A 58,500-nucleotide genomic window follows, 5' to 3' on the forward strand; every position below is an offset into this window, starting at 1 on the left:
TGAAAACCTCTTTTAATAAATGTGCGGGGTGGAGAAGAACCCTAAATTATTTCTATCTAAAGGAAGCTCTCACGGAATTGGAGAAACTAAAGATTGAAAAATAACTCAAAACACTACTGAAAGCAACATTAGTAGCAAAATTGGTTGTTGCTACATCCTGGAAACAAAGGATAATGCTATCTCTACAAATATTATTTATTAAATAGTGATTTTCACTATCCAATAAAAATATACAGCCATCAGAAATAGTACATATGAAAGTATCACCAAATAAAAATAAAAATCAAAAACTTCAGAGTAAATTTGGATTTTACAAGGCCATCTTATATATAAGAATTTAAGAGAAAATTTTCCAACTGTAATCTTCCTTCTACTTGAACAAAAGAGATTTGGAAGAAAAGAGGGGAAAAATTAAAAGATGACCACAAAAAGATACTAAGGTACAAGAACATTAAGGATAAGAACAAGCCAAGAGGACATCACGTAAGTCAGAGTATCCAAATGCTCTACTATAAGATTTACCATAAAAGAAGAGTATTTTTTAAAAGTCCTTGTTTCCTAACGGGGTGTGGGGTGGGAATAACGGGACCTTCGGGTGCTAGAAAACAAAGACTGTGGGAAAAGAATTTTACCCTCCCTCCCCCACTCCAAAGAATTTTACCCAGTGATTAAGGTTGCATATAATGTAGTGTATATCCCGACCTACTAGGTTCTAAGGATATTCCTTGGTTAATTACATAACAGATCCAGATTCAAGGCATCTCTCTGAACTAGGTCATTCACATAAGTCCTACTGCGTAAGACAGATACAGGTATGTGCTCATGCTACTGGAATTTAACATCTTATATGAATAACTTTAAATTTAAATCATGAAGGCATTAATAATGCCGTACAAAAACCAATTTTATACCCTTTATATCACGCAATGTATTTTGAGAAGGTGATTTACTTTCCTTATACAGAAATTAGTTGACTATCATGATTTAAGGAGCTTCCACAGTCAAAGAGTGCAGTGTAGTGAGGAAATGTACAAAAGTATCCAGACATCAGTTAGTTTATAATCAAGTTGGAGAGAGAGTATCACATGAAAACAATTTAAGAAAGTTTATTAAGAAGCAGTTAAGTGCAAACTGTAAATACAAACTGATTCTAAATATATGACAATAAATATATAGAAGCATTCAAATGAAAGTTATTTTTCAAGATATACACCCATAAGAAGTTTTATATTTATCTCAATCAGGTTGCCATCACTGAAAATATTTTGCAACTTCTATTTTGCTTCCAAACTAGTTTACAAATTACACAAGGAAATCTATCTCATTACTTTGAACTCATTTTAGACCCCAAACAGTATTACCCAGCAAATCATTTAACCAGACCGGAAAATGACTCTTGGTTGCTCCCCAAAATCAAATCCACCCTGAAAGAATGAAGATTTTCCCCTACGGAAATTCCAAAGAATATCTCATACTCTGGAAGCAACTCCTGAATAATTCCTCAGATGTTTTAAGAAAAGGCAGGACTTCTACTCCCAGAAAAGATGGAGTTAAGAGGGACCAGATGTCCCCTTGCACCTGAAACTACTAAAAACCTGGAGAGAATATATAAAATAATGGTTTGCAAAACACTGGACATCAGGCAAGGAAGGACAGTGATCCCTGAGAGACGGTAAACAAACAAGGTGAGCCCTACACTTGCCCTAGCTTGCTGCTCAGGGAAAGTTTCCAGGCCACAGCGCAAGGAGGGGGAACCCAGGTGGAACTCAAGAGACCTCCCTTAGTTGAGGAGATGGAGCTGAGATTCTGGGAAGACCAAGGCAGCTAGAGTTTGCAGTATACAGTACAGGAGAGCAAAGAGCTCCACAGAGAAAGAACTCCAGACATTTGCAGGGAACCCCTCGAGTATTCAACCAGGTACTCGATGAGTAACTAGGAAAAACACAGCTAATATCACACTGAGTGGTATAGTGCTTTCCCCCTAAGTCTGGGGAAAAATTAAGGATGCCCATTCATATCACTTCTATTCAACGTGGTATTTAAGGTCCTAGCCAGTACAATAAGGCAAGAATTAGAACTCAAAGAATAGCAAGTAAAATTGTCTTTGTAAATGATATAATTGTGTATATTTAAAAAACCAAAACAATCTACAAAAATGCCACTAGAAGTAGTGAATGAAATTAGCAAAGTTTATTTATTTAGTTCATTAGAGTCACAATCATATCAATAAAAACAAACTATCCAAACATAGAGGTCTTTAATAAAGAAAGGCTTCCAGGAAGACAAAGATCAGAGAAGGCTTTTTGAGAGTGAGAAGGAAAATGGTTTGGAAGCCAGAAATAGGGAGAACATTTTACATAAGATATAGTCTTTATAAAGTGTGAGGACAAAAAGGGAGAAAATCATAATAGAGAAAAGATTGTATGGGAGAGGGCAAAGATTCAAAACTAGGGAATGACAGTTGATAGACGGAAGCAGTAAAGGAGCCTGGCTCAGACACAGGTGCCTGGATTTCACAGAATAAGAACGCACAGGTTGATAAAGAAGGGGGAAAGAAAAGAGTATATAGGAAATGTTTTCTGGGGAGAAACTAGGAACAGGACACCTGACAGGAAGCTATTTCAATAATCCATACATAGCCTGAGGATGACTTAGACAGAAACAAAAATGAGAGGCTCAAAGTCCAAAGTCACAGAGAAAAGAGCTAAATGGCATGGCAATGTATCAAGGTTCAGTGTTTGAGGATTTCAAGATTCAGGTATTAGAAGGATGGGTTACCACTGGTGGGACCCAATAGCGTCAACAACTCTTTAAGGGAGGTGAAGCAGAGGTCTCTCTCCAGCCCCCGGAGTTACCTTTCTGAAAAGCACCCTGCATGATAAACCCAAGGTCTGAAAAACAGGAGGTTAAAGGCAAACAAGAGAAAATGACATTTTAAGTACAGTAAATGGAAGTCTAGAAAGCATCCACTTCACAAGCAAACACGCTGCCCCAGTGTTGATCGAGCCCTGGCTCTGGCAGGTTCTGGAAGCGTAGGGTGCTGTCACAATGTGCTGAGGCTGACTCACAAGCTGCACGTGGGGCACAGGGTCCCCTTTCTAAAGTTTCAAACCAGCCCTTACTGGCTTGAAATGTGATGTCTTTTGCATTTTCATTCTCTTGTTTTTTTTTTGTTATTTCTACAAAGAGCCTTTTCACTAATTCTCTTGGAGTTTTAAAAGTAATGTTCCCCCCTCTGAGCCCGTGTTTCAGCCATATACTGGGAATGTGGGGCCATAAACAGACCTCCTCTCTTTAAACCAATGCACAGAGTCACATGCATGGTGTAAGCAAGAATCAGTTATTAGTGTCCCCTTTTGTTTAAGGGGATAGAGCTGAACTGCAAAATAAAAACATCATAAATTTTAAACACTTTGGTATAAAAATATAAAAATTTATAGTGAAAAGGCTGACAAAAGAGTAGCTGGTGAAAGATTTATTTTAAAATCTGTTGTGCATGGTACATCTAAGTGGAGATATTCTATATTTAGAAGCCCCATAGGGATATACATCTGGGTAAAATATCTCCCCATGAAAAGGATATTACTGAGCACAATACACCATCAGCAAGATTTTCACAGGACGGAAAACATCTAGCTCTTTGGAGGGCCTCCCTTTCATCTTGTACTTTGTATCTCCTTCCTCCACATCAGAACCCAGCAGATGCTCAAGACATTTCTCCTGATATCCTGACCTGGGCCACTTCTACTTTTTGAGGTTTTTAGTATGTTTTCAAATAAAGACGTGCCAAAACAGCATTGTAAAAACTGCAGTATATTTTACATGTGTACATTTAATAAATTAACACTTTCAGGAAAAGAATACAATGTAACTGTACTATTCACAAGATAGAGGATTAATAAATATGTTCATTTGTCATAAACCACAAATAGTGTGGTCCGGTAACTGGAATAAGTTTCAAGTTATAATCAGTATCTTCTTTCAAATTTGTGAATTTATCTCTTACACTGTTTACACCTACTATGTGCCAATCATTCTGCTGTTGAGGAACTACAGTCATGCGTCCCTTAACGACAGGGACACGTTCTGAGAAATGTGTCATTAGGTGATGCCGTCGTTGTGTGAACATCATAGAGTGCACTTACACAAACCTAGATTGTATAGCTTACTCCACATCTAGGCTATATGGTACTAATCTTATGGGACCATGGTCGTTCGTGCGGCCCGTCTTTGACCGAAACATCGTTACACAGTACGTGACTTCGCAGTACGTGACTGTACAACGAATGTCTAATGATTATCACTCCATCTATGCCCTTGGGAGGAATCTGACGGCCATGCGCCCATCAATTACCTGCTGTCTTTTCCATTCAAGCAGCTTCAATTTTTTTTTCTCTCCTAGGTCCTTCCTATACACCTTTAATAAATTTTTTATTTTACCTTGAGATGATGTTGCCTTCTCAACCTCACCCTGCTTCCATTTTCTCCTTCCTTTCTTTTCCTAACCTTTTGAAATAAACTACACTCACTGCTATCATTCTCCCTACCATCCATCATCTCCTTAGCCCCTTGTAATCTAGGTCAACAAATGAACACACAGAATTGTAGCAATCGACATTACAACAGGTCAATTAGCATCTTCTGAGTGTGATCAGCACTACCAGAGTTTAATCACCTCTCATTCTGAAAAATATCAAGCTCTGAATAAGCAAAACTGAGAATAGTGGTTAACCAACAAAGTACAGACAGCCCACAACTGTACTTGAAAACAACTTAGTGATAATAGAATGAAAAATGGCAAGAGACAGGGTGGACTGGGGAAAAGGAGGCATTACTTAGGAAACAGGGCCAAGAAAGAGGGATGGAAGGGGACACAAAAGAAAAGAGCTGTTGAACTAAAGAAGACTAAAATGAAGGAAAACAGGCTTGATTTCCATTCAATGAATCTTCCTTTCTTCAATTTTGGTTGAGAATCAAATTAAACTAATGCTAGTTCAGTGAACCACTCAGAGACTTGTAGATATGTAAAGACTGTCAAGCTGTAGAAATCGCCTTTCCCAGTACACGTAGCCAGAGGCCCTCTGGGTAATCCTTTCTGATTTCTTCCCTTTCACTGGTTCAGTATCTGGCCCTTGTGAGATGGATCAGCACTCGCCTCGGGTGATGAAGAGGTCACTTCCTTTACTCTCTGCTCCTACAGATAAGCTTAAATGAGTCACCACTTTTTAACTCCACCTGAAATCACAGACATGGTTATAAGTACTGTACTCAAGCAAGCATATTCACTAGAAGTGACAAGCACCATTCTGGTTTATGATTATCTCCTGAATGGTACTTTATAATGCTTTATGAATTCAAATATACAGAATCACATCATTTCTAAGGTCATTTCCAGTTCTAAAATGCAGTGTAATCTAAGAGTCTGAGTCTGAAGTGTCACAGTTAGCCTGTAAGTCAGCTGTTGGCCCTGCACCCCAACACCAGCTTTATAACGCATACCACTGTGCTAGTCATCTTCTCCAGATACTACATACGCTCCTTCGTGCCTCTGTTCCCTCTGCCTGAAACGCCCTTTTCCTCCATGACTTAGTGGGAGTGTTGCCTTCCTTGTAAAGACTTTCTTGACCTCCAGTTGTATTGATGACTTTCCTTTTCACGCCTGCCCCATCCCTTGTGCCGTCTATTATAGTGCTTGTTACACTAAATGGCACTCATCTGTGTCCATATCTGCCTCACCCACTTGGCTGTGCACTCTTTGAGAGCAAAGATCTCTTCTCATCCCATCCTGCAGTCCTAGCTTCTAACACAGCATTCAGCACATGGTAGGCACTCAAACGTTCAGTGAAATGGTAGTCATGTGAGTCCCTAGCATAGAAAAAGAATTTTAAAAGAATAACCATTCTGATCACTTCTACTAATAAGGATCAAAAGGATACTCATTACACTATATAATGACTAAAAATTTTCAGACAAATTAAAAGTCTTAATTACAATATTCTTTCTGTAATCTTAAAATGTTTATCATTACAAGTAGAAATTAAGAAAAAAATAGAACCCGGAGAAAATTTAAAAAGGAAAGCCCCTCCCTACCCCCATATATTTATTGAAACCATTAGAAGGACTAAGATTTTTTAAATTCTATTTTCATTTCTCTTTCCTAACTTTATTCGAAAAATATTGAGGACCTCCTCTGTGCAATTTACAGTGCCAGATACTGGTGATACAACCATGCACAAAACAGACAAGATATTTTTACTCATGTAGCTATGTTCTAGCAGGGAAACAATATACACAGTAAATGATTATTTAACTAGAATTGTATTAAGTGCTCTGACTGTTTAAAATGAGCACATCTCCTAAACTGGGGTGGGGGTGATTAGAAAGTCACTAAATAAGTGACATATAAACTGAGCTCCAAGGATTGAAAAGGCATCGACCAAGGGTGGGATGGGGAGGCTTCCAGGCCATGAAAACAGCAAGTGTAAGAAAGAGACCTTAAGTGGGGGGGAATATGCATTTTAGGAACCAGAAGAAGGTCAGTGTAGCGAGAAGTATGGGCAGCAAATGACAGAATGGCAGGAAATGAGGAAGGGTCTTCCCCGGGCATTCAGTGAACAAGACAGACCAGGTACTTATTCTCAGGAAGTTTATATTCCAGAGGGAGGATGGTAGGGTTTGGCATTCATTAACAGTTTTAAGTAGGGGAGAAATATGATCAGATTTACACTTTTTTTTTTTTTGGTGAGGAAGATTAGCCCTGAGCTAACATCTGTTGCCAACCCTCCTCTTTTTGCTGAGGAAGATTGGCCCTGGGTTAACATCCATGCCCATCTTCCTCTACTTTACATGTGGGACGCCAAACACAGCATGGCTTGATGAGCGGTGCATAGGTCTATGCCTGGGACCTGAACCTGTGAACCCCGGGCCACTGAAGTGGAGCGCTCCCTTAACCACTATGCCACCAGGCTGGCCCCTCCACTTGTTTTTTAAGTAAACATTTTATATTTGAGGTATAACATATACAGAACAGATATGTAGTTTTAAAAGATTACTCTTGCTGCAGTTTCAACAGCTGTCTGAGGCAGAAAATTCCCTACTTACAAAGGAAAAAAAATGAGGTTCTGCAAAACGGAATAATTTATTTGAAGTTACTTATTCAAAAAACATTTGCATATGGCAGGCACAGTACTGTGTGTGCCTGGGGATGCAGAGACCAATGCAACAGTCTTGCTCTTAAGAAACTCACAATCTAGTGGGAGAGACAGATTTGGAAACACAATACAGTATAGTCCATGCTAGAAATAAGTAAAGTATAAGGGAGCAGAGAGGAATTAAATCTTCCTAGGAAGACTTAATCATTTTATCTCTGTGCTAATGGGGCATATTTTTCATATATATTATAGTTCTTAAATTCTCAATCATTCCTGTGCTTGGCACGTAGTAGGTACTCAAGCAAATGTCTGCAATACAAACCAACCCAGGACTCTTAACTCCAAGTTCAGTGCCTTTCCAGTAACCAACTGCACCCCTAATTCTGGAAGAGTATGCATTAATTCCAAGGAATTCTTCTCTTGAAACTGCTTTCAAAGCCAGTTTACAAACCACAAAAGAAAATAAGTCTCATTAAATTAAAGCCAAATCTCATTTTTGACCCATCCTGAAAACCCATAACAATATCTAAACATAGTTTTTAAAAGCAAATCTTCATTCAGAAGAAATGCTTCTATGAAAATAATCAAGAAAATATGCCATATACTCCTTCATAATGCATGATCTCTGTCCTCAAAGGACTTATATATTTTAGTTTATAATTGAAAAGATAAAACACAGCACATAAAAAGAATAAAACAAAATACAAAGTAGCATTTGCTCATTTATTTAAAATACTTATAGACTGCCTACTAGAGGCCAGGTCAGGAGCTGTCTTAAGGGATGCAAAGATGAGGAAGACAAAAGCCTACCTTCAGGAAACTCTTAGACTTAAGGGGGAAGGCAACAACATACAACTCAGGACAATCAGAGCTGTAATTCAGCAAGTACACACGGATGAGAACACAGAGGTTGTGTACAGTTGCCATCAGTTCTAATTCATCAGGCACCTATCCCATTGGTCAGTGCCCATGCCTTAACAGTTGTTAAATATTTTAATATTACCTCTGATTATAATACAAACTGATAAATATTATAAGTACAGTCATCCCTTGGTATCCATGGAGGATTGGTTCCAGGACTCCTGCGGATACCAAAATCCGAGGATGCTCAAGTCCCTTATATAAAATGACATAGTATTTGCATATGACCTGCACAGATCCTCCCGGATACTTTAAATCATCTCTAGATTACTTATATACCTAATACAATGCAAATGCTATGTAAATAGTTATACTGTATTTTTTAGGGAATAATGACAAGAAAAAAAGTCTGTACATGTTCAGAATAAACACAACCATCATAGGCCTTTTGATTTGAGGTTGGTTGACTCCATGTATGCATATGGATACAGAGGGCGGACTGTAATTGCTACATGAAAAAACAATGACACACAAAAACTAATGTTAAAAGGATTCTGCGGAGATGGTGAAAACTGAAGTTTAGGGATGGTCTTGGGATCCCCTGGGTTTCTGGGCAAGGAAGGTTGGCATACTACTTGGATAAGGAGCTGGTTCTAGATAAGGGGAAGTTACCAAAAGGCCAGTGGCTGGAACTACCCAGGGAGAGCCCTTCAACTACGCTGAGGACATGGTTTAGAGCTGTGCTGTCCAACAAGGTAGCCACTATCCACTTGTGGCTACTGAGCACTCGAAATGTGGTTAGTCTGAATTGAGATGTATTAAGTGAAAAATACACTCCAGATTTCAAAAACTTAAGATGAAAAAAAGAATGTAAAGCACCTCGATAATTTTTTTTTTTTTACTGATGACATGTTTACACAATAATATTTTGGATATACTGAAGAAAATAAAATGGTATGAAAATCAATTTCACCCCATCTTTCTACTTTTTTTAACGTGGCTACTAGAAAATTTAAAATTACATATGTGGCTCACATTTGTGGCTTGCGTTCTATTTCTATTGGACAGTGCTAGTCCAGAGAGCTTTAAATAACAGGCTAAAGAGTTTAAACCCTCTAGGTAATGAAACACCGTGGAAGGTTTTCAAACTTAAGTGCCTGTGGCAGATTTGGGGAGGGGGCAGAAAACATAACAAAGCGCTGTTTCAGGAAGATTCGAGTGGGGGCAAGCTGTAGGGTCAAGACACTAGAGGCAGTTGTCAATGTCAAAAGGCTGGCAAATGTCAAAGGGCAAGCAGGCTCAGCTGGCAAGCATGCAAGGTTTTTAGAAGTCCCACACTGGGTGGAGAGGGGAGAAAGGAATCAAGAGCAGGGTGAGGTGAGGGAAGAATAACAGCTGCAAGCTCCCCCCAGCCGGGATCACCAAGGTGCACTGCTCAGGGCACTCAGCAAGCTCAGTCCCAGTTTAGGTTAGATCTGGTTGGGCTCAGTGGTAAGGGCTCCCAGGCAGGGATACAATCCAGAAGGAGAACAGAATCCGTGTCCTCTTCAGTAATTTCAGATCTCCTTCTCTGTGGCAAGACCTCCAACAGCAAGATCAAGTCCCAGAGAAGGTAGGAGATAGAAAGCAAGGCTACTCGAAACTACAAGATCGCAATAAATTATAAAAGCAAAAGCCCAGGCTCACAACACAGCCAACAAATATTTACTGGGAGTTTGTTGTACGCCTGATACTTGGCTCAGCTCTGGAGACACGAGAAACAACAGGCATGGTCCTGAATCACAAATTGTGGTGAGAGCTACGAAAAAAAAACAGGAGCTCTGAGAGACCTAATTGAGGGTGGATGGGAGTAGTGGGACGAGGTCATAAAGGAAAGCCTCTTGGACGAACTGACATTTAATCTGAACCCTGAAGTCAGGTGGGTGAAGACCAGGTGGGGCAGTGGGGGAAGAACAGCCCAAGTTAGGAGAGTGGTATATATACGAAAACCTTAAGGCTGGAAAAGGCTTGGGTAATTCAAGAAAGACCCTGTAGTTAGAACGTCAGCAAGGGGGTGGGCCAAAAAAGAGGTGAGAGAAGGTTGGAGAGGCAGGCGGAGGCCAGATCTTGCACAGCGTCATAGGATAAAAAATAAAATCCGCAATGGGCCTGAGTGCAATAGGAAGCCATGAGGGGTTTTGCCCAGGGAAGTGGTCGGATCCTGATGGGGTTCTAAGTGCTCCAACTACCTATGGTCCACTCGGCCTACTGAACTGGAGCCAGCTTAGCAGCAAAGAGGCAGGAGCCAGCATTTGTAGCTGAGTAGCAAGATACCAGGTCTGGGATAAGAGAGTTTATTATAAGGCCCTCCAAGAGTTCCAGGGTTGCAAGCTTAGGAGAAAGATAGCACCACCGAAAAATAAAGAAAAATCTGATGGAAAAGCTCGTTTGGGAGGCATTCGCTGGGAGGCAAAGTTAGGCATAACTTTAAACAAACTGAGTACGAAGGAACAGTGAAGAGTTCCAGCAGGTAAATATGGATGTTGTTCTGGAGTATGGAAGAGAGGTCAGGCACGGATATGCAGGTTAGTAGACAGTGAGGTGACAGATAGTTTAAGTCCTAAAAGTAAATAACATTTTCAAGGAGTAGAAAAAGAGAAAAAGAAAACAATGACAACAAAAGGAGCCCAGGTCTGATCCTTAGTGTTTGTTTATCTAGGGGACAGAAGTCAGGAGCAAGGGGTATCAAAAGGGATACAGCATGAGGGAGTTTTGGGGGGTGATGGAACTGTTCTGTATCCAGATTGTGGTGGTGGTTACAGCAATCTATATATGTGTTAACACTCACAGAACTGTATACAATGTTACTATTCAAAGAACTGTATACAATGTTACTATACATTATTTTAAAAATAAAACAATTTTTAAAAAGGCCTGGCGGTAGTCAAAGGACTGACTCCTACAGGGAGACAGAACAGGATAAAACCTGAAAAGACGCTCTGGGAAATTTAACCATTAGGTAATTGGCAACCTTGGAAAAAAGTGAGTCGGTGAGGTTCGGAGTGAGTCGGTGAGGTTGGGAGCCAGGCTGCAAAGGTTCAAAGAATGACTGAGTACTAAAGGGAAGCAGTCAGCATAGCGGCCTCTTTAGAACTCTGGAGGTGAAAGGAAGAACAGAATGGCACAGTAGCTCAAACAGGTAAGTAGAACTGCGAGGTTGAGCAAACTGGCAGAGCTAAACTTCCAAGACTCTATGAACTGCTCCACTTAAGTATTCTTCTAGAACATGCTTTTTGTACATGAACTACTCACTTTCTTATTGTCCCATTGAACTAAAACTGCTAAAATGAACCCAAAGTCATTACATTTTTAACTCAGCTCCTTAGTCTACTAACATTTACTGTGCTCCTACTACGAGCCCAACTCCATGCTAGATACAGAAGCGAATAATGCCTGGTCCCTGGAAGAGCACACAGGATTTATCACAACAGCAAGGACCGGAGCAGAGATCAGCACAAGGGGCTCTGGAAGCCCTGACCTCTGAATTAAATGCACTTTTATTTATCTTTATAAAAATCAAACAGGGAGGAAATAAAAACAAAGCTTAGATGTACTCAGGTAAAAATGTTCTTAATTTCTAAAAACTAAGTTCTTGAGTTTAATTTCACATTAAATTCTTAAGTTAGGTTCAGGCAACCCAATCAGGTGCATTTCCCTTTTCTATCCCTCTCTACTTTTCAGCATCCCTTCTGCCTTTCTGCCTCAGGATAATTTAGGGGGAAAAATGGAACAAGCACAGATTTTGAAACCAGACAGACTTGAGACTAAACCTAAGCCACTGAACTTTCTAGCTGTGTGGCTCTTGGAGGCTCTTTTTCTCATCCATGAAACAGCAATGATACCTATCCCACAGGCTTAAAGATTAGGAAAAAAATATAAAAGGCTGGCATATAAAAAGCACGCAATAAATGTTAGCTAATATTATTACTACCATTTGAACAAATGGTATTGTTCTGATTTAAAATATTTTTAAGTGCTTCTATTTGAAGGAGGAAAAAAATTATTTTTTTTCAAGGGCATGACATTTATATGCTACTTTATAAAAGCAGCTTGGAAATTTCTTCTCCTTAAGTCCTATCAGAAACTATTCTGCTCAAATAATGATGTTTGGGACAAGCACTTAAAACGGTTAAGAACTAAGCAAATATAAAGGCATCGTTATTATCATCGCCGTGGCCCAAGTGGGACAAGCCAGTCTGATTTACGTTCTGGATGTCTGCCTAGTGTAGAGACCTACTACACTGACATCTCTCCCACTACCTACCTACAGCCATACTGCACACTGTAGAGGTACAATGCACCGTGCTAAAAGTTTTCCGTTTTAAGAGGCATTTACACAACACTACCAAAAGAATAAACATCGTTTCAAAGCCAAGATCATTGATGCTTCTCCAAATCAATAAGAAACTGTCATCCTATTGAAGTTCCCCACAACGACGAAGGAAATAGCCTCTATTGCTAAACTTTCACAAAATGCTATGATGTAAGATTTCCATACACCTTATTACTGTATGCTTAACTCCTGGGGCAGAGGGGCGGGCAACTAATGACGTTTTATTCACTATGGGAAAATATCTCTGGCCAATTCTGTTGTACAATTTTGCTTAGATTGTAGTACAAATGACCAACTTGAAATTCGCTTTATTCCTCGCTCAATCTCTGGCACAGATGCTAAAAAAGTAATAAAACAGCCAAAACATACACGAGAGACCAAAGAGCCTGAACAGACCCAGAGTGGTACTCCGTGCCCAAAGAGTTGAGGATAGGCTGGTCCTTAAGGCGCCTGACGAGAGGCCACCGCTACTGGATGTCTGCAGCCACTACACTGTGTTTAGACCCCCGTGGGCTCATAAACCGGCTAGCTTGAAACTAAAAGGCGCTGGAACAGGGGAAGGCAGAAAGCACTCTTCGGGCTGTTTCGTCCGCTGATGTTCCCCCTGCCCCACGTTTCCTCGAGGCAAGTCTGAATCGCCTCTGGAAGGTGGCCGCACACGCAGGGCTCTGGAGTGAGGGGTGCGGGGTGGGACCCCCGGCCCGGGCGAGCAGGGGAGCGCATCACCCCGCCACGCAGGTCCTGCACACGGGCAGGGACCCGGAGGCTGCGAGGCCTGACGCCTCCCTCTGCCACCGCCAGGCAGGGGGCCCGACGCGGCCACGGGGACCCTCCTTGCCCGAGGTCCCCGCGATGGGAAGCGAACTCGACGCGGCCGGCCCACCCGGAAGCCCTCCCCCCGCTCACACCTGCCGGCGCGTGACGCCCGGAGCCGCGCGCGCGGACGTCCCCGCGGTCCTCCCGCCCCCGGGTCGAGCCCACCAGACGCCCGCCCCCACGGAGCGCGCTCCACGCCGCCACCCTGCTCGGGCCCCCGCGCGCTCACGCCCTCCCGGCCCTCTGCCCGCCGCGCGCGCGCTCTCTCACGAGGACACGCACACGCTGCGCCTCAGCTTGACAGGCCGGCCCGCGCCGCGCGCTCCCGCGGGCGTCCTCGCCGACCTGGCCGCCCCGCGCTGACTAGGCGGTGCGCGGGCGAGGGAAGGGCGGCGGGGGTCGTCGGTCCTCACTCACCGGCGAGCCGTGCCGCCTCCGAGTGCGCGGCGTTCCGCTGTGAGGCGATGCGCTGCGGTGCGCGCGGTCCCCGCTTCTCCGCAGGCTATGGAGGCGACGTCGTAGGGGCACTGAGGGGCGTGGGGGGGGGTCACTCCCTGCCGCTTCACCTCCCAGAAACACGGGGACCCCAGAAACTAAAAACAAAATAAACAAACTTTCCCCTCCGCCTCCCTCCCCCAAAACCACAACACAAACACTCGGGGGCCCGCCCAGAGCCCCACTCCATTGGCCGCAGGGAGGATGCTTCCGGCTCTCACTGGCTGACTTTTGTGCCTGTCAAGCTGCTGTTCCGCCCCTCCAATTCCTCGCCGCTGCCGTCGCGCCTCATTGGTTAAATGCTTCCCGTTTGACGAGCTAGGATTGGCTGAGCTGCCTGCGCCAATCACTCGGGGACACACCCCCTCAGCATCCCAGAGGCCGCTTCCTCGGTCGCGGACCGGGAGAGGCGAAGGGGAAACTAGAGCATGATGGCGGCCGACCTCACTTGGCGCAACCATCGTTTTTTTTTTTTTTTCAGCTCATTAGTGCCTCGCCCTCGCGCTGTGTCCCCTCAGTTCCTCTCTCCACCCAGTACTGCCTAAATAACGGAATCTATACGTGCCGGCTCCTTGATTTTTCCCCTCCGAAGTGCTGACTGTGGGCTGGTGGTGCGTCATTGGACTGTCAGGATGTCACTCCCTAGTCAAGTCTTCAAACTATTGGTGGAACGGCAAGAAAGCCCGTCCAACAAGGGCTAGTGCTATTGGTTCGACTCCACTGAGTTCTTTCCTGGTACCTTATTGACCAAATAGGCGAGTCAGTCAGATTTGGATTCGCTGTGCTACAGTTGTTTGCTGAGGAGTTTGGGTCGACTCTGGTCGTTCCGCCTGGAGTTGATGATGATAATGACTGCCATTTATTGCGTGTCTACTTTGTGCCAACTCCTGTGCTGAGTTCTTTACAGGCGTTGTCTGGTGAAACCTGTGAGTTTTACATTCTCTAAATTTTACGGATAGGATACTAAGGCTCCAGAGAGGTTAGGAGACTTGCTCAAGGTCACCCCGATAGAAAGTGGTTGGTGTACCCGGCATTTGGTCCTAGTTCTGACTCTAGAGCTTTCGTTCTTTTCACTGTACTTCAGTGCCTCTTTCTTAGCCCAGAATCATACCTGTCAGCCAACCCAACATCTTAAGAAGGTTTCATTCAGAACCCAAGTTTCTGTAAGTGACGTTGTTGGGGACTAAAGCAAGGCAGAGGTTGTTATTGCCTCCACCGCATCTCTCCAGCACCCATTCCTCCCCACCCTAAATTAAACATTCTTGGTGTTTCCTGACCAGAAGCCCATCTACCTCTATGTTCATTTTCTCAGCTTTATAACTGGACATTTCTACCATTTTTATGTGCTAAGCCTACCTCCCCAACCCCCACCCATCCACCTCCAGCTCACTCTTTGGAGAGAGTCCTCAAGAGCCAGAAACAAGGAGAAGGAGAGTCGAAAGAGAGATAAAGAATAAATCGCTTTATAAGTAAATAATTTATTGCATGCAAATGGAACAGGCCTTCAGCTCCTGGAAAGCTTCCAGAGTATCCCCTGATGCTGAGCAAGACGTGTGCTCCTGGCTCATGGCCATTGGATTCTCCGCGGCAGCTTTCAGTGAAGTGAATCCGACATTCCAGGCAGGGGAGGGCAGGATGTTCAGGATCCACTGCCTCTGGGACTGAAATGATCTCCCAGCACAGCTCTGGACTCTAGCCTGCATTCCGTCTCGGGTAATTAACGTTTTACCATCCCAAATCTCCATCTCCTGTAGCTTCAGTGGGATCACTGCCCTTGTTTCACTTCCTGATCCAAGCTGTTGTGTAACCTTGTTGGCACTGCTTTAATAATAAAACAACCACTGTAACACAGTAATAACGCTCAATACTTATAGCCTTTCAGCAGAGGAAGACAAGGCATTTCACAAACATCAATTAAGATTAAATGGCAGGGCCGGCCCCGTGGCTTAGCGGTTAAGTGCGCACACTCTGCTGCTGGCAGCCCGGGTTCGGATCCCGGGCGTGCACTGACGCACCGCTTCTCCGGCCATGCTGAGGCCGAGTCCCACATACAACAACTAGAAGGATGTGCAGCTATGACATACAACTATCTACCGGGGCTTTGGGGAAAAAATAAATTAATTAATTAAAAAAAGAAGATTAAGTGGCAGGTATTCCTAGGGCAACTGCCAACGAAAGGACAGAAGAAAGATCATGAGTCAAATTCTAATAAAGGCCCGAAGAACCTGAATCCTTATAACTACACAAACCATACCAGCATTTCAATATGGAGATTCTGAATCAAAAAACACAATGAATGACAAATGTTTAGGGTCCAAAACCTTCCTTATCTTCATAGTTGGTTGTTTGTACCTCTATTTTAGCCCTTAAACTAGTGGTTGGTTTTACCATTAATTGTTGGACATGTGTCTCCCCAACTCAGTTGTAAATTCCTTAAAAAGAAGTAGTTTCTTTTTCATCTTTGTATCCCTTAAATTTCTCCAACTATAAAAGGTCCCCAAATAAATAATTATCCAGTAAATGTTTATTGAGCCTGTTGGCACTTTCCTAAGGTACAAGGACTACAGAGATGAATAAAATACCTCTGCCTACAGGGACCTCAGTCTAGTGGGAGTGGCCAACAGGAAAACAGATAATCACATGCAGGTGGCTTGGAAGACCATGGGAGGGACTCAATCTTGGTGGGACAGGGATGGCTTTCCAGGAGTGACATCTACAAGGAGAACTAAAGGATGAATTGTGGTTAGCTAGGCAAGAGGCTGGTGATGTGTGGTGACTTGCAACATTTGCTCTCTGGGGAGCAGGATAGGAATATCCAGGAGTGGCCAAAGCCTGTTTTGTTTTTTTTTTATAATTTTATTTATTTATTTTTTCCCAAAGCCCCAGTAGATAGTTGTAGGTCATAGCTACACATCCCTCCAGTTGCTGTATGTGGGACGCGGCCTCAGCATGGCCGGAGAAGTGGTGCGTTGGTGCGCGCCCGGGATCGAAACCCCGGGCCGCCAGGAGCGGAGCGCACGCACTTAACCGCTAAGCCACGGGGCTGGCCCCAAAGCCTGTTTTTTGTATAATCTTTGTCTTTGAGGGCCTTCAGCTCTCTGTCCACTCCACCTTGTTGTACTTTTCCTCCCAGGAGAAAGCAGGAAACCGGAAACCCTATTCCCACTTGAGAGTAGGAAAATAATTTCTAAATAAGATTGCTGTTTTTCTTTTCTTTTTTTTTTTTTTGGTGAGGAAGATTGGCCCTAAGCTAACATCTGTTGCCAATCTTCCTCTTTTTGCTTGAGGAAGATTGTCTCTGAGCTAACATCTGTGCCCATCTTCCTCTATTTTGTATATGGGATGCTGCCACAGCATGGCTCAATGAGCAGTGCATAGGTCCGCACCTGGGATCCGAACCAGTGAACCCCCAGCCACCGAAGTGGAGCACAGGAACTTAACTACTACATCATGGGGCCAGCCCCAAGATTGCTGTTTTTCTGATCATAAAAGTAACATTGAGTAAAGATTTCAGACAATAGAAAGTGTTAAAGTAGAAAATAAAAGTTCCCCCAAATCCCACTAGTAGAGCCAACTGCCATTAAGGAGGGTATCTTCCCAGACTCCTTTACGAATAGACCCACACATGGATTTCTTCTTCCAACAAACAGTGGGGTGTGGTTTAGGGTCTTATCTGCACTCTGAGAGCTCTCATTGCTCAGAACTGCAGCTTCGGATGGGACCTGTCCTCACTTTCTATACTTATGGGAAGGAAGCCAATAAATCAGCCAAATATTTATTATGGAGGATGATGGTTTCAAATTCCTGTCACAGCAAATGACAAATTACCACCTGTTACAGGACTTTGGGGCTTGCTCAGACTAGTGTGGAGTCAATGAATGGGGGAGGAGGGGGTGTCTGCTGTGCTCACTGCCCTAGGGCTTACAGGCATGCTTTGGTGGCTGTGGAGTCAATCCATGCCCTGAAAAGACAGCCCAGGTCAGAGAATGATGTGCTAGGGTGTTCTCCGATGCTCTCTCTCATTTCTTCTCTGCATGCTACTTGGGGAAAATATTTTTTGTTTATTTGTTTGTTCCAACCCACCCAGCTTTGAGAGTAAAAAGACTCGTCGAGCCCTGCACACTTGTATGCAGGCCAAGTGCAGTATGTTCTTGGAGCACTATACTATTCTTAGAGCTCTATATGTGGTGTTCTATACAGTTGGTTTTTTGCTGGAGGGGAAGGCAGATTTAATGAGTGATAGCTGCCTTGGATGGCTACCAAAAGTGCTCTAAGCCATTCCAAGCAACAGGCCTTCCTTTTTTCCCTTGAGAGATTGTTTTGTGATCCCTGAACACATTGCATTGGCCTGGACAAAATCCAATGCAATGGGAATTTCTGTGAACGATTCTGCAATGACCCACAAGCTTGGGGTGACATAGCCAGCTGGATCTGCTCCAGCTCTGATTTCTGTGGCAGAGGAGAACTCCCTCCACCCTTTGCACTGGCCTCTCATTGCTATGAGACACTTGGAAGTGTTTGTAAAGCATTCTCCAATTCTCCAAATTTACAACCATGGGAAGATCCCTGTAAAGGAACCTAATCCAGAAGACAAGAGGACGGCAGACAGCTGATACTGCTCACTTGGGCAGTGGGTGTGGCCAGAGCCAAGGCCAGGAGCAGTGGGGGAGGGGAACTTTCTAGAGGGTGCTGATTACAGAAGACATGCTCATAAGCATATATTACTAGTCTGGTAGCATTTATTGTGCAACAAAGCCCTTGTGACAGGTGCTGTGCCACTTCTAAATCACCTCTCATTTCTTATGACCACACTTGCTGAAAAGCTCCTAGTGAAGCAGCAAACATTGAACCCCTGTGTGCCGTGTGCCAATGCTGGACCCACAGGAGGTTCACAAGAGAACCAGGAGATGTGGCTGTTAATAATAGCTAGTCTTTCGTGCACACTTGCTGTGTATCAGACACTGTACTGAGGGCTTTATGTGGATCATGGTAATTAATCTGCACAACAACCGTGGTTATCCTCATTTTCCAGATAGGGAAACTGAGGCACTGGAGGGCTGACTAACTTGCCTCAGGTCACCACAGGTAATAACCTCGCAGCTGAACCCAGGCAGCCTGGTTCCAGTGAGTAAGCTCTTTTCCACGCTGCTGTGTTGCGCCTGAGATGTCTACATTGAGAACGCCACACTGCAGCTGGGGAAACAACCAGCCCCCCCAGATGAACAGTTGCCCTCATAGCCTTCATTAGCTCTTTTTCCCTACAGACTCAGGGAAAGAGGTGCACCTCTTCCTGGCTAAATTACTGCCTCTGATGGCCTTTCCTCCACATCCCAGGTGGGATCTGGCTCTCCTCCCACCCCCTTCAAAATAGCCTCCTTCCTTCCTTCCTGTCCTTTTTCCCTCTATTTCCTTTTCTCATTTTCTTAAATAATGACCTGTGGCCATTTCCACCATTGATGCTCCCTCATTCTTTAAACTGGCTTCTAGCCCTAACTCTACTGAAACTCATTTCTCTAAACTCATCTATGACCCCCTTATGGCCAAGATCCCAGAGACTTTCTCAGTCCTTGTTTCCATGGCTTCACCACTACATTTTACTGTGAGAATCTTCTCTTGGCTTCCCAAAATAGCCTGCTTCCCTCCTACCTCTACAACTGTTCATGCTCTTTTTCATACCACCTCTTTCTCTAAGCTCCTTCAAAGGAGTCTGTCTGATCCTCTCTCCTTATGCTGCCTTCTGGGGGCGTGGGGGGGGGGGGCTGGGTCGTTGTCCTGCCTTCACCTCTAAGATTGTGATTTTCATCTCTCCACCTCCAGTCTGCATCTTTGCTTGCTGTGTCACCTTGTGCAAGTCACGTAAACTGTCAGAGCTTCAGTTTTCTCATTTCTAAAATGAATATATTGAATCAGATTTGTTATTCTACACTCTAAGATAATGATAAAACCTAAAGTTTTTAAGCACACACTATGCCAGGCAGGACCAGCTACACAATTTGTGGCCATGCAAAAGGAATGCGTGGGGCATCTTGTTCCAAAATTATTAAGAATTTCAAGACAGCAACAGCAGAGCAGTGGGACTCTTTGCCTTCTGACTGTGGGGCCCTGTGGGAGTGTGCAGGTTGCATGACCATGAAGCTGGCCCTAGTGCCAGGCAATGTCCTAAGACTTTTATACGTATTAACTTAGTCAATCCTCGTGGCAACCTTATAAGGTAGAAACAGATGAGGAAACTAAGGCAGAGAGAGGTTAAGTGACTGTCCAAGGTCATGGTTTTTAATCGGTGGAGTTGGTTGGGGTTGTGGTAAGATTCACAGTAAAGGATGGTTCCCTCCTGGGGACCCTCGGGTGGACTTCCTGGTGGCCCATCAGCTGGGCCACACTCTCTCCTTCCTCAGTGAGTTTGCCCTTGCAGTTTCTGCTGCCTAGGATGCCCTTCCTCCTTCCCCTGTACCGAGGTCTACATTTCCTTCTAAGCTCAGTTCAAGCCCCTTCTCCTCTAAGAGGCTTCCAGAGCAGAGAAGCCAGGTCCACATCTCTCTGCCCTCTAGATTCTCTCAGGACCCTGTGTGGAGTCAGACCCACCCTAGCCTGGCCCTGGGATTATTTATAGCCTTCAGAGTGCTCACTTGCCACTGCTTACCTTCTCGAGGCTCACTGATAACCAGTCCTACAAGGCTAGAGAGAAAACTTCTTTAAATCTCTCTCCACAGCCTTATAACAGCTTGTGACAGACTGTATTACCCGCCAGACTGGGAGGCCTCAAGGGCAGATACGGTATCTGAATCTTCACTATGTCATGGATGCTTTTAATTCTCTTGAAAGAGTTCTTTCTAGGCTCTGGACCTTTCCCTTTCCAGGGGAAATCTTGCCTAGAATCTTGTGTCATTCTCCCATCCCCCATTCATTCCTCTGGTGTTGGCTCAGAAATCACCTCCTCCTCCAGGAAGCCTTCCCTAACTCCATCCCCAGGTTGAGTTAGGTACCTCCTCTGGGCTTCCACACTCTGGTGCTTCCCCATTACAATGCTTGCCTCCCTGTGTCCATCTTCCCAACCAGCTTATGAACACCCTGAGGGCAGAGACTAGGTCTGTCTTATTACAGTGCCTGGGACACAGTAAGTTCTCAATAAGTTTGTTTGAACCAATGAGTGAATAAAAGTAAATATTAAATACATGTTGGTTAAAACTCCAGGCTCTTTTATGGCCCTCAGCACAGGGTTGGGCACCTGATGGATACTTACGTAAACTTATGAGATGGGTGAAAACCAACAACAACTCCAGAATTTCTGATAAGAAGAGGGCTTAGTGGCAGCAGCCGGGTTGGGGCAGGGGGGCTGGGGATTCCTCTTAACAGAACAAGGACAAAGTAAGGATCCAGGTGTGACAGTTGGGAGCTAGCGTTGGGAGCATGGAGGAAAGGTGTCCCGGGCCAGGGTCGGCAAACAACGGCTTGAGCTCCAAATCCAGCCACTGCCTGTTTTTGCACAGCCCACGAGCTAAGAATGATTTTTACATTTTTAAATGACTGGAAAAAATTTAAAGAATATTATTTTGTGATACATGAAAATTATATGAAATTCAAATTTCAGTGTCTCTCAAGTTTCACTGGAATCCAGCTGCACCCGCTCGCTTACGTACTGTCTGTGGTTGCTCCAGTGCTTCAGCAGCAGCAGCTGTGACGGACGCCGCACGTTCACAAAGCCTAGAATAATGACCATCTGGCTCTTGACAGAAAAAATTTGCGACCCCCGGCCTCTGCCATCTGACTGTCACCCAGAGGAGGCAGGAGATGCGCTGCGAGCTGGCCACAAGGTGTCAGCATTTCACCACGGTGCTTCAGCCACGTGCGCTCCTCTAAGGAAGCACAGCCCGGAGTTTGGGTTCTGGGCCCAAACCCTGTGCTGGCCCTTGGGCCTTCTAGTCTAGCTGGGGAGACAGCTGGGCTGTAGTCACTGGGCGAGCGAGTGTAAAAGACTAGAAGGAAACTGGGGAGCGTGTGGTCTACACGAAGGGGACAGGACTGGTTTGGGATGTCCAGTGACTTGGTGCAGGTTGGCAGGCTCATCTGGGTGTGCTGTTTCTTTGGTTTGGGTTTAATTTGATATAATGAAAGAGTCTCCAAACAAACTAAATTGTTTATTTTACAACTATCAATCAAGAAAAGTTGTGGGACTTTGCACAACCAGATAAGACTGCGGCCCTCCTCCATGCCTGGAACCAACAAACCCACAGAGCTGAGGTGGGGATGGGCGTGCACGAGGGGAACACGGAGCCCCGCCAAGCAGAGCAGCTCACAAATGGCATCTCTGGCAGGTCTTCTCCACCTTCTTTCCAAACCTGGGCCTGAGCCTGAAACTTCTTCCAGGTGGACAGGCATTTGGACCCATGCACCAACTGCTCAACACAGAAGTGGCAAATATCCAGGGAGGGAGCAAGGGAGAGGGTCCAGGAGACAATGCTCCAAGAGGGAGATGACAAATCGCCTGATAGCGCACGCCACTGGCAGCACGGGCGGGTACTGGGCTGCCCCTGGCTGTTACCCATGGTGCTCAGTGCTGTACCCCCCACACCCTCGGGAAAGTGGGACCAAGATTATATTTTACACAGAAGGAAACTGAAGTTTGGGATGTGAAGCAGCTTGCTGGCTTTTTTGGCTAATATGTGGCAGAGTGGCGAAGCCAGCCCGAGCCTGCCCCTTCTGAAGACTGTCCTCTCACCACCACACGCCTCAGCTAAGACCACAGCAAGCGGCATGACCCCACACCGCCCTAAATTCACGAGCTCCGCCGGGGCTTCCTCGCTCACCATTCATCCCAGGCCTAGCACACAGTAAATATCCATTGAATGAACAAATGAATAAAGCCTTCCAAATACTGCAGTGAAGTACTTGTCCAATCACCCAACTTCCAAGACCTTCCAGGAAGAGATGAGCCAGGCAGCACAGGCTGCACACAGGAAATAAGAACTGCCAGGTAGACTTCTTGGTTCTTGCAACAGAATGGGGTCTTTTGCTTGCTTGTGCCCAGGGGACGTGGCCTCTGTGGGCATACAGCCTGTTCTTGCCTTTTCCTCCTCCAGTCTCCCCCCACACTTGCTGGCTTCTGTGGCAGGTCCCAGTTGGTCTCCTACGACAGGGACATCTGTTCCTGGGGCTGCTTTTTAGTGGCTGCAGACAATGCCTAACTTCTAGCCACTTTTCTGATGAAAACTTGTCTCCAGCTGCCTGTCACTTGGAAAGGCCACATGACACAGTGCTAGTGCTCTAGGAGGGTCTGGCTAACCAGATTCTAGCCTTTCCCATGACTTGTTGGGGGCCTTTGGACAAATTGCCTCATCTCAAGGCCTGTCTGGGGCCCTGCTTTTGTGTTAGCCTTTGAAAGAAGCATGCAGACAGGCCATCCCTGGGCAGCCAGATGCCTAGAGACCTGGGTCTGCCCAGTCTGGAGCGACTGGGAAATGAGGACCATCCACTGAGGACACACGCTGAAGGGGAAGCCTTTCCAGAGGAAAGGATTCGAACAGGAAGGACTTTGATAAACCCCGCCCTTAAGAAATTAAATTGAAGAGAGCAGAATCCTGTTTGGCTTTCACGTACAGTCTCAGAAGTCAGGAACAAGACTGAAAGGGTTATGATCAACTCTGGTGCCTCTGACATTGCCCAGGTCAACCAGTGTGGCTTATTCTCCATATCAAGGTGCTGTCAAGTTTTCAATCATTTAACAAATAGCTATTAAGCAACAGTGGAGACAACAGTGAGCCAGACAGACAATGTCCTGGTCTCCAGGCGCAGGAACCCCAAGGACAGAGTGGGTGCCTAGTGTGCTGGGCAGCAGCACATGCCGCTGGAGCAGGGGTCGGGGAGCTCGGCTCATAGCTGGTAGGGCAGAAGCTTTGCAGGGTAGGGGGGAGAAGTTCAGGCCTGCCCACCTTTGCGAGGCCTTCTGGCTGATCTAGCGATTAATCAGCCTAAGAACACCCTCATGTCTGCACCTGCCATCTCTCAACCTTCTCTAAGGTAACTCTCAATCTTGGTCTGGCTTAGCTTGCTAAACCCGGGGTACCTGTTCTGCACCAAACCTCCCGTCACTGGAACAGCAGTGCAGACAATCACAGTGATGGCTGCTGGGTCCTCTAGGCAGGGGGGGAATGGCTGGCACACAGCCAATGATAAATGATATTCAAGGTGCATGGCAGGGCTAATTAGCTGCTAAGGGGGCTCTGTCAACGTTCACTCAGAATGTGGCCGTGACACTCCACAGAGCGATTCCCACCTAGCCTGACTTGAGGAGTGTAGAAGACTCTCTGCCCTGGCTGCCTTCTGAGGTGGGGATACTGCTGGGCACACACAGTTATGTCCGATGGTGCTTTCTGTGCAGGACTTAATGGAGACTGAAGGAAGGGGAACAGATTGGGAGGAAATGTGACAGGGTGCTGAGTGGAGTAAGGCAGATGTGTGCACATAAACACACCTGTTCTGGGGAGTACAAGGTGGTGAAGAGCTAAGCAAGGTAACTAGAACAAAGATGGAAGATGCTATTATGTCGCTCACAGAAAGCAAAATCTTTGGCAAGTCAGCCAACCTCTCTGGGCCAAAGCGTTCTGTCAAACAAAGGTAACTGTTTTACAGGGGGTACGCACATGAAAGCAGCTCAGACAAGCGCCCACAGGCCTTCAGGGCTGCAAAGAGAGCCGTCTTTCTCAACTGGGGCGACTTTACCCCCCAGGGGACATTTGGCAACGTCTGGGGACGTTTTCGGTTGTCTCAGATGGAGGGGTGCAACTAGCATTTAGTAGGTAGGGGCCGGGGGTGCTGCTCAACATCCCACAGTGTGTAGGACAGCCCCTCCCCCAACAGAGAATTCTGTGGCTCCAAGTGTCACCAATGTTGAATGTGAGAAACCCTGAGCTGGAGGAGCAGGGTCAGAGCTGCGTTTTATGTGATGTGGGATTTTGAGAGAGCTGTGTACTTTTCTCACTTGAAACATGGGGACAATAAGACCCAAGCTGCTCAACACACCACTTTGTGAGGCTCAGTCCCCAAATGCACAGGGAAACTTTTTGTGAACTCTAAAGGGCTCTTTCCCAAGCTTTTCTTAATTTCAAACCTGCAGCTGACTGAAGCATCTAGCACAGCGACTGGCATGTAGTAGGCACTCATTAAATTAGAAAGAGAAAAGCGTCATAGTGGAAAAAAAAAAAAGAGGCCCACTCCCCCTCTCTGGCCTGTTTCCTCCATATCTCAAGGCTGCCTTTTTTGCCTAGCTTTTCTATTAAGTTCCACACAGGCAGAGGGTAGGGGTGTTAGCAGAGGCTGTCTCAAAAGCACCCTTGAAGGATCAGGGATTGGACCAACAGTACCCGAGAACAGCTGACAAAGGAGACTGGGAAGTTTTGCCGAGTCTCAAGGGAAAGACTCCCAGCCCCACGCAGGAGTCCTGTGCTTCCTGCTTCTGGGGGACAAGATCCAGAGTGGCAGCAGCCCCTGGGTGCCTCTGCTCATCGGAGGTCAGCCTGTCCAAGGAGTAGCACCAGTCGTTGACACTCAACCTACAGAAGCTGGACTCAGAAAGTGGGCCGCTTGGGCCGGCCCCGAGGCTTAGCGGTTAAGTGCGCGCGCTCCGCTGCTGGCGGACCAGGTTCGGATCCCGGGCGCGCACCGACGCACCGCTTGTCGGGCCATGCTGAGGACGCGTCCCACATACAGCAACTAGAAGGATGTGCAACTATGACATACAACTATCTACTGGGGCTTTGGGAAAAATAAAATTATAAAAAAAGAAAGTGGGCCGCTTCGTGGTGGTGGTGCTGGTTGCGGGGGAGGGGTGAGGCAGTGAAGCCAGGCCCTGGCCTGAGAGCGACGTTTCATTCCTGTTACTCTCGGAGGCCTTCCGACATCACCAGCTTTGTGGAAGCTGCTGAGGAGGGACCAAAGGCACGCTCCACCCTTGAACTTGTCTTCCGACTGGGAAGGCCAGATGTTCCCTTGAGATTTGATGAGAGAGAGAATATCTCACAAAGTATATGCAAGCGCTGGGACAGAGGGCAGATGTGCTCAAAACTGAGAAGCCAAGAGGCAGAACGGAGTGGGCTGGAGCTTACGCAGACAAGCAAACATTAGGAACCGCATTTTAGGACTTCAAGATCCTCAGCAATCTTTGGACTGCTGTCTGTTCCCAAGCATCTCAGAGCTGGAGGGGGTGCGAGGCCATCTTGTCCAAATGCCTGTGAGGGGCTGAGGAAACTGCGACTGGGGGGGAGAGGTGCCCTGCCTCCCAGGCCAGCACTCTTCCCACTCTCCTGTGTTGCTTCCTCTTCAACATATGGTCTCCCACTCCGCTTTGTTCCTATGAAGGAGGTGAGAATAACCCCGTCTTGGCACGGGGAGAAATGGGGGCAGGAAGGCAGGCCTGGCTCAAGGCTGCAGTGACTTGGAACTTCCAATCTGGGTCCTCCCACATGGCAGGGCAGGGGAGGGAAGGGGCTGGGCTATGCCTGCTTCCCTCCTAGGGGAGGCCCAAGAAGCCCTCGGTAGAATCGCTTAGCAGCGGGTCCCTTCTTGCACCTCCTCCCTTGTCCCGAGGCATCCGCTCTCCTCACCAAGGGTGAGCTCTTTGCCCTACTGCAACTGACCCACCTCGTGTCCCACACCTCAAGGTGACCACAACCCGTGTCCCATCTCTCCCTTCCTTTCCCTCCAGAACAAGCATGTGCCACACTGCCAGGCCTTGGTGCGTAGGAAGCACTTTCAGAAAGTGTTTAATCCTCACAAAAGCTCCGGGAGGCAGGTCAGGGCCCCTTGCTCCCCCACCAACATGCCAGAAGCTAACCTCAGGGTGAACAGAGGAGCCCCTGAGAACTAGCTTCACCCTTCCTTTCCTGCCCCTCCCCACCGCCAGAGAGGCCAGGTTCTTCTCAAACGACTGTGCAGTGCCGTCCTCCTTCCTGCTTTCTCAAAGGACATCTGGTTCACCTCAGCGCCGTCAACGCTCCCCTGCTCGCCTCTGCACATCAGCCGCCTCACATCAGCCGCCTCGCAGACATCTGGGCCCCTCCCCCAGGTGCTGCTCGTGCCCTGGGGTTTGCAGAAGGAGACGCACGGGACGAGAATTTGGTTCAGAGTGAGAGGCTGCGCACAGTGCTTTCACAGGGCCTGCAGCCTTGGCTCCCCTGGGATCTGAGCCCCAGCACCTGGTTCTGAGCAGAGCCGGCTCGCACAGCCTGCATTTTGGCAATTTCTCTGTTGTCCATTCAAGACCTCTTTCCTCAGACCCCCAGTCACACAAGTGGGGAGGGGGCAGTGTGCAATTTTAGGCAGGTCTCTGTGGGCTGGCATCGTGGCAATTAGGCCAGGCACCTTTGGGGAAGCTGAGGTTACTCAACACAGCTGGGCTTTCAGCAGGAGGCTAAGGCTGGTCTTTGGCTGAAATGTGGCTAGAGAAGGCACGGAAGTCCTGGCTGGTGAAGGGGACCGAGGGCCATCTCGGGGCGGGGGTGTGGTGTGTGTTGGGGGTGGAGGACAAATGCTCCTGTCTGCAGGGCCCTGCCTCCCAAACCACCCTAACTGGCCCTCGGCCAAGCTCTCTCTCTCCCTGCCTTGGGCTGCAAATCAAGGCACATGAAGGGGAGGGAGTGGCCTCAGGTAAAGGCACTAGAAGAACCACCATGTCAGCTTGCAGCAGGCAATAGCCAAATAAGCCTAGACCACCTGGGGCAGAGACTGCCAAGATGGCGCAGGAAAGGAGACCTCAGTAGAGGGCTCTTAAAATGGCAATGTCAAATACTGGCCCTGGCTAGGGGGAGGGTTTCCCCTCACTCATTCAGAGTCTAGTGTAGGGACCGGGCCAGGAAGGCCGCAGCAGCCAGTGCCCCAGCTGTCCCAGCTGCACCTTCCACCTTGAGTTCAGAGGCTAGAGCAACTGGATCCTTGGCTCAGAGCCCTGTCCTCCTCCCTTTTATTCCACCAACCTCTTGGGGGGACCAGAAGCACCAAGAAGCCTAGGGAAGGAGAAGTCGGGGGCTGGGGCTGCCCTGGAGACCCCATCACATTAAGGTATAAAGCCATGGGCTCACCCCATCTAGAGACCTGCAGGGCGAGGCTGGCCCAGTGGAGGGAGGGGGTCGGGCATGAAGGAGAGCGGACACCAGTGAAGCTTCCACTTCATGTAAACAAGGAGGAGTGAGCCCTGCCCGGCCACCGCCACCGCCAGTCTTGTGGAGGCATGTGATTATCTTGAGATGCTGCAGACCCTCACATCTGTGATTCAGGGTCCCTGAGACCAGGATGAAGGCTGCTGGGGCAGGAGGCCAGCAGGGCTCTGATGTGTAAACTGGTGCAGGGTTTGACCTGTGTTCTCCACAGGACAGGACAGGGGGGCATCCACAGGTCCTGCCCACTGCTGGCCCACGGCTCAGGAAATCACGCAATTGCTGGTCTTGGCAGGACTGGGACTTGTTTTACCTGCAGAGACAAGGGACACAGGCAGGGAAGGGTATAAATGACGTGCTTAGTGGATTCACCTCCAGCCCCTCTCCTGTGCACTGCCCACACCTCAGATTTGGGGGCTGGGGTCACTGTCTCCCTCCCAAGCTGCTGATTTGGAAACCAGGTCAGTAGGGGCCCCAGGAAAGCAAAAGGACTGTCCTGACAGCCTCAGCAAGACTGCCACTGATTAGGACATCAAGGGATCTGCCATCTCCTGACCTCAGCGGGGTGGGGGAAGGATCCAGACCCCAAATCAACAACTACAATCAGTGACTTAAAAGTCTTGCCAAGAGGCAGTTTAGCTAACACCATGCGCAGCCTCACAGCTTACAAAGCACAGCCCCAGTCATTCTCTCAGGTAGCCCTTGTGGGCGCTGCACTGTGAGAAGGTCTCATCAGTCCTATCTTACAGCTGAGCGTGGCGGGGCCCCCAGGCCCCAGAGCCAGCCAGCGCCAGCGTCTGGTCTTCCAAATCCTGTCTCAGCTCCCTCTGCCATGCAGGTTGCCTAAGGAGGAAGAGGAAAAGCTTGTGCCTCAGGAAGGGTCAGTAGGCTGACGGAGAGCCAGGCAGTGTGGCATGGACCACATGCTTAGGGAGGTGGTTTTAAGGAAGAGGATGGAGGGAACGCACTTCACTGAGAGGAAAGGGGGCGAGAAAGCTGTTCTGCTCCAGGCCAGAGAAGCACGTTTCTCCTCTTCCCAGCCCCCTTCCATCTATTTCCACTTCCTTTACTATCCCAAGCAGAGACCAGTGGCTTCTTTGGCAGGATTCCTGCCATCGAGGGAAGGGGGGAGCTGCAAGACAGACACTGACACCTCCCGGCTTGCCTGCGAGGAGTCGGCCACTGGATCCATGTCCTTCTGGCACACCGGCTGCCTTTCTCCCAGGTGGAAGCTGCTGTTATTTTCTGCCTGTTCCTTTCCACACTGCAAGGGTCACCTCCCTGGCACTCAGACCACCTTCTCATATCACTTCAGCTGTGAATTTACTTAAGGTGGCTTCTGTCTCCTCTCCTGGGCCATTAGCGAGAGACACTGAGCAGGCCCGAGTGGAGACCCTTCCTCCTGCCCTGCTCCTGTTACCCACCGCCTTCCCTGGGCTGGACTGAACTCACTCCTCGGGACTTGCTACAAGTCCAGCTGAGCCTCCTTGGAGGCTCGCTGACAGCGCTTAGAGCTTAGAGGAGGTGGGAAGGGAGCCAGATGACTGTGGCCCCCCTCCCCAGAGCTCCGAGGGTCAAGGAGCTTCGTCATCTGCCATGTGGTGCTGAGGTTGCCTCTGGTGCAGCTCTGCTGAAGTGATCACATTCCCCCGTCCCCTCACTGAAGCAATGGACATGTCTGTCCCCACTTCCTCTCCTTAGGGGCTTGTTTTATTGAGCAGATGCGAGCTCCTCCCCGGAGGCAGTGGCACTTTGGAGGCAGGATCCTGAAGCAGGGGAAGGAGCGTAGCTTGGGATGGGGAGGCTAGGAGCCTTAGAGGAGCCTCATGCCCGGACAAGGCGGCAGGAGCAGGGGTCAGGGCCTGTGTTTGCAGGGCGTGCTTCCCACTCCCCCACTCATTTTATAAGGCTGGATGAAAGCCCGAAGACATACTTTATACTCAGAATTCATCCCTATGCCTCTGATAGAAAAACTGGTTTGAGGAAAAATTCTTTGTGTTCCATCATGATTCCATGTACACGCGCAGGTGTTCAGCAAGAGTCTGAGGCGAGTCAGACCTGCTCAGATTAATAGGGAAGAATCCAGAAACAGCCCTCAATTTTATTTATTTTTTTTTTACAAAGTACGTGTGACATGGGCAGTTCAAAAGAAGCTTAGGAGAGAAAGTCCAACTTCAAAGGGAGGCGACACTGGAGTGAGACTGAAAGTGGGGGTGGGAAGTGGGAGAAGAGGGGGCAGCAAGACGCAAGGGCTGGAGGGGGAGCCGGCCTTGGCGTCAGGACAGGCTCATCTGTCAGTACCCAGCAAGTCTGGTTTAGCTGGCAGGAGAGAGGTGACAGGCACGATGGGCTCTACCTCCCTATAGGTTCCTGGGCCTCACAGTCTCCCTTTCTGGAAGATTCTTCCCCTGGATGTCCACATGGCTCTCTCCTTCCTTCCTTCAAGTCTCTGCTCAGATGCCCCTTTGTCAGAGAGGCGTCCCCCGATCACTTTTTATAAAAGGGTCACTGCCCTCCCCTGTCCCCTCTCTCCAGGACAGTATTCACTCCGTAAGAGCAGGGACTTTGCTCGTTTTTTTCACTGCTGTACCAGGAACTCAGAACAGTGCCTGGCACAGAGCAGACGGTACATAGACGTATATCTGATGGATAAAATGATGACCAGGCAATGCAAGCTACTTCAGGGTTCATAGCAATACCCACAATAGTGGCCTCGAGAGACACTGACTGGGTGATCCACGTGCCTCACTCACCTAGATGGTGATGTAGCCCTGGCCCAAGAGGGCCCAGAGGGGCAGGGGATTATGACATCTGCCAGTGAGAATCAGGTCGCCTGCCTCTTCTCTAGAGCCGTGTGGCGTCAGTTCCTAGAAGGATGCTCTCTGGCTCCCCTCACCGGTGTTGTGGGATCGGGACCCCGGATGGGAACGGTGACCAGGTTTACCGCATCAGACTGCAGCCTCCAACACCAGCTGGAGGCTGACCTGCACTCCTCAGGAGCTACAATGAATTTTGAAACTCTTTCTTGACAAGAAAGCTCTTGAGGAACTGGAGGCCCACAGGTCCCTCACTTCCCCAACCTTCCATCCTGGACAGGGGCCCAGATTTCCAGGAGAGAGATCTGAGGCCTTCAGCCTCCCAGGATGACACAGGTGAGCCTGAAGTCTCCAAATCCAGGAGCCCAGTGGCGACAACACTAGGAGCCAGATCACACTGCCAGCCAGAGTGGCCAATCCATGCATGAATAGGGGAACCAGGCGAGTTCTGGAAAGGCAACCATCGCTGCAGTCACCTCAGACAACTCTGGGAAGAAAAGCATGAGGCCAGGGGACTTGGAAGGTAGTGACCCACAGGCACTCCGTGGCGTAAATGACCACTCTCCTCTTCCTCTCCACTGGTGGGATACCAGGGGGAAAGTCAATCACGTATTCAGGCTTCGGCCTTTCCAAACAGTCTTTAAAGATATAGGTAAATGGTGCCAACTTTAACCTTCCAGAGACAGCCACAGGCTTTGTGAAAGGCCCTGGGAGGCAAGAGACCATGCTACCCTTTTCTCACTGTGTGACCATGGATGCAGGGGCTCGCCTCTGTGCCTCTGGGGTCTCGTCTGTGAAACGATGTCATCAGGCAGGGTGGTTGTGAGTTCTGTGTGAAAGCACTGAGCACCCAGTCCACCCAGCACTTGCCAGGTACTCAGCAAAATTCTGTGCCTTTCTTCCTTCTCTTAACCGTCTTGGAGAGTGTTGGCCGTTTCCCAGTGATTTCCCTGGGGGGACCAGGAGGGGCTTCAGGACATCACCTGGAACCTCCTCCCCGCTGCCTGGCAGTCCCCTGAGGGCAGGGCCCTGTCCTGCTCTGGGGACCCCGGGCACAGGAAAACACCCAGGGCACTTGTTTAACATGCAGATTCCTCACTGCATTTTAACAAGGCTCTCCAGTGACTGCTGTTCCCTGAGGTTGGGATCTCTGCCCCAGAGGGCCCATCCAAACTCCTGGATGGACGCAGCAGAAGGCAGGCTCAGGGAGAGGTACTGAGCGCATCCAGAGCAGGAGCAAGCCCTCAGCGATAGGAAGAGAAGGAAAAGGTACTCGCTTCCGCCAGTAGAGGGGGCTGTGAGCCTTCAAACCACCAGGCGGCCCGGCTGGATCTCCAGGCCTACAGGAAGGGATTTCCGAAGGTTCTCCCAAGGGCCATACTTGGGTTTGCAAAAATTTGCATGCTGTTTGACAACTATATACTTCTTATCAAGCAATTTTACAAGATGTCAGCGCCCAGCCTGTTTTTCTCTCTTTCACCCACCCTGTCATCAGCCCAGACTCTCCCTTGACAAGAGGGCAGCAGAGACAGTCAGGAGGGACAGAGTCAGAATCAGAGCTCCAAGGGACCTGGAAACCCTCCCTGGCTCACCCCCACCTCTTCTCAACCAGGAAACAGCCCCGGGAGGTAAAAGGATGTGTCCAGGTATGGGGAGTGCTTTGATGCCCTGGGAGCTGAGATCCACACCATGTCTATTCTGATGATGTTCTGAAAGTTCACTGTAGGAAAGGGATCCTTTCCTGGATGCGGCCCTAAGGTAGCAGCTAAAGGGATTTCCTCCCAGACGACAGTTCCAAGCGTACTAGGATTACCAGTTCCAGCCTTGGGGCCCCCACGCTGACCCTGACCCTCTGGCACAGAGTCCTCCTGACTTAGCTTCTGCTGCCCGAGAGGAGGCACTGAGACAGCCCAGCCTCAGTCAAATGTTTGGGAGGCTAGAGGCCGCTAAAAAGGGCCTTTGGGGAGAGAAGTCCCCCTTCTTGCCCTGCCTTTGAGGGAAGAAAGCAACAGGGAGAGGAAAGCTCTCATTAGGGGCTTGAATTTCGGGCCCTCGGGTACTGGATGCCCATCCAGGTGGGCAGAGACTGTGCTGGGTGAGGCCACTCTGTGTTTCTTCTAAAGGATGGAGAAGGAATAGGGTGATCTTGCTGGGCATCCCCCAGACCTTCCTGAATTTATGTGCCAGCACACTCTCGTGCTTGCTCTTCTCTCTCTCTGGGTATTGGGCTCTGTCCGGGGCTGCCTGGCTGGCTCCTGGGCACCATGTGCAAACACTCAGAGAGCAGCAGCAGTGGCAGCGACCATCCAAGTCATCCAAGCAGGGGAACCCGATGCAGAGAGACTCAGGAGAGGCAGCAGGAAGGGACAAGACAATGGGCCTTTCGTTTCTATGGAAACAGCACCTCAGGGTGAGGGGCTGAAGGAAAAGAAAGCTTCCACTTCACCTCCAGTCAGGACTCCAAACAGCCCCTTTTGTGGTTGGGCTCCTCCTCCGCCCCTTCCCTGCCAGGTGTTCACCATGGCAACCCTTCCTCCAAACGAGAGGTGCAGAGCAGCAGCAGCATCTGGTGTTGGGGGAGCCAGGAATCCCAGGGGGAATGGGACGGGCCAGCTACCCCTCTCCTTGACAGGACATGGGCCCTGGCCTGGGTTTGAGTCCGGGCCCCACTACCACTTACTGTGTCTTGAGACCACTTAATTCACCTCTCCGAGCTCCCACCTGCCACCTCTGTGGTTGTTGTGAGGGCCAGTTGAGAGGGAAAGCACCTAGTGAAGGTTCTGGCACATGGAGGCACTGCATATATGCTTCCTGGCCAAACGGAGCTATAGCACTGTGCTCCTGCTATGCCCAAATGCACGGAGACTCCCAGGCCCATCCTAACTTGAAGGAGCACAGACTGAGTGTGTCACGCTCTGTAGTAGGGCTGGGGAATCAGCAGAGTGGGAGACAGTTGTGACCCTTGCTCTCAAGGTCAAAGCTGGGGAAGCACTCAGGCTGCCCAGGACGGGACCTCAGGCCCTGCCATTACTACCCAGCCAGCCAGGGAGCCCAGGTTCACTGCTACAAAGCCCTACAGCCACAGAGGGAGAAATCTCAACAAAGAACCCCTTTGAGGGCCGGCCCCATGGCTTAGCGGTTAAGTACGCGCGCTCCGCTGCTGGCGGCCCGGGTTCGGATCCCAGGTGCGCATCGATGCGCCGCTTCTCAGGCCATGCTGAGGCCGTGTCCCGCATACAGCAACTAGAGGGATGTGCAGCTATGACATACAACTATCTACTGGGGCTTTGGGGGGGAAAATAAATAAATAAATAAAATCTTTAAAAAAAAAAAAAAGAACTCCTTTGACCCAGAGATGCTGACACAAGAAAAGGCACCAGTAGCAGCCTTGGCTGGCACCATCAGCCTCTGGAAAGGCCACACTGGAGACTGCTCCAGAGAGAGAGATAAAGGCCAGGATCTCTAGTGGACTCCAAGGAGACAGCCAGAAAGATACCACCACCAGGAACCATCTCTCCTAGAGGGAAGCAGCGTGGCAAACACTACTCATCAAACAAACCCAGGGAGGAACCAAGTCAAACTATTTACCACAGAAATGAGGGGAGTGGGTCGGGGCACTGGGGCGCACAGGTGAGGGTCAGGTGTGTTTGACCAGGTTGGGTCCTGATGATAGGTGAACCAGCCAAGAACAAAGTTTGCTAGAACGAGCCCAGACTCAGAGGCGGGGGTCGAGCCTTAGCCCTGCCACTCAGCTGCGCTGTGCCTCTGCTACTTCACTTACAAAGGAGAAACCGTCCAAGCCTCTACAGGAGTAATCGTAGCTCTCAGACTGCCCCAGGCCCACCGTTCAGAACAGCTGGGCAAGGCAGGCACCATTCTACCCCTTTAGAGAGGAGGAAACTGAAACTCAGACCTGCAGCGGCTGGCCCCAGGCCAGAAGGTAGATGAAGGCCAGAGCAAATGGGAACTGGGGACTGTCTGACCCCAGAGCTCCTGCTCTCTCCCTGCCAGCAAGCTGCCTTTCTGCAGATATGAGGCACCGTTCCTCGATAAGGGCCAGGGGCCTGGGGGCACTGGGCCAGAGGCGGGAGGGCTCACCTGAGATGTCGGCACTGGAGCCTTCGTTGGGCCTCTTCCCCATCACAAACTCCACTTCGGCAAAGGTCTCAGTGGAGAGGGAGCTGGCTGTGCCGTTGGGCGCTGCAGGCCTCTTGGCCCGTCGGCTGAAGAACCTGCTGCTAAAGCGCTTGCCCTCCTTGGCTGGGGTGGCCTCTCCGTTGGCAGCTTCTCCCTTGCCGTTACGGGCTAGAGCCTCTCGGGGTTTGGGCTTCAGGTCCATATGCAGGTGAGAGACCACCCTGCCATCCTTCCGAATCAGCTCTCCCGAGGGAACGGGCTCCACGGAGGGCAGCACCTGCTCCAGTGTGACCAGGTCATTCAGGAAGCTCTCTAGGCGCTGGGCTGCCTCGCCGCCTCCGCTGCCCTCTTCCTGCCTCTCTGGGTCGCCGCTGGCCTCCCGCTGCTGTCGGGCGGCCCAGCGCATCATCTCCCCCGGTGGGTGGCGGCTGCCTGACACCAGGGCGTACTTGGGGTTGATGAGCTTTCGAGCCACAGTGGAGGTGTAGTTAAGGCCAAGCCTGCCAGCACCTCCTGCCAGGCCCAGCTGCTGGTACAAGTTCACCTCCTCGGAGATGGCATATAGCTCCCGGAACTCCACGTCGAAGGGCTCCACGTTCTGCCCTGTCAGGATGAGGAGAAGGTTCCTGTCCACGTAGGAGGAACTCCAGGTGAACCTGGGAACAGAAAAACAAGATGCATGTGCCCAGGCCTGTGGTCTCGCCCTGCCAGCAGCCCCTTGGCAAGCCCATCTCAACACCCATTGCCCCCGCCCCAACCTGATCCGCCACTGAGGCCAGATGCCTTGCCGCTTGGTGGAAGGCACCTCCGGGCCTTTGCACTGGATGCTTTCCCTCCACCAACCCAAATCCTCTTTTTTCCAGGTCTGGGCCTCGAATGCAGAAAGGCAGGCGGTGGGTGCAGGGCTATGGCATGAGAAGTCAGGCCTGGATTCAAACCTGGTTTCTACCCTGTGTGCCTTGTAAAACGGGGCTCATGGGGCTACAGCCAGAGTTGCTGTGAGGATCAAGTAAAATAACATATATAAAAATTTAGCTCAGAACCTGGCACAAACACATTTAATGAGTAGTAACTGCAGCTGCTATCGTTGTTAATATCATTCCATTACTTATTGATGCATCTCTGAATTTTTAGAGCACTTGACGTCTGCCAAATCCCAAACTTGAACCATGTAAGAAGACTTACGCCATTTATTAATTGTTTCATGTGCCCTGGTCTCTTTTCCTTACTTAAAATTTTAACTTACTTGGAGGGACAGAGACTGCACAGATGCAGTCTCTCATCTTCCTGGTAATTTACTTCTGAATCAGAATTTGGGAGACATTCCTTCCACGCCACACTCTCACATTTCTTTCCCAGATCTGGTCCATTCTGCTTCCTGCTTGTCTCACCTAACAACTAGCCTCAAAATGCAACTGATTGCTGTGGACCATGAAAGGCAGGAAGTGCTGAATGCCCAGTAAGAGTTGACCCTCTTTCTGGAATAATCCAGTAGCCAGAAAGTCTGAGGGAAGGGACTGGCCAGGAGGCTCTTCTCTGCTATGGGATCAGACAATACCTCTTAAACTAGTGACTATGGAGGCTCAAGTCCAGCATCTTCTGGAACAGGAACATTTATTACCATGAATAAAGGCCTCCCAGGCCCTTCTCTGACCTGGCAAAACTCACCTGTAAGAGCCAGTGGCTACTTTCTCACCATCTACCATCAGGAACTTTGATGACAGGGTCCCCTTGATCTTGCCCATGGGCATGTAGAAGCCAACACCTGTCACAGAGCGGACACGGATGTTCTGTTGAGAAGAGGAGAAACGCACCGTCACACAGGTTGGGGGCCTATGAGGCTCTGAGCCAAGTCTTTGCTTGGGCAGAGGAGCCCACTTGTCCATGAGACCCTGCCTGCTGGCTCCTGTCGGCACTAGACTCTGCTTCCTGTGGCCTTACAAGCGGAACCCCATTTGGAGGGCAGGAGGAAGTCCGCAAATCGTGCTTTGGGCGGGGACAAGCCCACGGTGGTTCCTGCCTGCTCCCAAAGCTCTCCAGAAGAGAACCACAGCCCCAGCTTTAACCCTGGCAGTGACTCTGCAGGCTGAGCACCCCAGGGCTGGGCCAGAGTGCCTCCTTAGCCTCAGCAGCCTTGGGATAAAATTTAAGCTGGGCATGTAATTTAGGATTATCAGTTCACGAGGCAAGGTTTCAGACAGAAGGAAAGGGGTTGAGATCTTGATGTTCAAGATCTTGATGATCTGAGCCCTGAACTGGGAAGGAGGCAGAGGAAGGGGCAGAAGTGGTCTCCATCTCATCTCCTGCCCTCCCTCCCGGCCCCCGAGTGGTACAACTTACCCGAATACGGAAGTCAGCGAGCTCTAGGCCCTGACACATCTCCAGGAAATACTTCACGCCTGCCTCATCCAGGATGATGTACACTGGCACTCGGCGCTTTGAGGCAGCGTCCACAATGTCTTGGAAGATATCGCCGTCCGTGAAGAGGTCCATGACCACAGCAACGACCTGGACGGGGAAGGCACCTGTGAGGAACGCCGTGACTGCACACCTACAGAGACACATCTCGGCCCTGAGAGGACCAGCTGGGCCCAGGGTAACTGGTGGCCAAGAGTCAAAAACCCCATCTGCACCACTCCTGGGTTCCCCACCTCCCCACCAACCTCGGAGCACACCTGAGCTCAGGAGATGGGCTCTCTGCTCTGGGAAACGCCTGAGGGTGCAGGCCACGCTGCTGGTACTTCATCCTTAACCAACCCCCACCGGCCCCCCTGGGGATCTTCCAGCAGCTCTTCAGAAGCCGTTATCAGGGGAAAGGAAAGTCGGTCCTGGTGCCCTAGGGAAACAAGCAGGCTCAAGAAGGTGCGATCACTGAGAGGCACGGAATGGACTCCTTTCCACAAGCTGCAGATCTGCTCTACCACCACCTTCTCTGCAGGCCTGGGGTACTGGATCTCCCTGCTACTGTGCAGACCCCTGTTCTTCCCTGAGCACAGATCCGGCCAGAGCTCCAGTTAGCTCAGACTGTCCCGGCCTCCAGGCGTCCAGGCCATCCCATTCCATCCTCAAATCAAGGTCACTGCCTAGGACTCTTGATTTCCCAAAGTCAGTTCTGATTATCCATCCTGGAAGGCAAGGCCTTCCGCAGCCTGAGGGAGATCTGCCTTTCTGACCTTAGCATCCTCCATTTTCCTACACAAACCTTCCTCTGCTCCAGAGGCAGGGTTTTCTTGTTGGCCCCAAGAACTGTGCACGTGATGCAGAGGAAAGGGCATGCTTTGGGGTCAGAGAGATCTGGTTATGACCACTTTCTATTTATGTGACCTTAGGCAAGTCACTGAACCTCGACGAGCCTCTGTTTCCTCATCTGCAAAGTGGGGATACCCTGTACTTTATACATCTGCCATCAGGATTAGAGACAATGTCTGTAAAGCAACAAACATGATGCCTGGCATGTAGTAAGTCCTCAGTAAATGGTAACCACTGTATGGCGGAGAGGGTCAGCTTGTGGTTGTAACCTGAACTCTGAAGTCGGGCAGACCAGGCCTCGTGTACCAACTCCAACGGTGACTCGTCAGAGCCCCAGCTTCCTTGGCAGCAAAATGGAGCTAATAGTAGCACCTTTCTCAAAGGGTTGTCATGAGGGCTTAGGGAGAGAAACCACAAAAGCACTTATCACAGTGCCTGGCACATGGTAAGCTCAGTAAGCAGTACCCTCCATCACCATCACCATCATTGTCACCATCATCATCACCACCGCCTTCACACGTGTGCTCTACCATTACCCCTGCCTCTAAGACCACTCCTCTCACCATTCACACAATATTATTTAAGGCTCTTCCTAGCTCCTGCATTTAATACTCAATCATTCCTACAAGTAACATTTACCCAGCTCCACAAGCAGAGGGAGGATCTGAAGACAAATAAACTATAATCCCTCACTTCAAGGGGTTAATCCACCTGGAACGATAAGATATTTTCAAAAAATAACTAAAACATAAGGAAAATGAGATAAATGCCTTAAAAGATGCACAAATGACATTTGATGTGAGTTCAAAGGCTGGGAGGGGAAGAGAAGGAGGGATGGAGGGAGGGAGGGAGATTAATTGATTACTTCCAGCCAGGGTAGAACAAGGCTTCACAGAGGAAGCTGCAACCTGAAGAGTGGGCAGCCTTGGGCACCATGAGAAATAAGCAGGGAGAAAAACTGAGCAGGGAAGTAGGCAAGGCTGCCAGGCATGGGTCTGCAAGTTGTGCACCGCACATGGACAATGGGCTGAGCAGGCGCGTGGAAGTTGTGCCTGCCTGAGGAAGGGACACCTTTTTCTCATCTGCATACAGGTGCCACATGGGCTAGCAGGGGCCTAGGAGGTGGGCATTTTAGGCAAAGACCACAACACAAACAAAGGCACGAGGACAAGGATAAGATGCACTGAACACTTTTGATGTGCCCCACACCATTCCAGGTGCTTGAGGTACATTTTCTAATTTGATCCTCACAATGAGGAAGATTGTTACTCCCATTTTACAGATGAGGAAGTAAATCCAAAGGGACAAAGTAACGTATCCAAGGTCAAGCAGCTAGCATGTAGCAGATTTGAACTCAGGTATGTCTGACCCCAGAGTCTTCATTTCACTGCATTATACTGCCTCACAGAGATGGCAGAGCTGTAAGGTATTTTAGAAACATTAAATAAAAAAAAAATTTTTTTTTAAAAAGATTATACAAGATAGGCAAACTAGCAAGACTGATAAAAACAGAGGAGATGCAAACAAAATACTGAATGAAAAAAGAGAAATAACTATAGATGCATTTGCTTTTTAAGTAAATAATTACAGAGATAACTGCAGAAATATTTACTTTTAAAAAATTTTAAGGAAATTCTTACTATTTAAGAAATAGTAAAAATGGGAAAAAAATTTTAAGACCATTTACACATTGATGAATTTGAAAATAAAAACAACATGGATAAGTCATTAAAAGTGAATTAAACACAATACAGCATAATCAAGTAAAGTTTATCCTGGAAATGTAACGATGATTCAACATCAGAAAATGTATTATTTTAATTTATAACATTTATGGGGTCAAGGAGGGGAAATCATATATTATCTTAAAAGTTTTAAAAAGTACTTGATAGGGGCCAGCTCCCTGGCATAGTGGTTAAATTCAGCACACTCCACTTTGGTGGCCTGGGTTTGTGGGTTTGGATCCTGGGCGTGGACCTACATCACTCATCAGCCATGCTGTGGCGGTGACCCACATACAAAATAGAGGAAGACTGGCACAGATGTTAACTCAGGGCTAATCTTCCTCAAGCCAAAAAAAAAAAAGAGTTAGATTGGCAACAGATGTTAGCTCAGGGCAAATCCTCCTCAGCTAAAAAAAAGAAAGTATTTGATAACACTAGATCCCTATCTGTGATTAAAATTCTCAAAAAACTAGCCACAGAAGGGACCTCCCTTAACTTGATAAAGGCTATCTACTAAAAACCCACCTGAAACACACTTAATAGAGAAATTTTAGACGCATTTTTAAAGTCAAGAATACTCACTATCACCACTGCTGTTCAACAAAGTATTGGAGGTCCTGACCAATGCAATAAGACAAGAAAAAGAAGTAAGAGAAAGATTAGAAGAGACAAAACTACCAGTATTTGGAGATGATATTTTTATAGAAAACCTAGTAGAATGCAAAGGAAAACCATTAGAATTAATAGGAGAATTCAACAAGATTGCTAGATATAAGAAAAACTTATAAAAATCAATAGCATTCTTCCACTATGGCAATAATCAACTAAAAAAAAAAAGAATAGAAAATAAGATCCATTCAAAATTGTAACTTAAGTACATAGTGTTTAGGAATTAATACCTTTATGGAGAAATTTTGAACACTCTACTAAAGGACATTTAAAAATATGTGAATAAATGAAGAGATAAATCATGTTCATGGATAACAGGATTTAATATTTTAAAAATCCAATTCTCCCCATATTAATAAAATCCAATGCAATTCCAATGAAAGTTCAGTAAATTTTTTTGAGGAACTCAAATACTTCTAAGATGTGAGGCAGAATGAAGATCCACAATAACTAAGTCAATGTTGAAAAAGAAAAGCTAACAGGGGACACTTGTCCTACCAGATAATAAGACATACTGCAGAGCCATAGTAATAAGAATTGTGGTACTGAGGTAGGAAGGAACTAAGAAATAGACTAATGAAACAGCATGGAGAGACCAGCAACCTATATGTATCTATATACATACATAAAACTTCAAGTCTGATAGGGGTAGAATCACAATTCAGTGGAGAAAGGATGCTGTTTAATAGATGCTGCTGGTAAAATTGGCTTACTATATAAAGAAAAATAAAGGTGGATCCCTACCTCACACCATATAAAGGTGAATTTCAGGTAGGCTAAATACCTAAACGTGATCCTTGAGATGTAGGAAAATATCTTCATGACACAGGTAAGAAAGGATTTCTTAAAATTCCAAAAGCACAAATCATACAACAAATAAAATTTAAAAAGATGCATTTGACAAATTAGAGATTTTCTGTTCAAAGAAAGATGCCATAGACAAGGGTAACTGATGGGAGAAGATATCTGCAATGTCTACAACCAAAAGGAGTTAATAATATACAAGGGATGCCTGCAAATCAGCAAGAAAAAGACAGGAAATTAATTAGAAAAATGGGCAAAGGATATGAACAGGTAATTCCTAGAGGAGATACCTGAATGGCTAATAAGTACGTAAAGAGAAGCAGACTTTCTTAGTAATCAGAAAAATTCAAATTAAAGGAAAGAGAGAGAGAGAGAGAGAGAGAGAGATACCACTTTATAACTATAAGATTAACTAAAAATTAGAAAGTTGTATAATTCTAAACATTAGTATGTGAGGAAAGGGGAACCCTCATTCACTGCTGGTGGGAAGGGACACTGGTGCAGTTATTCCCTAGAGCACTGGGCAGAGCTCAGTGGATTTCAGGATGTGCATAACTACAAGCCAGCAATGCCACTCTTGGCATTGCACCTGGGGAACCTCGTGGATATTTGCACAGGTCTATAAGGTGGCAGGAACAAAGATATTCTCTGTAGCTTTCTTTGGGACAGCAAGGAGTTGGCATAACTTAGATGCCTATCTCCAGAAGAATGGGTGAGGAATGTACACGACAGAGTGCTCTGTAGCACAGAAGCAATGAACCAGTTCTATGTGCAGTAACTTGGATAGTTCTTTTTAAAATGGATAGTTTGACTTAAAATGTTAGAGAATGAGATCTATAGCCTAATATCATTTATGTAAATAAGAACACTCTACATAAAATAACACTGCACGTTTTCAAGGATACAGACATATCCAAGGACATATACTGAATACATCAGAGTGGCTGCCTATAGATGGAGAAAGAATGGGAGGGGAGGCAAACATAAAGTAAGAGGGGCCTTCCATGGATTGAGGATGGCAGTGGACCATGAAAGGAGGTTCACAGTCAGCTCCACACTTGAGGTCCAGAACAAACAACACAACACACAACAGTTTGCCTGGAGCAGGTCAGGGTGGGTACGGGGTAGGTACAGTGAGGTTGGGGTGGGACCAGGGAGGGTTTTAACATGACACTTCAGGCCTCGCTCCATTGGAACATGGCTTCCCACCATCTTGTAGGGCTCCTGATATCCGGTCTCCAAGGGCTGTCTGAGGCCAAGAGTCCACTGCTGGCTCATTTCCAAACTCTCCACAGTATCCAGCTTAAAGTCACTCTCTATATATCACTGAGGAGAGCTTGACTGGCTCATGGAAGCGCTTCTAGAGCCACACACCCGCTTTTGTTTTGTAACTGAAAAAGCAAGCAGGGAGTAGGCCAGCCCTTGCCCTCACCTGCCAAAGGATGTGATGTGAGAGGATCACAAACTGAGGGAGAGACAGAGTCCCGAGGGCCCTGCCTTCAGGAGGCTTGGTCTGCAGCACCCTGGTGAAAGCCAGCCATCTGTGCCAGCCGTCACTACCAATTAAACAATGAAATATCTGTAGTAGGGAAAAAAATCAATTGCTCGCAGACTCCTGCAATCTCATTGTGGAGGAGAAGTGATAATTACCCTGTGCTTTCATCTCTGAGGGCACCGCGTGACATTCAGCTCCACAGCATCGGGCCCAGGAAAATCAGACCCCCCACCTCGGCTCCAGTGTTCAATGTGCCACATGATCCTCCCTGCCAAACCTAACTTCAAGACTCCCAGTGTAAACGGAAAATCGGGTTTCAAAAGAAGGACGTCACAGCTCAGAACCCAGGGAGACAGATTTCGTCAGGAGAGAAGAGTCACCTCCTCCTCCTGGCTGGCTCCCAGGGTCCTTTACCTGGTACCCACTGATGTGCAGCACCCGGGGAGAGAGGTTAATCCGCAGTGGCAGGAGTGTTTAGAAGCTGTCGCAGGCTCACCAGCAAAGAGGCTCTGATGCTATAACACTTCTCATCGGGCATTTGGTTAGTTCAAGGTCTCCTCAGTGGAGGGACGGGGTGGAGGTGGGGGAACAGGGGGGAGGGATAGGGAGCCTCAGAATTCCCCTCTATCTGTCATTTGACTCTAATTAAACTGCCAGCTTTTTGGATTCTCTCTCTGGACTCCTTAATTACCATTAGATTACAAAAATAATGAAAAGGGCTCCACCTTCCCCCTGCACACCATGGCAGCTCTGCTCAAAACAGCCGGGGACTGTCATCCCTGCTGTGTTTAGGTGACCCAGACTACACAGCCACCGCTCCACTGGATCTCCACCCCACAGAGCCGCGTTCGCCTGCCTCCCAAATCAACATCGTCTCAGTCACCCTGGCCAGAAGCCGGAGAAAGGCTTCCCCCTTTCTACCCACTGACCAAATCTAATCGGTCACGGAGTCCGGCAGGTCCCACCCCTCTGTGCACCTTCTCTGGGTGAAGTTCTTTCTGTTCCCACTGCTCTGCTGCCCTAGCTCAGACCCCCCTCATTTCTTACCCAACTTCTGGAATAGCTTCCTCACTAAGTGTCTCTCCTGCTCCGTCTCTGCCCTCCAATTCATTCTTCACAGCGATGACCCCCCCCAAAACAGACTGGTGAACCTGTGGGGCCCTCAGCCCTTGAGAGAGGTCCAAACTCCTGAATTCAGCATCTGAAGGCCTTGTGATCAGCCCTTTCCTCCTCTCTAGTTTCATTTGGGCCATCTCATCTCTGCCCTTGTTTTCAGCAGCACAGAATGACCGCCAGTTACCCTAACACGGGGTTTCTCTACTGCGGCACTATTGACCTTTTGGGGCCAGTAGTTCTTTGTTGTGGGGGGCTGTCCGGTGCATTGCAAGATGTTTAGCAGCATCCCGGTAGCATCACCCCAAGTGGTGACAACCAAAAACGTCTGTGGACATTGATAAATGAGTCCTGCGCCCCCCACCCCCCACTTTGAGAACCACCACACATATCAGGCAGTTTCGAGTCCCTTTGTTCCTACCCTTCCGTACCCCGTGAAACATCTGTGCATTTTTCAAGACTCAGCCAAGAATTTCCTGAACTTCTCTCCACTCAACAATGTTCCCCACTCCCTGCTTCCTGCCCACACTGTATTCCATGTAAACAGCAGAGCTCCTTGACACTTTGTCGTAGAATCTGCTGAACGGCTCTGTCCCTCACTGGGCTGTGGGCTCCTGATGGCAGGGACCCTCTGACTTCTCTCAGAATCTCCACCCTGGGGGACATCTCAACACAAAGTCAGTTTTCCATGTTTGTGGAACAAATGTCTAAACGGAGGTTGTTTCATGTCTGTTGTTTTATTTGCGGGGTGTGAATGTAGCTTTGTAGATCTCTCTTTTATTTCATTAATGACAAGGCACTGGGGTAGAGAAAAAAAACAGACAAATGAATGCTGAGCAAGATCCCTGGTTAGATCATCTTGCTGGAAGGGAGAATTGAAGCTCTTCCTCAAGGGTGCAGAGAAGGGAAAAGAAGTTGGTGCCTCTTGGGACTGCTGCCTAAGCGACAGCTCCAAGGTCTGATCTCTCTGCCTCCACTCCACCCACCCAAGATCTTGAAGGAGCAGCCAGCCCATGAGCAAGGACAGTACTTAACCAAGAGGTAGAAGTCCGCACCAAGGACATCAGGCCACCCGCACATACAGCAGGCACCTTTGTGGAAGTCACAAAAAGAGCGCATGTCCTCCCTGTGATGGGGGGCATGTCAGCGCTGCAAAGCACCTTGGCCATGCCCACGTGCGGGGCACAGGCTGACCTCTGCACTTGGCCCCTGCACTAAAGGACACTGCAGACTCACAGAATGTCAGAGCGAGGAGGAAACTTAACAGCTAGAGCCCAGCACCAAGGTTAAGCCACCCAGCAGGGTCTTGGCAGAGGCGGGACTAAAGCCCAGGCTTTTGACCCCAGTCCTGAGCTTGTCTACAACACCAAGCTGTCACCCCCAGACAACAGGGACATAGCAGGCTCTGGGGACAGATCTACTCTGACTAGGACCCCAGGCCACCTTCAGTCACACAAAACCAGGATGCACTGGTGGAGACAGACAATACCACTCCCTCCTTTACTGGTTTCCCCAGCTTTGCTGACGTGGAGCTCTAGGCACTGGGGCAGGTGTGGCTGCAGTTGCTGGCAAAGATCCACCCCTTTCTTGCTCAGCTCCACGGTGGGGAAAGCAGGAGGCCACAGGCCAAGCCTGCTGATCTCAGGGGTGTGCTGGTGATGGCCACTTCTTCCTGGGGAACAAAGGAAGGGAGCTGCCCAAGCCACAGCAGCGGTTCCAGTCCCCGCTTTCCCAACGATTACCCGTGCGAGCCCGGGGCTCGACTTTCCCCTCGAAAGGAAATGCCTGCTTTGCCTTCCTCCCAGGGCTGCTGGGAGGTTCCGATGAGATCACGCCCACGGAATCCCACGAAAAAGCTGTGTAGTTATGAGGGGTCGTTAAAGCGACTTGCTACAAGGTGAACGGGGCTGACTCCCCTCACCTTAAGCCCTAAACTGGTCAAGCTGCTACCTCCCACAATAGCCATCTGTCTAGCAGCCCAGGGGAGTCAGTCTGTCAGAGACCAGAGAGCAGGCCTTCCCTTCCCATGGAGGGCAGTGCTCGGTCGGCCAGCCAGCCTCCGGCTCAGACATCTCTGACAGTGGAATCTCCTTCTCTCATCTCCCCAAAGAGTGGGATCCAGGTCTACAGGGCAGTGGTTGTCAACTTCAGCGTATAAAGGATCCCCTGGGGTGGAGTGGTGGTGGGGGTGTGCCTATTGAATAGGCAGATTCCTGGGCCCCTTCCCCAGAGATTCTGACTCAGCAAGCCCGTGAAAACGCATTGGAACAACACGCTCCCACAGTTGATCGGAATGCAGGTGGTGGATGGATCACTGAGTAACGGCTGGTGTCTAGAAGAGAATATACTCTCTGGAAGCAGAAAGTCTCACTGGATGTGTGGCCTTGAGAGCCATTTAATCTAAGCCTCAGTTTCCTCATTAATATGGGGAGGCGATGCCTCCACAGGGTTGCTCTGAGTTTCAAATGAGATAATGCAGGCGGCACGAGAAGCACAGGGCTTGGCCTGTTGTGAGCGGTGGGCACGTGCCAGTGCCCTCTTCTTTCTCAGAGACGGAACCCAGAACAAAGGGGCCACCACCTCAGAGAGGGGGCGAGAGGGAAGGAACAGCCAGTGTGGGGCACGCCCAGCTCCTGGGGAGCCTGCAGCCCAAGCCACCCCCGCACAGACAGCAAGGTGGAGGTGTTTGTCCTCTGCTCAATATGTGCCCAGCAGGCCCAGCCCGGGGTGGGGATTAAAGCCTAGAGCACCACACCCCCAGAAAGGTCAAAACTTGAACTGACTTGAGGGGAAGGGCAGCTCAATTAAGAGAAGAAAAGTCCGCACCATGCGCTGTCGTCGAGCGATGCTGGGCGTCTATACCCGCACACTGAGCAGCCGGAGCGGGCAGTACCAGAGCAGAGGACCTCCAGGTGGGCTCCAGGAACCTGACCCGCACAGCCATCACCGGAGCACAGAAAGGTGCTGTTCGAGGATGGAAACGACTCATCCCCGGGGTTGGGGCTCTCAGTGCTCTGGGTACACCACAGACTTCTCTTGTCAAGGTTGCCACAGGCCCCATCTGAATTACCACCAATTTCCACACCAGTAGGGTGTGAACTACTAAATGAGAAACCTTTACCTGAAGCTTCCCGTTTATGCTCCTTGGGGTAAAAGAAAGGAGAGCCCAGGAGAGAAGGTCAGCGCAACCACCCAGGGGAGGACAGTCTGCCTGGCTCTGCCCCACCCCCTCTGCATCCTCCCACCCTTGGACTCTAGATTCATTTCAGTAAACCCCCACAGTCCCCGAGCGTTTTGGAGTGTGGAAAGCACAGACTTTGGAGTTGGGTCCCACACTGGCAGTGAAACCATGTGCTAGTTATTTAGCCCCTCTGAATTCTCCCTGGAAAGTGAGACTGCCTCACGGTTCTTGTGAGGATGCAAAGAAACGCCATGATGCCTAGACAGAATCTGGTGTGGTGCCTGCCCCTGATGGCCCCCCTGCCCTTCTTCCCTCACAGAGCCTGGCGTCTGCTTGATGCTCAGTGGCAGCTTGATGGGGATTAGCTAACGCAGTCCTGATCCTTCCCCATCTCGGCAGGGGGACCCAATAACAACCCTACACATATCCCTGCTCAAACACTCTGGCCCCCAACCACCTACAGAATCAAGCCCGCAGCCAGGCTGAAGACCCTCCATGTGCTTCCAACCCACTCCCCCCTGACAATAAACTTCTCTGTGTTCTCCAAACACACCCGCCGGCTCTGGCCCTTGTGCCTCGACTCATGCTGTCACCACCCTGTCCCTGTGGCGATGCCCTTTCCCTGTTGAGGTCCCTGCTTCACTCTTCCCTGAGGCTGTCCCAGGATCGTTCTCTGTCCCCAGCCCCCAGGGCAGCGTGTGCCCTCCCCAGGATGCATGTCTGCTCAGGCCTCTGTCTGAGCACATGGAGGTGGGGGACAGAGACCTGTCATTCCGTCCTGCACAGGGCCTGACACACAGTAAATGTTCTCAACAGAAGCCCTCTGCAGTGGGGGGCTGCCCTCGGGGAGTGGAGAAAGCAGTTTGGATCAGAGCCCTGGCCCACCAAGAGAGCAGAGCCCAGACCAACCGGGTCCTGTTCTCCACTGGAGGCCATGCTGCCCCCACGCCACCAGCAGGGCATTTGTGCCTTGTCAGCTGAGGCTTCTCAGCTGTCTGTCTGTAGCCATGTTACATTGTTTCAGCCTCACTAATTAGACATCATTAAACACCAGGCTCCCTCGCTGCACTGGCAGCCGCTGGAGCCCAACGCTGCCCAGCCAGGCCGCTTCCCCTCCCAGACCCCTGGGCCTTTGTGCAGAGCTCTCTTCCCGACCCTGCTGTGCCCCACTGGGGCTCATGCCTGTTGACCTGACCCTATGAAGCCGTCACTCTTGACACCCATACCACAAACTAGGTTGATGAAGGAGACATACAAAGGAGACCCCGCTTTCTCTCTGGAGAAAGAGAACAGACTGCACCCACGTGAGCAAGGTCAACTAATTGAGCCGTGAAGAACCATATGCGATCCACCGGGGAGTAAGACAGCAATTCTTTCTAAGATCCTAGGCCAGCTTTTCCTGCCCCACGGCGTGCTTCTGGGCTGACATCCCCGGCACTAAGTTGGTGTTAATTAGTGAAAATTATCTAATGCAAGCTCATTTTAACATTAGCTTAAAGCTAAACGTAATTAGGAAGATAAATCAGCTGCTAAAAAAAATCCAATGAAGATACACAAACGATTTTTAGGATCAGCTGCTGGTTTGGGTTCCTGGCCTGGAGCTCTGAGCACTATACAACACGTGGGCAGAGCAAGGCACGACTCAAGAAGTACCTACTGAGGTGTTTCTTGATTGACCCATCAGGGCAAGACAACTGGAGTTGGCAGTTTGCCCAGGAGGTTCTGCGAAGCAGCAAGGATAACTTCATGGCCACTGCCAGGTGATGCTACCTGGGGGGGTTCCCCAGAGAGGCAAGTGGAGCGTGCAGGGAGGGGTCCGGTTGGGAAAGGCAGTCAGGAGGGCGTTGGGGTGACAGGAATAAAGTGATTCCACGCACTCCCAGGCCTCCAGCCTTGCGCACACCTGCCCTCTGCCCACCCTCCCCTCCAGATCGGCTGCTTCAGCTGTCAATCCCCGGAGGCCTCTGCTCCCCTGGAGCTCAGTGGGAATCAGACTCATCTCAGTTCCCATCCAGCCCCACTATTTACCAGTGGTGTTACCTTGTCATCTGTAAAATGGAAAGTTGCTGGATTGTTGTGAAAATTAAAGGAAATAATATATTTTAAAAGGGCTAGCATGTGTCTGGCATTTAAGAGCTCAATAAATAATAGCTATAACCCGCCCCCACTGTACTGCAACTTATTTTCTTTTTATCTCCCCCATTGGACTTAAGGTCAGGGTCCACATTTTACACATGTATTTCTGGAACCTGGTACGTAGTAGGTCCTCAGTAAAACATGTTGCGTGAACGAGCAAATGTGAGGACTCTTCAGGCAGCCTGGGAACTCTCCTGGGAGGAGGAGTTAAGGACACTCACAGTCTGTCCTTGAAGACTCACCAAAAGGTAAAGAGCCCTGGTCCCTGCCCCCGCCCCCGCCCCAACCATCTGCTGACTCACTGCTAGAAAACAGAACAAAAAGAACATTTATCTGGAGCCTCCCACATGCCCAGACAGTACTGCGAGGGGCCCAACAGAATGATGACCACCGTACAAGCTGTGCTGGATGAGCTTACAAATTATTGGAAACTAGGGCCAGAGAGACTAATAACTAACTAGAAAAGCCACAGGCTCTTTTCCAGGGCTAAGATTCTGGCATCATTAGCAAGTCCACAGACTCCACGGATTTCAGAGAAGTAGAAAGAAAACTGGGAAAGGCAGCTAAGGCTGACTGGTCATGGTGCCTGGGGTGGCGAGGTGTGGTGAGGCGGGGAGAGCAGGGATTGCTAGAGTGACTCAGCCTGGGGGTGGGGGCTCAGGACAGTGCCAGGAGCAGAGGCAGGTGGTCAGCCAGTACCCACCCCAGGATTAGTTGTTCTCTGCCCTGCTCCCTGCACCCCCCCCAGTTGGAACAGGCTCTGCCTCGTACACTCTGAGAAAAGGGAGGTGGATCTGGCCGCCAGCCCAGGTGAGGCCGCATCCTCGGGGGTGAGAACATGGAGGGATGGGAGGTTGCTGGCTGGGAATCTCATCAATGTCTCAGCTTGTCAGTGAGGGCACAAGTCCCAAGGGCCAGAAAGTGGCCACTGAAAAGACAATATAGGTCCCTGGAAGCTACCTATACCCAGCTTCCCAGTGATATTGCCCCAGTGCCGCCAGGCAGAAAGAACCCTCCTTTCCCTGACTCACACAGATCAGAGCAGCCAGCAGTCCTATACTTGTTTGTCTCCGGAACTTGTCTGAGAGCTTCCCAGGGCCTGGATGGCAATAAATATACTTTGTTTCTGGCAGTTTGAAGGAAGAGGTGGCCCCAAGGGGCAATCCCCAAAGGTAATCTGCATTTGTTGCAGGACACAAGCCTTGAACTCAAACCTGGATAGAATCCAGCTAGCCCTCTATGTGAGTTAGATGACCTTGTGCTTTCCCGGAGCCTCTAGGAATCTCTAGGTTCCCTTGCAAGGTGCTGAGGGTTGGATTAATTAAAGGAAAAAACACGCATAGCACCTATCTTTCAACAATGTTAGCTCCTCATAACAGAAATCCCTTTTATCTGCATACATTACTCATCTTTTTCAAAATGCTCTCTTATAGTCTTGCATTAGAGTCTCAGAGCAATCTTGTGAAAGTAAGCAAGAAGGCAAGAATTATCCCCATTTTACAGATGCAGAGATGGAGGCCCAGCAAGGTCAAATGATTTTTCCAAGGTCACTTGGTGGGCAAGGAAAGAGACAGCCAGAGCAAGACCGGGGACACCTGTGCTCCCGGCTCCCAGCTGTGTACTCCTTCTCCTGGCAGTGGCCTGGCCTCCTGAGAGTACTGCCCCACAAACGTGGCTATGACACCAAGAGAAGGTCATGAAGAATGCGCCCCTTTACTGAGGCCCCATCTTCTACTTTTGAACTCCCTGGGAAATACCCATCCTCAGAGTTTCAGGGACCCAAAGTGTCCGATTTCAGAGGAACCAGGCCTAGCCTTCCCTCTGCTCCAAAGAGAGAAACACAGCCTGTCCCTCTGCGCCCCACCCTGTGAAAGCTTTAGTTCTGGGGAGTCTTTCCAGACTGCCCTTGGGGTCTTGGGCTGGGCTTGTGTGGCCAGTCAGGCCCTTCTGGATGACTGTGTGAGGGGAACACCCTCGGGGATCCCTGGTTTAGGAACTGGGGAGCCTCTGCGCCTCTCTGTCTTGTCTCTGCCCATGGCAGATCCCAGAGAAGATCCTTGGCTGAGGATTCAGATGCCACAACTTCTTGCAGACAGACAGCGGCTCTGACAAAACTCCACCACCAAATCAAGGCCAACAGATAAATGGGGTGGGGGGCAATGGGCAGCCACTCCTCTCACTCAGAGGAGGAAACAGGAAACACACCTGCACAGGGCCTCTAATCGGAACAAGGAGAAGTGACCCCCAACTCTAATCTCCTGGCTGGGGCACCCCCACTTCCCTCCCCTGCTCTGAGAGGAGACAGAGAAGGCGGCAGTTACTTTCCAAGACAACTGACATTTGTACAATACTTTCTCCATATCCTTAGGCTTCACACACAGTTTCTCCCTTGCTTTTCAAAACAACTCAGAAATCTAAGTATTATCCTCCCATTTTGCAGTCAGGAGCCTCAGAGAAGGAAGTGATTTACCCAAAGGAATACAGCTAGTAAGTGGCCAGATCAGGACAGAAACTGAGACCTTTCAACTTCAGAGCCTGTCCTCTGTCCCTGACGTGAAGCTGGGTCTCCACTGCTCAGAAATTCCGGCTTGGGATCAGCGATTGAGCATAAAGGAGAGAGACTCAGAATCCAACAGCTGGAGAGCCCGGGCTTGGCAGGGAAGGTGGGACAGGCTGGGGCAAGACTCCTGAAGGGCTGTGAAGTGCTCAGTCCCAGGAGATGCAGCTGCACCATTACCCACCAGCCTCTGTCTCTGGAACTGCCCATGTGTTTGAAACAGAGCCCATGTGGAATGGTCACTTCGCTCATGGAGGGAAGAAGGGTTGAGGGGGACAGTGTGTCAGACCTGCAGGTCATGAGCTGCCCTGAGAGGCCTCCTTTTGTGCTGTGCATTGAAATCAGACTTTCAAAAGGCAGCTCTGAAGCTCTAGATAAAGTCAACTGTCCCTCTGAGATGGAAGGGAGGAGAACAGGGAAAGGTATTAGGAGCAAGTCAAGTATTGGAACCAGATCTCAGACAAGGTGGTGAGGTGGCTAATGATGAATTATCAGACTCAGATTTCACAAACCAATAACACTTAAAAAAATTATATATGTAAACCGCTTTTTTGTTTTTTGTTTTTGCATCTGCTTTATGTCTATATCCCAATACCTAGCATGGTGCCTGTACAGAGAAGGTGCTTGGTACTATTTGCTGGATGCACTTGAATGAGGGAAGCACCGATTGAGGCCAGTGGAGGAAGACAGTGGGCTCTACTCAGTGGCAAAGGCTGCCACCTGCAAAGCTGAGTCTCATGGTACAACCAGCTGGAAACTCCAAGACTTTGCCATGCTCCCTGGTCATGTGTACCCAGCTGTCCAACCCCATCAGCTGCCCAGACCTCTAACCAGGGCTGCTAACCTGGCCAACCATGCCTCCTGCTCTGGAGCCTTTCCCCAACCCCCCACCCTGCCCCCACAAATTAGAGCATTCTTCTCTCTGCTGCCAGACACCTTGTTACAAGGGGGATTAAAGGAGTCCCCTGGGTAACAGGCAGGTCAACAGGAGACTTCTCCAGAAACTTCCTTCTCTAGAGGGATGCAGAGGGACTGGTCACCAATAGGAGACAGTTTCCAATCTTTTAAACAAATCATTGACTGCCTGTGATGGTACGGGCCCTGCAAAGGAGATGGTGAGGAATAAGATGGGGTCTCGGCTCTTCCAAAGCTCCCAGTCCCCGAGGATGAAATTCACTCTCCCAAAGCGAGCTGTGTGCCAGGCACACAGGTGGCACAAACGAGGCATCACATCTGGGAACAAAAAGTCACTTTTGGATTGAAAATTTGATAAAGTGCCAAGGAAAATGTGGCATCTGAGCCTGGCCCTGAAGGAAAGGGGACGAATCTGTCAACAGGCAGAGACTGGGTAGGGCCAGGCCTGCTACCCATGCACCTCTGTCCTCCACCAACGGGCAGGCCTGCTCCTCCCACTGCAGGAGGAAAAAAGGGGAGCAGCTCCGGGTTAATCAAAGCTGCTTAGTCCAGGGGCCTCCCTCTCCTGGTTGTGTTTATAATCTTCATGGTGTCATTGGTAATTCTGACCAGGGACCTGGGGAAGCTGTATAATCTCCTTGTCTTTGGCTGAAGATAAGTCATTTCACCTTTTTGGACCTCAGAGGCCTCCTCTGTGAAATGAGGATAATACTCTGCCTTATACGGTTATTGAGGCTCAAAGGAAAGGGGGGAGTTTGTGATAAGCAATGAAGAGCTGGGTAGCTGGTACATTTGGGTGTGGGCCAGGAATGCAGGGGTCAAGGGTCATTCTTTGAGGTGGGGGGACAGCAGGTTTTCTTCTGTTCCTGAAGTACAGGTAATACTCTCTAAACCTGCCCAGCAGCCTCAGAAATGGATGCCACCAGTCACAAGGGAGCCTGGGTGCAAAGAGGGGTGGATGTTTGGTGCAAGCTCATCCTCCCTGCTGTGTTGAGACATGCTTGCAGACAGGTCCTCTGCATCAAAGGTCCTTCCCTAACCTGGCTCAGGGGCTGGGTTAGTGCCCCTTCTGCCACACATTCTGTCAAGGACTCATCACACTATATTATAATGACGGTTTAGTAGACGATTAGGCTATTTAAGACCAGAGGTGTGTTTTATATGTCTGTTTTCTCCTAAAGTGCTTAGCACACAGTAAACCTCAAAATATTTGTACAGCAACCAAATGGATGCACTATCCTTCCCAATTGTTAGCCCATCCAAATGCAGTGGTTTGGTCCTCTCCTGTGCCCTTGCAAATAAGAACCAAGTCTACACAAGGTCTCGCATTAAGTCCACCGCCTGCAGTTACAGTGCTCTTAGCAGCCCAAGCAGTGGCAACCTCCCCTGGTCACCTGTGCCAGCGTGGGACAGGCCAAGGACTCATTTCTGGGTCCCTGAAGGCACCCTTTCCACCTGTAGTTGAAGCAAAGAACATCATTCAGTGACACTAAAATAAGCAGATCACTCAAGGGGAAAAAAACCAGCAGGAAATAACCCATCCCACAAGTAAACATGGGAATGTTTGAATGCTGGCTATCCAGTGCAGCCCAGAGGCCCAGAGAGCAGACAACTTAAGGCTGGCCGCCTCAAAGGCCTGCCTCCCATTCCACATGGTCCCACCTCCACACCCACAGGCTGTTTCCTCACTGGCCACCACCCTCTGCCCCTCCTCTCCAAGCCCTAATCATATTTTTAAAGTGTCCCCTAGTTAGGTTCCTTTCTCCATATCCCTGAGGCCTAGGTTCAGAACCCTCACTGATCTGCGGCTGTGGGCAAGTGACAGCCATCTGCCCTGAGTCTTAGTTTCCTGTTTGTCACTCAGGAATAAAAGGACAGCACCTCACGAGATTATTCCAAGGATTAAATGAGATAAAATACGAAACTCTCTGGCACACGGTTGGACGTGTGTCTGTCCTTCTGCCTCCCCTCCACAATCACCCGTGTCTCTGCCCCACCCTGCCTGCAGCAGCCGGACTCGCAGTGGCAACAAAGGAAATTCCCTCCCTCAGGGTGAAAAGGAAGGAGGAAGGAGCTAATGTAATGGCCATGGAAGGTTGCCTGCCAGTTGGACAAGCTGGGGTGAGGGGCAGGCAGTGGTCAGGGGGTGTAGCCTTTAGAGCAGAAGCTAGGGATCTGGGGCTTTCTATAACCAACCACATGACCTTTGGGCAAGCCCCCTTCCTTCTCTGTGCCTCAGTTTCCTCACCTGTGAAACAGGATCAACCTCTCTGCCCTACCTACTTCATGGGGTCTTTCAGAAGCAGGTGCTGTACAGACGTGAGCAGCAGTAACTAAGGGTGGGGGCCCAGTGGGCCTGGGAGTTGAGTGGGCACAGACAGGGTCTGAAGCTGCTTCTTTCAGGGGGGTGGTCAACTGCCTTGGACTCAGTTTTAGGACCCACGCACCAGGCCCCACACAGTACTCAGCTCCCACCAGGATAGCTTTCTTCCTGCCAGTCAGAGCTGCTTGCTGTTTTGAAGCAAAAATCTCTTGCTCCCGCTCCTGAGTCTCTTATGGAGAAACTGCTCCTTCCAGTTTCCTTCTCTTTCCTCTTTCGACTCTGTAATTCATCTCTCTCAGGAAGCCCTCCCAGTTTAGGCACATCCAGCCTCAAAAACTCTTCTAGCACATCCTCTACCATTTGAGTTTACTCTTGTAGGGCAAAGGCCACAGCTTATATCCTCCCATGGCTAGTGCCTGGCACACAGTAGGCACTTAGGAAAGAACTACTGGTTAAATATGCACATATAAGATTGGTTCACAATTGTTAAAGTTGTTAAATATTTAAAGAGTTAAGAACACTCCACCACGCAGAAGACTCCTAACATCCCACATGGGACTAGAAGCCCCACTGGGCAGGGGCCCTGTCTCTCCCTTCTTGTAACAGGGGTACACAACCTGCACCCCAGGTTATGATCAGGCTAGCTCCACTCACGCTCCTTGGTTTAATCCTGGTGCACCATCATCAAACAGTGAGGCAGGGTAGACAGTGGTTAAGAGCAAGGACTTCAGCGTTTGAATCCTAGCTCAGCCACTTACCAGCTATGTGACCTTTGGCAAGTTAACTGTTCTGAATCCAAAAAAAACGAAAATACCCATCACACCCAGATGTTGTGAAAAGCAAGAGACAATGTAGGTAAATCATTAGCACAGTGGGGGCTGGCACATGTTAAGTGCTAATAAATCAAGTTTCGTTAGTAGTATATCATGAGACTTGACCTCTGATCCCAGCTGCAGCCTGCTGCATAGGATTGTCACCAACATCCTTTTGTAACAAAGGAAGCTGTATTCAAACTTGCCTGTGTTTTGCAGAACGCAATATACAAAGAAAGCTCACGCAGACAAGGAGGAATTACTTAGAGAGGGAGGTGGAGATACGAACAGTGAAAAATTAACCCTTCCTTCTGGTGGCCAATCTACTTCCAGGAAGAGGAGCCCCACCACTGGTCTTTCTGGGTTAATCTTCCCTCCCCAGGCCGTTCACCTCCAACCACATGCATTGAGTTGTTAGAACAGTGAACCCAAGCTACTCCTGTGTATATTCTGAACTGGGCACCAAAGTCTGCTGGTGTTTCTTAACAACAGTGTAGGGGAGCTAGATTTAGCAAATCAAAACACAGAATGCCCCATTAAATTTGAAATTCCAATAACGAATAACTTTTTAGCATCAGTATGACCCATGCAATATTTGGGGCATACTACTAAAAAGTTACTCATTGTTGATCTGAAATTCAAATTTAATGGGGTGTCCTATATTTTATCTGGAAACCCTACCCAGATACCCCTACTGAAGGGCACAGAGAAAAGACTAAAATCTTCCCCCTGCCATACAACCTATGAGCCCCGCCAGTTTTCTAACCAGCCACCCTGGAAGCATCCTGTCATTTCAACCCTCAAGCAGAGCAGACCAATAAGAGAGAGCTTTCTCCTGTGCTGCTGGGTCCAACCACCTGCCTTGTCCAAGTGCTCGTCACAGCCACGCACACAGTAGGTGCTCAGAATACATTCCATTCATTCCAGGCTGCTTAGCTCTAGTGCTGGGCCCAGAAGGGAGTGTGCCCGCCAGGCCAGCCTGGACTCTGGGGGGCCTGCTAAGAGCAGCACGGCTGGGGTCGGGGTGGGGAGGTCACGCCACTCACTTCCTGGGGTTGTTTTGAAGATCAAAGGAGGAAATGGCCAGGGCCATGTTTTGTAAATCCCTGGGCAGCACACAGGTTATGATCACACCTCTGAGTGGCCCTTTTACACAGGGCCCCACAGTCCCCACTCTTCCCTAGAGAATGGAACTCGACAGGGAAACAGAGGCACAGAGCAGAGGAAAGCCAGCGCCTCTGGACACTGGAATAATGACTGTCCAGCACCCTGTAATTTGCCAAACACGTTCACCTCCATCCTCTCTAGAGGCCTCACCAGCCCCACGACGTGAGGGAGGGTTCGGGGCCCATTTTCCAGAAGGTGGTCAGAGCGGCCTGCCCCAGGCCCTGCCTCCGAGGTGCAGCCTGGTCCACGGGGCTGGTGGTGGGGTCCCACCGGTGTGGGGGGCGTGGGGCCTACCTTCTGGGCCTGTTGGATCATCTGCCTGACCACCTGCTTGAGGTGGGGCGCCTTCTCCTCCTTGGGGGGGTGGGTGAAGAGGGTGACGCGGCTCACACCGCGGTAGAAGCCAGTGTCGGTCCAGCCCAGGTCCAGCGGGGGCACCTCAGTGTCGGAGCGGTCGGGCCAGTAGGCCAGGGACTCGCTGGGCTCGGCCGGGGCCTTGGCCTTGGCCTTGCTCTTGCCCCGGGCGGCGGGGGCGGCGGCGGGGGCGGCGTCCTCGTAGGGGCTCCAGGCGGCGCGGAGAGCCTGGCGCTCCTGGCTGGAGAGGAAGTCCCGCAGCCGCTCCTTCTGGACCCGCTCGCGGTAGGCCTGCTCGCCGCCGCCCAGCAGCGCCTCCAGCGCGGCCCGCCGCCGCTCGCAGTAGTAGAAGGCGGCCTGCGCCTCGCTCACACGCTCGTTCACGTGCGCCTCGTCCAGGCAGCCCAGCTGGGACTCGGCCATGGCGCCCCGGCCGCCCGCCCCGGCCTCGGCCCGGGTCCCTCCGCCGCACCTGGAGCCGCCGAGGGGCGGGGCGCCTCACCTGGCCGCGAGGGCGGCCAATCCGCGCCCCCGGCGCGGCGGCCGTCGCGCGGGGAGGGGGGCCGCGCCCTCCGCCTCTGCGGGGCGCGAGCGGCGCGGAGACCGTGGGGGGTCTCGGGGGGCTCCCGGAGGACGAGGCCCGGACTAGGCCTGTGGGGACCAGCCCGGGCCGGGAGCCCCAGAGCGGGCAGGAACTTGGAGCGAGCCCGCAGTTAGACCCACGTGCGGCCCCGGGCCCGCTTCCGCCTCCTGGCCCCTGGCCGACTCTTCGGTGGGGGAAAGGTTGGGGACCTAACCCCTCCTGCTGCCGGGCCTGGCCGGACACGTGGAGGTGCGCGTTCATTTTCCCCGCTGGTGGGGCCCGGAGCACGTGTTCTGGCCGGCGTGCCTCTGGGGGGCCGATCTGACCGTTCCCCGCTGCGGGCCTGGGGGCCCTGCTGCTACGCCGGATTGTGACGGCTGAGGATTGTGACGGCTGAGGAGGGACGGTTGGTGTGCAAAAGCGAAATGCTAATAAAACCCCCAGCTCCCTGCCCACGCGTCCCAGTTCTGAGATCAGAGGCCTCCGGGAGCTGTCAATCCAACACCTTCACCACGACAAAAATTTCTTAAAAAAAAAAAGCCACCCCAATACAGCAAGAATGTAAGCAGCACGGTGGAATTTCCCCCCCCCCATTTTAATTTGAAGTGGGGTGTGTGTGTGTGTGT

General features: G+C 49.6%; 1 protein-coding gene across 1 annotated transcript; it reads right to left on the bottom strand.

The window, feature by feature from the left end:
• Positions 1–21,811: 21,811 nt before the first annotated feature.
• Positions 21,812–57,749, bottom strand: SACK1F (scaffolding CK1 anchoring protein F). Its single transcript, XM_004437882.2, has 5 exons — positions 57,232–57,749; positions 37,133–37,300; positions 36,461–36,582; positions 34,754–35,448; positions 21,812–28,152 (listed from the first exon to the last, which is right to left on the bottom strand). Exons 1-5 carry the CDS (start codon positions 57,712–57,714, stop codon positions 28,103–28,105), a joined length of 1,518 nt encoding a protein of 505 aa, XP_004437939.1. The 5' UTR covers positions 57,715–57,749; the 3' UTR covers positions 21,812–28,102.
• Positions 57,750–58,500: the final 751 nt, after the last annotated feature.

This window comes from Ceratotherium simum, chromosome 25 (genome assembly GCF_057802395.1).
Source record: "Ceratotherium simum simum isolate JZ-2026a chromosome 25, ASM5780239v1, whole genome shotgun sequence".
NCBI lineage: Eukaryota > Metazoa > Chordata > Mammalia > Perissodactyla > Rhinocerotidae > Ceratotherium > Ceratotherium simum.

What these genes read in the sequence shown, in the direction of transcription:
- SACK1F (XM_004437882.2), bottom strand. Translation starts at nt 57,714, where the DNA reads ATGGCCGAGTCCCAGCTGGGCTGCCTGGACGAGGCGCACGTGAACGAG. An exon ending in TGATCCAACAGGCCCAGAAG is followed by an intron (nt 37,301 to 57,231) that starts GTAGGCCCCACG and finishes TTCCCCGTCCAG; the next exon opens with GTCGTTGCTGTGGTCATGGA. An exon ending in GTAGCCACTGGCTCTTACAG is followed by an intron (nt 35,449 to 36,460) that starts GTGAGTTTTGCC and finishes TTCTGTTCCCAG; the next exon opens with GTTCACCTGGAGTTCCTCCT.